This window comes from Humulus lupulus, chromosome 2 (assembly GCF_963169125.1).
Source record: "Humulus lupulus chromosome 2, drHumLupu1.1, whole genome shotgun sequence".
Lineage (NCBI taxonomy): Eukaryota > Viridiplantae > Streptophyta > Magnoliopsida > Rosales > Cannabaceae > Humulus > Humulus lupulus.
Window position 1 is genome coordinate 134,802,228 of NC_084794.1, and position 72,089 is coordinate 134,874,316.

At 38.6% G+C, this 72,089-nt stretch overlaps 1 protein-coding gene and 1 long non-coding RNA gene across 5 annotated transcripts; both read left to right on the forward strand.

The window, feature by feature from the left end:
- The first annotated feature begins 22,134 nt into the window (after positions 1 to 22,134).
- On the forward strand, positions 22,135 to 30,802 carry LOC133818535 (lipid phosphate phosphatase 2-like). 4 transcript variants are annotated; one of them, XM_062251448.1, is made up of 9 exons: positions 22,135 to 22,514; positions 23,279 to 23,371; positions 28,208 to 28,435; positions 28,535 to 28,622; positions 28,729 to 28,838; positions 28,965 to 29,055; positions 29,154 to 29,342; positions 29,430 to 29,489; positions 30,382 to 30,802. In XM_062251448.1, the coding sequence occupies exons 1-9, from the start codon at positions 22,455 to 22,457 to the stop codon at positions 30,591 to 30,593; spliced, it is 1,131 nt and encodes a 376-aa protein (XP_062107432.1). In that variant the 5' UTR covers positions 22,135 to 22,454; the 3' UTR covers positions 30,594 to 30,802. The 4 variants fall into 4 exon arrangements, with proteins under 4 accessions (XP_062107432.1, XP_062107434.1, XP_062107433.1 ...); XM_062251449.1 differs by having other exon boundaries at positions 22,136 to 22,514; positions 28,211 to 28,435; XM_062251450.1 differs by lacking the exon at positions 23,279 to 23,371.
- A 785-nt stretch (positions 30,803 to 31,587) lies between these two features.
- LOC133818536 (uncharacterized) lies at positions 31,588 to 37,730 on the forward strand. The gene is made up of 3 exons (XR_009885936.1): positions 31,588 to 32,298; positions 36,512 to 36,584; positions 36,892 to 37,730. It is a non-coding gene; the product is annotated as an uncharacterized LOC133818536 (long non-coding RNA).
- Positions 37,731 to 72,089: the final 34,359 nt, after the last annotated feature.

A 72,089-nucleotide genomic window follows, 5' to 3' on the forward strand; every position in this document is an offset into this window, starting at 1 on the left:
CTGCTTTTAAACATCAAAACCACATTTACCTCAACACCCAGCCAAAACTCAGAGTTTCTAACCACAGAAAAGGAAATTCAGTGCTTACCTTAGTCCTGACTAAGCTCTTGATTGATTATTGAGCTAAGCCTCTAAATCACTCCTGAATTCCTCTGAGTTCCCAGCTCAAATTCCAGCAAATTTCCCTTAAGATTTTAGTGTTTTCTTCCTTGTGTTCCTTGAGAGAGAATAGAGAGGAAAGGCTGAAAATAAAGGTCGGTTTAATTTTCTATCTACTGTTTTCCTAAAGCTTCAGTCTAATCTTATCCCGTTAAGTCAATCCCGAGGCTCGGGGTGCCGGAAACGTCCCCGAGGGCAAAACGGTAAAATTCCCCAATATTCCCGCCTAGAGATCCTAACCTCAAATATATCTCCATATATTTATTTTCATAACCCGATAGTCTAAATAACTACCTGATACCTAAAATACCCCTGACTTATCCAAGGTCAACTGTTAAGCCCTATTGTGACTTTTCCCGCTATCTAGCCCTAGGATCGCCTCGAGTCGTGCTCTGCAGACCTACCCACATAATAATGTGGTTCACGCAATGCCATATATATATCACATTAATACAAATATAATCATACAAGCATTCTAATCATACCATTATGCATTTAAATCAATAAAATCATTCAAATCACATTTAACCCAATAATGCCCTCCCGGCACACTAATCAAGGCCCTTAAGCCTCATTAGCGAATTTGGGGTCGTTACAGATTACCTAGCCATAACCAATTATAACCTCCAATAATGCAAATCAACAATAATAGGGTCTTGACCTAAACCTCACTCCCGGGATCCCGAATTGTAACCAAACGGTGAGTAGATTCGATCCCGAGCCTTAAGGATTGAAACCCCGAGGCAAAAACCCTTAAAAACGCCCAAAACGGGAATCTGATGGAGTGCTACCCCACTAGCGCCCCAACGCTCAAGACAGAAAAGACACCCCTGAGTAGCACTGTAGGGCTACACCCAGCCAGAAAATGCCCTAAACCCTCTCCCTTCGACTCCACCATTTATAACCTAAACCAAAAGTTTCCCAACTTCATTTTAAGTCCCAAATGAACCCAAAAACCATCCCCACATGCCCTAGGCATCACAACCCCAAGAACCCTAGCCAAAAACTCCCATCAATTCCCCTCAACCAATCAAGAGAACCAAGCTGAAAACTATAGCAAAACATAGCAAAGCTAGAGTTTTAATGGCTAGAAACTTACCTTAAGCTCAGATTAGGACCCTCTTCAATAGTGGTACACAATCACAAGCCCTCAAGATCCACTTCCCTAACTTGAATCCTCAAGAACAACTAAAAAATCACAAAGAAAATAGGTACGGGAGGAGTGTTTTGATACTCTGTTTTCCAACCTTTTATAGCCTTCAATGGCTTAAATATCACATAAGGGTGAAATGATCTTTTTGCCCCTAGGTCATTTAAAGGTTCTAAAGACTCCCAAGGGTAAAACCATCATTTTCCACCTATTTCGTTAATCATAATTAACACCCTCAAATTCCCGCTATTCTCGATATTCTCAAATACCAATAATTCATATCTCGTTACCCTTTTATTCCCGGCAATGCTCTAATCACCAAAATACCCCGAGACTCATCCCGAGCCCCGAACTTAATCCCATTATGACTAAACCGCTAACCTGCACTCAACGATCGCCTCATGCCGAATGGCTCGAACAAATCCACATCATAATGTGGCCTCAACAATAGATCACCGGCATGCATACAAACATACAATTACGCCCTCAACATACCAAATTACCAAAATATCCTTGCGATGAAATGTGGACCCACATGCATGCATTTAACATCATATTATAATATAGTTCACATAAACATGCATATAATAGTTTAATGGCATAATAAAACAATTATGACCCTCCAAACCTACTAATCCAACCATTAAACTACATTAGGGATTTTGGGACATTACACCAAGAGGGCCATAATTGCTTTATTATGCAATTAAATGATTATATGCATGTTTAGGTATATTAACCCATTTTTGATTAATTGGATGATTTTCATATTTTCGTCATTTTGAGCATATTTGGCATATGTGTGATATGTGTGTGGTGCTTCATTATTATTTGGTTATGCTAGGGTTACTCAGCACGAGATGATCCTAGGAGGTAAACTAATGGGAAGTCACAACGGGATTTATTCTTGACTCGGAGTAAGTCAAGGGATATTTAGCACATTACCGGGTTATTAGGTAATGGGAATAATATTTGATGATAAATTTGGAGTTAATAAGATCAGGGGAAAATTCTAGAAGTTTTGACTATTTTACCCCCGGGGGCGTTTTCGGGACCCCGAGCATTCGGATTTGTTTGAGGCTACTTAAGCTTGAAGTAACCTGTTAAGAAATAAAAAGAACGTTCATAACGTTCTCTCACCCTCAAAGTTCCATTTTCTTCATCCGATTGCATTTTCGAAGGAAACTTGAGTTCTAGGACTCGGATTCGAGCAAGGATCGAGGCATAGCGATTCTAGGGAAGATTAGAAGCTTATTAGCCGGAGGATTTAGTTGGGAAACATCATAATCAGAGGTTATCGCTAGGGGATTGGAATCAGGATCGTGCTTGTGGCTCGTTTATTGGTAACCTGTGCTTGGACCAAAGGTACGAAAACTGCACCCCATATGTCACATGCATGGTTATTATTGAGGCATGTTGAATGTTTAAATGTGGACATTGATTGCATATCAAATGCTTAGCAAATCTTGCTCACTTGTGAATGGCATTGACTTATTTGTCAAAACCGGCAATGGTGTCGGTATTAACTATGAAGCTGTGACTTACTAGTCAAGTTCGGCAGTAGTACCAAGCACTGGTCATATGGCATTGACTTATGAGTCAAGGACGGTTGTAGTATATTTAACGCAAGATGATAAAGATTAGATCTAATTGACATCTGCATTGAATGACTCATCATGAGCATTAATGCCGGACCGACCTCAAGTTCGATGAAAACAAAAAGCGCTTGTCTAGTCCAAAGGCTAGTTACTTAGAGCCAAAGTCAGAAAGGCTAAGGTGACCTACACGTCACATGGCTAGGAAGGTATGAGACCTCCGAGATAAACTTATTAGTCATTTAATCTAGATAGACTTATCAGTCATCTGACCGAGATAGACTTATCAATCATCTAATCGAGATAGACTTATTAGTCATCTGACCGAGATAGACTTATTAGTCATCTAACCGAGATGGACTTATTAGTCATCTAATCGAGATAGAATTATCAGTCATCTGACCGAGATGGACTTATCAATCAACTAATCGAGATAGACTTATGAGTCATCTATTCGAGATAGACTTATGAGTCATCTGACCGAGATGGACTTATTAGTCATCTGACTGAGATAGAGTTATTAGTCATCTGACTGAGATAGACTTATTAGTCATCTAATCAAGAAAGACTTATTAGTCATCTGACCGAGATGGACTTATTAGTCATCTAATCGAGATAGACTTATCAGTCATCTGACCGAGATGGACTTATCAGTCATCTGACCGAGATGAATTATTAGTCATTTGACTGAGATGGACTTATCAGCCATCTATTTAGAGAGTGACTTATTAGTTAACTGATCAAAGAATGACTTATTAGTCATCTACCTCAAAGCGAGAGACTTATTAGTCATCTACCTCAGAGCGAGAGACTTATTAGTCATCTACTCAGAGCGCAGGACTTCACAAACATGTATTTGTACCTGCTTGCATGCATGAGTAGGGTTATTACTACTAGGCATACCTATTATGACTTAGCAACATGTTATTACTTGTTCATGAGCATATTGAGTTTTCTTGCTGGGCTTCGGGTCACGGGTGCTATATGGTGTAGGTAAAGGCAAAAGAAAGCTAGACCATCCTTGAGTTGGAGAGCTTAGGTGATGATGTGTACATATGCGGCTGCTTGACCGCCACGGCCGAGGGTTGAAAGAGGAACTAGGGTTAAACCCTATTTTTCCACCTAAGTCGGCTGGTTGTAAATATTTTGCTGTAATTAACCTTTAAATTATATTTTTTGGATCCCAATGTATACGTTAAATGTTTTAGTGAAACATTATATCTTAACCAAAAATTTTAACCCTAAATCGCTAATCATACTTAGTTACACGATTATGGCCAAATGACTCACTTAGCGAGTTTAGCACTGTTTAAAAGGGCACACCATAACGGTCCCTGAAGATTAGGGCATTGAAAATTTTATCTTAAAATATCAGTTTTAAATTAAATAAATAAATATCATATTGCAAATAAGATATTTATTATTCTTTCTCTTCATATTAATCAAAATAAGATTAATATAAATTTTAACCTATAGTTTTTCAAAATAAAAACTATATAGTTAAATAATTAATTAATTAACAATCAAACAATTACCCATAATTATCGCATAATTATTTCCTTGCCTTGAAAAATTAATTCATTTGCAATTTAGTCATTTCTCTTTACAAATCTTTCTTTTGACATCCTTACCATTGACAGTGTAGGACAGAGGTGATCTAAGGACCATGGACCTATAATACGAAGCTCCAATAAACAAGATTATTAATTAAACTCTTTAATCTAATAATTTTTTTTATTAATTCCATGATTACTCCACTATAAATATGGAATTGCACTCTAAGTATTTATAGAATTATATTTACAGAGTTTTCTCTTGTAGTCCATTGATATAATCAATATATTTAGTTCTGTCCTCCATTATTGGTTCGTTAATTAGAGATGGTCAAAATTACCGTTTTACTCTTCTAATTACCTCTTGATCCTTAAGTATCATTAATTCACTAGCAAATAATTAATCTATAATCTAATTATATATTTGAGCTCAATAACTATTCAATTCAAGAATTAACCCTTAAGGGAACCAATATTCGATCCGTTAGGAAATCATGATTCCATTATTGTAATTCATGTCCCAAACCATTCAAGATATTGGATCTCCAAAATAAAAGTCACTAGCCTCATTATTCTAAGAGACCTTAACAAGTGAATCAAAAGATCCAATAAACATAAACAGGAGTTCATGAATACTCAAGATTTAGATTGATCTACAAATGATTATCTATTATGACAAGAATTAAATATTTACGTCAAACGACAAGCTTATAAAGATAATTAATTCTCATCGGTTATGTCATATATAATCTCTATTTATACAACACATTTACTAAGAGGTCTGTCCACATCAGTAATCCGAATCTAGATTACTCGCATCTCGTATGCTTAGCAAACCGTACTAGTAACCATTAATTAAAGTTTCCACACATTAATATGTTACTGACTATTTTATTCATTATATATGATCTTAATTCTCTCGTACTAATACAAGATCATATTCTCATAAATGAATAGGGACTTTTCTTGATATCATTATATAATTAATTCAAACAATAATTATAATATTCAAATATAATAAAATTGTACTTTTATTTAAAACCAATAAAATGTTTTTACATGCTTTTAAGGCATCATTCCTAACATTTTTTCCTCTCGTCAACACCATTATGTTGTGGAGTATGTACACACGAGCTTTGATGAACAATCACATTCTGTAGAAGATAGGGGCCATGAGTGGTGTTGAAATATTTTGTACCATTGTTTGTACGAAGTGTTCTAATAGATGTTTGTTATTGTGTTTGGATCATATGGTGGAAGTTTTGAAAAACCTAACAAGTGTCAGACTAATGCTGAAGCAGATATACCTAGGTGATATGTGTGTGATCATCAATAAATGTAATAAACCAATGCTTACCATGAGAAGAAGTGACCTTTGAGGGTCCCCATATATCAATATGAATGAGAGAGAAAGGTGTATCGCCCTGGGTAGCCAAGTCCGTTACACTGTGTATTTATAAAGGTGCAAGACTTGTTAATCAAGTCATTTAGTTAAAAAGGTGTCACCGACATCACCAATGGACTAGGGTTAAAAGGTTTTGGTCATAAAATAAAATTTTCATATGATTAAACGTTTTACACAAGGGATCCCAAAAGAAACAGCGTTTAAAAGTCAGTTTATAAAATTTCCAGTGTACAAACAACCACTAGCCACTCTAAGGGCAAAACATACATTTATGGTCCTCTTGTTCTTGTCTCCTCCTCAATCGTGGCGGCTGAGCAGCTCATCATGTTGATGGACCCAAAACGGGTATGTTTTAAATATTTATAACTCGCAAGCGCACGAATCGTTCATATAGAATAGTGATCGTGTAAGCAAGGATGTCGAACCTAAAGGAGTTGTCTAAAATAAAAAAGAAAACTATTTTAAACCAAAATTAACAAATTCTAACCTAGCTCCAAAGATTGAAGAGATTTTTTAATAATGAAAATGAAAATAAAAGATAATAATATAGAAATTAAAGACAATATATATTACTAAATTAATAATTGTAAACAAGATGGTAAAATAAGATTATTAAGGATTAGAATCCACAAAATATAAGTTCAATAATATTTATAAGTATATTGATTCCCAAGTTTTAGTGATAGTTAAAATAATTCAAACTATCATTTTCCAAATAGATTTATAATTTTAAGCACAAATTACTTCTAAAAAGATAAGATTTTTCTTCACTTTTCAAAATTATAATTTCAAAGCATTTAGTGTAAATCAATCTAATGAAATAACAAATAAATCAATGAACATTATTTATAAGGCAAAACATAATATTTTTGTTCTAAGCATGGATGTGTACAATTTAATGACACATCTTACACAAAGAATATTATGTTTTTGCACTAATGAAGAACAAAGTGTAAATATGTGCTAACAATCCAAATTACATGATATTTAAGATGAAAGAAGATATTTGAAGAAGACAATTCCATAAACTTTGTTGCACAAAATGGGAAATCAACATACAAAATAAATACTATCTAGTTACAAATTGTTTCATCATCACCTTAATAATCTTAAAAAGATTATAAACTCATAACTAGAATAGAAAATACACACTAAAAATTACAAACATAAATAGGAAAATTTGGAGGAGAAACCCCCAAATTGTTCCTCTAAAAATACATAGAAAAATAACCAAAAAGAAGAAGAAGATAAAGAGAATAGAGATGTTTTGAAATGTGTAGAATTTGTGGTATGGTAACCTGCCCTAAAATGCACACCCAAACTCCCTTATTTATAGCCAAAAAAATGAGTATTAAAATAATCAATTTAAATTAATTAAATTAATGATAATATGGAAAATAGGGGTAAATTATAGGGTGTAATGATGATGTTTTAGGGTAAAATGTGTAGAAAAGTTTGGGTAAAAAGTGGTATTTTTTGACACAAGGACAAAGAGACATTGTTGGGCTCAAGAAAATTGGGCATGCATGGGTTTGGTGGCTGTTGGCAGGTGGGGAAGAGGCAGGCTGCAAGGTGACTTCGGGCCCAAAGGAGATGAAGAGGCTGGCATTGGGCCTGGGGCGTTGGGCCTTGGGAGCTTGAGGAAGTGTGGCTGCACGTGATGGTGAGCTTCAGGAGGCATATGTGGACTGCTGGTGAGGTGGAGATGAAGGAAGTTGGTGCACGTGGAGCTGCTGGGTGGCATCTGATGGGATCTTCGGCAACATCAGCTGGGAGGAGCAATGGGCTGGCAACTTGGGCCTTGGCTGAATGGAGGATTGGTGGCATTGGCCATGGTATGCTGATGTTATTTCAAATTTGCCACTATTTTCCTTCTCTTTTTCAGCTTTCTATCATTGTCTTTCAAGCACAAAAATACACTAAATTCCCTAACAAAATAAACATAAAATAAATTATAATAAAATATTTTCAACTATAAAACAAATCAATTTAATTCTTTGAAAATATTAATTATAACTTAATTTATATTTAACATTTAAGTTCAATAATACAACATTTTTTACCTCAAATTAAAAACAATAATTCAAATAATTAATTACAACATTTTACAACAAAATAACTATAAAAAAACACAAAAATATATAAAATCAAAATAAATCCAATAAATTCAAAATTACTTTAAAACTTAATAAATCAATTAAAAACTCAAGAATTAAGTAACAATTAGCACATAAAAAGTGGTAAAATAACTCTATTTTGTAGAGTTATAACATGTACATTCTGCCTTCAGAGCTCTCCGATTCAGGGCTGATCAAGCTTGCCCTTGCCTTTACCTGCACCACGTAGCACCCGTGAGCCAAGGCCCAGCAAGAAAACATAACATTATAGTACAAACAATGATAACAATTGAATAATCCTTAGAGCATGTTCATATACTTAGCATACCACATTAATCACATAATCCACAGACATAACCAGAGAATCAACAAACCAACACTTAGCTATTTAGTACGACAAATCCTTCAAACATTAATAACAATCAAATCCCATGATAATCAGGGTCGACACCCTTAGGTCGCACCCTCTGTTTATTCCACTGACTTCGTTCTGCTTAAACCGAGCTTAGTGCATAATAAGCTATCCTCAGCTACTAGTGGTTGAGTCGTGCCCTGTGCGCCAATGTAAACTCTGGCACTCTTAGGCTATTTGTTTACTATTTACATGGCATAATACCATCCTTCATAAAACATACAAAACAGGGAACCCTTAGCCCCATTATAAATTCACAACTGGGTGTAGTTTTCTTACCTTTAATTTCCAAGTATATTGTTTACGAGAGATGCCTCTTGAGCACAATTCGTTTTCCGAGCCCTAGCTTAGTACCTAGTCATAACCAAGATAAGGGATACCATTAATAATCGTGAAAAGGTTTCCGAATAAGGTTCTAGCCTCCGGGACATCGATTTTACCAAACACGATAGTAGAATCGATCTCGAGCACCCTAGGTTATGTTCCCGCGTTTAAAAACTCCAAAAGGCCACAAATGACCTTAAGGGCTGCAGCTCAAGCCCCCCATGCCACGACATGGCCCCAACCAGAGGCTTAACCTTGCCCAGAAACTGATACGGGCCGCAGCCCAACATGCCCCATGCCACGGCCCGCCCTCCATCTCCAGCACTCATTAGCTTCAAAGGGCTGCGGCACACCAAGAACTATGTCGCGGCCCGACCCCTTCGAACCCAGAAAAACCACCATTTTTAACTCTCAAACCTCACTCAAAACCTCTCATAACCATCCCAAGATATACTCCAATTATCACAAACATTCTTGCATGATTTCGGAAGCATAAACCAGCAGAAACCTATTCTAAAATCTCATCAAATGTAACGCCCCACGTCACTATGGTTGCTTTCTAGAATGACAACTGGCCCTACAGACCAACACGAGTCTTTCCAGTGTGCTTTATCCTTACTCGCATGCTTCCTAGGAAAACTTCCCAGGAGGTCACTCATCTTGAGATTACTCCAGGTCAAGCACGCTTAACTTTGGAGTTCTCAAGGGATGGGCTACCGAAAAGAAGATGCATCTTGTTAGCATAGGTAGTACCCATCAATCCATTTAAGCCCTCTTCAACTGTGTAGTCCCATACCTACACAGTATTAGAATCATCACACTTGACCTTCCCCAGGCAATGTGGGACTGCACAGCTTTACCCGATCTTTCCCCTTACGGATCACACGATTCTAACTGTCACATCAAAACACCATTTTAATTTCTGAAACTCACACACTCAAGAACACCAAAACCAGTCAGAAAACCCAGAATTCAAACACTATATCATAAATTGGAGCTTACCTTCACTGAAGAATCAATCCTTCAAACACTCACTGAGCTAACTCCCAAGCTTTCTACCCAAATTCAACCTTTAATGCCGAAACCCATAAATACTTTAAAACTCAGCCAAAATAACATAATTTAACCACCATGCATAAAACTTATGGCTTACCTTAACTCTTGATTGAATCCTTAGCTAATCCTTGAGCTAATCTCTCAAATCATAGCTCCAATTCTCTGAATTCCAGCCAAGTTCCCTTAATTTTCTATAGTTTTCCTTGAGAGAGAAAGAGAGAGAGAGAGAGAGGGAAGGGTCGCTTTAGCTTTTGTTCTACTATTTTCTAAAGTTTACTTAGTCTATCCTTAAGAAATTAAGTCAATCCCGAGGCTCGAGATACCAAAGCGTCCCCGAGGACAAAATGGTAAAATTCCCAAGTATTCCCACCTAAGCTTCCTAACCTTAAATATATCTCCAATTATTTATTTCCATAACCCGATAACCCAAATAACCATATAATTCTCGAAATACCCCTTGACTTGCCCCAAGTCAAGTATTAGGTCCTATTGTGACTTTCCCGCTAACTAGCTCCCTAGGATCACCTCAAGTCGCATGCTGCTGATTTACCCACATAATAATGTGGTCCTCACAATTATAACATATAATCACGTAATCACACAAGCATGCTTATCACATAATCATGCATTAAACTACATAATTCACACATAAGCCAACTGTGCTCTCCCGACACACTTAGCAAGGCCCTCAAACCTTATTAGTGATTTTGGGTCGTTACAAAAGGGCTGGAAGGTATTTTTGGAGGAAACAAAGCACGTTTATGTTTGGCAATTTGACAAATATCACTTTGAAAATCAGCAACCTTTTTATTAATAAAAAAAAAGATGGAAACAAATGCTTTAAACTTGCCATACCGAGTACTTGGAATCAGTTGAAGATGGTGCAAGGAGATCACCACTGATGTACCCAAGTTTCCCACAACCACAGATAACAAGCTTGATTGAATGGGCCCACTACAAATAATTTTTCCCATCAAGTTTATGGGTAATGATATGAAGAGAGCTGCTATCATGGCTATAGATAGACCCAATAGAACCACTGGAGTGAATAAGAGAGGTTGTGTGGGCTGGCTGAAGAATGCTACTTGTCTAAGAGGATACCTTATCATCAGTGGTGGCCACTTGCAGAAATTGAGACCCTGAAACACTTAGGGTAGAGCGAGAAGAGGGAGAAAAAAAATTCTAAAAACTGTGCCAAAAGAAAAAAAAAATGTCGAGAATACCAAAAGTTTTCCCAAAAAAGGAAAAAAATTGACAATTTTGCCAAAGAGAAAAAATAGCCTTGGGAAAGGGGAAACGATAAAGTGAGCCTCTGGAGAAGTCCAGATGTGACGACCCTAAGGTAGGGTACGTCCACCACATACTCATAATTCCAAGGTTTATGAGTATGTTAGGCACTTGACCAAATGAATTAAATAAAAAGATACTAAGAAATACAAAAAAATTTAAAACTTTTATATAAACTTATTAATAGAAATTATTATACGTATGAATACTTTAAATTTAATGTAGCCATATGAAAACTCTAAACCACTATTGCATTGCTACTGAGTCCATGCTCCACAAGTTGCTCAACATCTAAAGCCACATCTGGAAAAATGTTGGAAAATAACATAATGAGCTAACGCTCAATAAGTAAATCTCATGCATACACATACACATGAATGTCGTGAGTTTGAAGTGCACATATACTAATATGCTGACTTATATACTTATGCACTTCATTTATTACTCATACCCTTTCAAACTTTACTTTTATGCTCTTTCTTTTACTTTCACATTTTTATGGGCCCAATATCACTTGTGCACACTGTTTGATTCAACCAATGCCTACAGGGCTTGTTACACATATCATATAGAATCCCATGGGTTCTCCTCTGGGTAGCCATCATCGCAGCTAGGCTCATCATAACACCATTTCATCGTTGCCATAGCTGCCATACTTATTACACACATGGAGGAGAAAGACGGGAACATGGCAAACATATCTGAATGGTCAACTCTGACCTAGCCCACACTAGTGGGCGGCCACTATGAGTCTTATAGACCTCCGTCTTCTTCATTGCACTTACTTAATTGCTTCATTGAAACAGTGGCACCCTTTTTAGACATCTTATTATCACTTTGCTTAAGTCTTGTGTCATTAAAATGTTTAACTTTACATAAGACTTGTCAAGGTATTTCATAACTTTTCTCATATTCATATGCATGGTCTTATATCACATAACTATACATGCCATGCATACATGTAGATGCTGAAATGCCAATGTTCATGTTCGTGATTCATGTTTGATGGTATTCAATCAAGGCATTGTATCACATCTCATATAACTCAAAACATCTTTAGTCATAATACATGAAACTTTGGGTTGGTGGTATTGTTATACCTTAACATAAAGCTATGGCTTAGGTCTAAGGTTTCCAGCCTAAAAACTTAAATGCTTCATATATCATAACATATAACAAGATCATGAACATAAAAGTAATCCACATATTCATCAACATAAGAACACATACTTGCACATAATTCATATCAATCTTAACCAAGTAAGACATCATTCACATATCATGAAATTCATCAATTACATATCACACAACACCATTATGATATTCATATAACCATTCTTCACATACTTATCATATGCATCATCATCATCATCCCATACTTAACTCATCAGATATACACAATCAATGTAGTCATGCATCTTACACTTAAGCACAAAAGGTGAGATTTACTTACCTTAGGTCCTTAGCTTATTTTAAAACTGCTCACCAAGAGTCAATCAATCAAATCCATACAAATCCTATTCAAGGCACATCATTTATTAAATTCTATCGAAAGCGTAAATATACACTATTGATAGTGTATATTAGCAATACCAGAAACTATATAAATGATAATAATAATTATTATTAACATAATGCAAATAACTCTTCATATAAAACCATGCTGTAAACCTTGCTCATAAAATAATGTACTCTTATAATTATACTGCTGCTACTACTACTACTACTACTACTACTACTACTACTACTACTACTACTACTACTACTACTACTACTACTACTAATAATAATAATAATAATAATAATAATAAGAACAACAACAACAATAATAATAATAATTATCGTCTATGAATAAACTTATTTCAATATTAATAACAAAATACTTCAATAATAATATGTATATATTCAAATAGTCATTTTATAAAAGAAATTGTACGCCCTAAACATCCACGGGCTATTAGCAAGTTGAAAAAGGGGATAATCCTATCAGCCACGTGGAAGCCACCTACCCGGAGTTGCTGTTACGAGTGTCTACCTCTTTAGCTCAAGGTAGTCAAAGGTTTAGTAAGAATACTCGAAGGCATCTGATCAGCAGTGTGGACACCACGAGCTGGGACCACATTAAGCTCGAGGAACGACCTAGAGCTGACACCTCCGACCCTTAGTAAAGTCAACCTCGCAATGTAAATGTGCGTGTATCAGACATCGCATGTCTACTCCATTCCTGAAATCTTGGACACGCAGCATAAACGTGCGTGTTCAGGCACCCCACGACTAGTTTGGGCCATGCGGCCCATTATCCCCCTTACCTATTGATTAGACCACACTTCATTGTCAGGTTTTAGGAATTAATCATCAGTGTCACAGAAGTGACATGATGGGTAAGAAGGTCAAGGGATGATCCCCTTTGCCAACACCCAGGTGTCTTCTCCCTAAAATATGGAGACCCTGGACATTGCAAAGGGTTGGCTTCTAATTTGTAAAGAAACACCCTGTAAGGAATACCAGAGATATATCAATAATATTGACTGGTGGACTAGAGGGATTTTAACCTTCGAACCACCTTAAAGGAAAGGAGTTATAACCTTCCCCCTAAACTATTCTCTCCAGTTTAACACATAAATATTTACATATTATGGTTCATCATCTAGCACTAATCAATCCCATTTATTCATATAATTATCTGTTGCCGAAGAACCGCGTCAACAGTTTGGTGCTTTCATTGAGAGGATTTAGATTGGTGCTATTGCAGAAACCAAACCATGGTGGTTACTCGCTCAAGGCATGGTAACGAAGCAGATCAACGTGATGGGCAGGAGTCCCACCATGCCGCCATATCCGATGAGCAAAACCCTGAGGTTCAGCAGCGATTGGGAAAGCAGCCAATGGGCCAAGAAGACACTGGAAGTTCGGCTCCCCGGCTGCCCAATCCGAACACGGATTTCTACATGGCGGTAGAAATGGAAAATGCATAGTTGAGGAGTCAGCTGGAGAAAGCAAACAAGCAGATCGAAGAAGTTTTGGCCCGATTGCCCCCTCTTACAACCGACGCTAACGTCGGAAAGAGGCATGGTGGGAGTCATAAGTCCCGCCCGGGTAACCGGTCCAGGCCCAGTCGGTCAGTCAAACCCTCGACATCGAATTCTACTCCCACGTCGCACCACTAGGAAACTGTATTTGAGGAACTTCCTAGGGCCGATCAGTAATTCAGCCGATCGGTCCGGACCTCAACTCCTAGCTCAGTTCCACCCTCGAGTGCACCTAGGAGGGCCCGAGGCATCTTACAAAGGAGATCTGGGGAGGACTCGCGACGACAGCTTGCCCCGGCCAGCCGTCCTGCACCACGATCAGACCGCCAAGCATAGGACGCGGGGGATGGTAGAGCGGAGCGGCCGCGACCTAGCTTAATCTGCCCCGACGGGACTAGGATCGCATCACTAGTTAGGCATCCCCCATCACCAATAAGATACCCATCTCCTCCCCATCCAGTCCGAGACATTCCAGCTCATGGGAGCAGCAGGAGAAATCCTCCTTCCGTCGGACCTTCCCATCGCAGCTGAGCGCCCAGGGAAATCCCGGATACTCACCCTCAGCGACGGGCTCCGAGCTTTTCAAATGGAAGTTACTGGACCAGGAGTCATCGAAGTGGCATGTCCAGCGAAGACTTGCGCCATCGTTTGAGTTTGGCTCAAAGGCCTCGGGCCACCCAGAGGGCCGACCCCCGAGATCGCCTCAACTCTCAGAGAGGAGACCCAGCTAGAAACGGTAGTCATGCTCGCCAAGGGGAGGGTCTGTCAGAAGTACATGACAGCGGGAATGTCCCACATAACCTATCTCAAGATAGGAGGGACAATAACCTGCCTAACGCATACAATGGAACTAGAGTTGTTGCACAGCCCCATAACAACCAAGGAAGTAAGGACCAAACCCTGGAGCAGCGGGCTCAGATGGAGGAGCTAATGAGAAAGCTCCTATCGGAAAAAGAAAAAGATGAGTACGACTCAGGGGACGAACTCGAGCTCTTCGCTCCCAGCATAGCAGCCACGACATATCCACCTGGTTTCCATATGCCACACTTGTCCAAGTTCAATGGAGACGGGGACCCGTCAGATCATTTGGGTATGTTCAACAGCCTGATGATGGCCCACAACATTGGTCCCGAGCTGAGGTGTTTAATATTTCCTTCCACCTTGACTGGGGCCGGGCAGGCAATGGTTCAAGCAGAATAAAAAGCAGTCCATCAACTCATGGAAAACCTTTTCTGCCGACTTCAAAAGGGCATTTGAGCTTCTCAGGCTGCCCACGTCAAAGCCGACAACCTGGCAAACGTAAGACAACAGCCCGACGAACCTTTGAAAGCTTACCTGAGCAGATTCGCAAACGTCGTGGCTCAAGCCAGGGACGCAGATGATAGTTCCAAACTTATGGCCTTGAGGACTGAGATCCTCGTTGGAGGCAGACTCTGGGAAGAGATACAGAGAAAAGGTGTCAGCACCGTGAACAAATTCCTAAATAGGGCCCAGGGATGAATAAACCTGGAGGAGGCGCGAGCATCGGCCGCGGGAACCAGCCAAGCCTCTGATCATCCCGCTGGAGTAGGAACGGATGTCGTGACAGCGACCCAAATCGTTACACAGAATAACCAATTTGGTGGAGGCAAGAGAAAAAGGAGCAGCGAGGGCGGCCAGCACGGCCCGAAGAAGAACAAGCCCGCAAAAATTTTTAAGCCAGTCTACGCGACTTATACCGAGCTCACAAACACTAGGGAGAACATTTTCCTAGCAAACTCTGCTCGCCTCCCCTGGAAGAAGCCGGAGCCTTTGAAGCACCAGAAGGCTAAACGAGACCCCTCCAAGTTCTGTCGATTCCATAGCGACATTGGCCACAACACTGACGATTGTAGGCACCTGAAGGATGAGATCGAGACTCTCATCAGAGCCAGACCCTTGGCTCAGTATGCGCGAAATAGAGTTCCCGTCAGTCAACCAGCTCCAGAAGTTCCGATAAGTCAGCCCGGGTCTCGGATATATTAGGACACCCCTCCTCCTGTGATAGGAGGAGAGATCTCCACGATCTCCGGAGGCCCCCATCTAGCCGACACGAGCAGGGGGCCCAGAAGAGATATGTCAACGAATTGACAGCTCATAACAGAGTGGATTCGTCCCAGAGCAGCATCTACCCAAATAGCAACGGTTAGAGAGGCAACCAATCATATTCACCGAGGAAGATGCCAGTCACGTCCAATTCCCTCATAATGACCCTCTGGTCATAGCCGCTCAGCTCGCTAACCGGAGAGTTAGGAGGATATTGGTCGATAATGGGAGCTCCGTAAACCTGCTGTTCCGGTCTATGCTGGAAAATATGGGTTTATCTGTCACCGAGTTGAAAGCCACTTCCATGATGCTATATAGATTTTCTGGAGAAGGGTCGGCAGCAATAGGAACAATCGAGTTGGTGATCACCTTGGGAGAGGGACCCCGGACTGTCTCGAAACTCCTCGAGTTTGTGGTCATCGATTGTCCCGCCGCGTACAATGTTATTTTGGGCCGACCTACTTTGATAGCGTTCGAAGCAATAACCTCTATCCGTCACCTCGCACTAAAATTCCCCTCCTCCACGGGGATATGCCCCGTCCGAGGTGATCAGCTTGCTGCCAAGGGATGCTATAGCATTTCTATGAAGGGAAAATCAAAACCCGGGCAGTAGACGATGACCATCCAGGGTGGGAATGAGGAATCTCAGGAACTTGTGCCTAGTCCTGAGATTGAAAAACCTCAGAATGCCAAAGGGGAGGATATCATCTTAAATAATGATATTGACCCCAGAATAGGCGAGGATAGATCCGAGCTCCAAGCCATCGAGAAACTCGAGGAGGTAGCATCGACCCACAAGACCCCTCGAAGGTGGTAAAGCTCGAGAAAAATCTATGTAGCGAAAGGAAGGCGGAGCTGATTAGGTTTCTGCGAGAAAATCTAGATGTGTTCGCTTGGTCTCATGGAGACATGATAGGGATCCGTCTGAGCATCATCATGCACACCCTCCACTTGGATAAAAGCGTACCTGCAAAATCCTAGAAACAAAGGGGCCTAGGAACAACCCGAGCTAAGGCCCTAGAGGAGGAAGTAGCCCGGCTCTTGAAGTGCAGCTTTATCCGCAAAGCAAAGTTCTCGGTCTGGGTCGCCAATCCTGTGTTGGTCCCGAAGCCCAACGGGAAATGGCAGACATGCATCGACTTTTCCGATCTGAACAAAGCCTGCCCCAAAGATTGCTTCCCTTTGCCAAGGATTGACCAACTGATAGATGCCACGGCGGTGCACGAGCTCATGCCTTTTATGGATGCATACTCGGGCTATAACTAGATCACCATGAATTCAGCGGACCAGGAACACACTAGCTTCATGACCCCAACCAACGTGTATTGTTACAAGGTCATGCCTTTCGGGCTGAAAAACGCAGGAGCTACGTACTAGAGGTTGGTAAATAGGATGTTTACCAATCAAATCAGGAAGAATATGGAAGTGTATGTTGACGACATGTTGGTCAAGTCCAAAACTTCCGATAACCATGTCTCCGATCTAGAGGAATGCTTCAAGATTTTGAGAGAGTACGACATGAGGCTAAACCCCCAAAAGTGTACTTTCGGGGTTGCGTCAGGAAAATTCCTGGGTTTCATCCTCAATACCAGGGGAATAGAAGCAAACCCCAATAAGATCAGGTCGCTACTCGAGATGCCCTCACCCCGATTGCGAAAAGACGTTCAGAGTCTGACAGGAAGGGTGGCGGCCCTTAATCGGTTTATTTCTAAATCTACCGACAAGTGTTTGCCATTCTACAACCTGCTCCGGGGAAATAAAAAATTTGAGTGGACCGAGGAATGCGAACGTGCCTTCCTCGACCTGAAAGCACATTTAGCCGAGCCGCCCGTATTATCCAAACCAACAGTAGGAGAGCCTCTTTTCCTTTACCTAGCTATCACGGAAGATGCAGCTAGCGCCGTATTAGTCCGAGAAGAAGACTGATCTCAAAATCCAGTCTATTACATCAGCAAGAGGCTTCTCGGAGCTGAATCCCGGTATCCATTGATGGAAAAGATGGCTTTCTGCCTTATTACAACCTCCCAAAAGCTCAGGCCGTATTTCCAGTCCCACTCAATACACGTCATAACCGATCAGCCTTTAAGGCAGGTTTTGCAAAAACCTGAAGCATCAAGGCATCTATTGAAGTGGGCTATCGAACTCAGCCAATTTGAGATACATACCGCGAACTGCAATAAAAGTCAGGCCCTGGTTGATTTTGTGGCAGAGTGCACAGGGTTCCGAGAAGATCCTGTAGAAGAGTCAGCTCAGGCCTCATGGAAGGTCTTCGTAGATGGCTCGTCTAACAAGAACGGCTCTGGGGCTGGAATCATATTGATATTCCCAGAGGGACATCGATTCCACTCGGTGTTACGATTCGAGTCCAAAGCATCCAACAACGAGGCCGAATACGAAGCTTTACTAGCTGGGCTAAGGGTGGCCTAGGAGCTGAGGGCCAGCTTTGTCCAATGTTACAGCGATTCCCAGCTCGTGGTAAACCAAGTGTTAAGAGAATACCAAGCACGGGGAACCAATATGGCTGCTTACCTGGCCAAGGTAAAGGAAGAATTATCCGCATTTGAGCGCGGCTCAATCGAGCAGATACCTCAGGAGCATAATGCCAATGCGGACGCCCTGGCAAAGCTCGCTACCTCTGGGGAAGTGGAGACCTTGGGGCTGGTTCCGGTAGAGTTCTTGGAAAGACCAAGCATAGAGGAAGTCAGGGCGGAGGTCGAGATGATTGACGCCAGACCGACTTGGATGACTCCCATCCTCGAGTATCTCACAACAGGAAAGTTACCCGAGGAGCGAAATGACGCAAGGCGGGTACTTTACCAGGCTCCAAGATATACAGTGATAGATGGGATATTATACCAACGTGGACACTCTTTACCTCTCCTACGGTGCGTTCTGCCAAGTGAGGCGAATTGTAACCATTAAGAGTGCACCCATATATATATATATGAAACTATATTCTTGATTTACTTAACAAAATAATAACAATAATAATTAAAATTAATTAATCATAATAATTTCCATATTAATAGAAAATCAATTATATATATTTTTATAATTTATTTAATATCTAATATTTTCTAGAAAATTGGACAGCACAACGGCTATAAAATGGACAATCCCAAAATCAAAACTTGTATCACAAATACATATAATCCCAAACAGCCAGTATGATTACAGAAAAATATTCAATATATCAAGAATATATAATTATATACTATAAATACACATAATAATAATTACTGTAATCAATAACAATATAGATCAAAGAATTTATACCACAATGATCGGGTTCCACAACAAGTCAAACGATGATTTTCTGAAACTCAAAACGTACTTCGGAACCTCGAACGCTAAGTTTCGACCATCGGTCTACGGTGGATCGCGGTGGCTCGTGGTGGGCCCACCACTCAACTATGGTAGATGTAGGAACAATTTATTGGGTTTTGAAGCCCACGACACGAGGACACATGATGGTGGTGACGGATCAGCAAACGGATGCCCGAGGTGGCCGAATCGCAACTTTGAAGTTGCAGGGTGGTCGAACTTAAATCGACTGGTTGAGGTATTTAATCGGCGAGTGAGCTCTAGATTCCCGCGTGGTCGATAGTTCGGAGGCCTCTGAATCTAACGGTCCGGCGCGTGGCTATATGTGGTGGCTAGAAAGTAGTCCTGTGTCATCGACAACAGTAGCATGCAAAGAGGAGAAGAAAGTGAGAGAAAGAAAGAGGAAGAGAAGGAGAGAGAAAGAGAAGAAAATTTTTCTGAGGAGAGAGAGAGTTGAGGCTCGGATAAAAGGCTGAAGCCTCTCTTTTTTTTTTGAAATTACACTTGGACCCGAAAATATTAAAATTCTTTTCAAATAAGCCCTTTAGCAAAACTTTCTTAATTTTATAAAAATCCCCAATTAAAATTATATGACATTTGGATCCAATACTTGACTACTCAAGTTTCTCTCTCTTTAATCTCATTAATAACATAAAATCATATTTTAAACACTAATTTTCCATTACTATTTCTTAAATTTGTAAAATTGTACATTTTATGTATTGAAACTCTGATTTGTAATAAAAAAATGTATTATGAAAATGTTGGATATTACACCAGAAGCCGAGGTACAGCGATCGCCGAAGAAAACTGGACCCAGATTGAGCAGCGACCGCTGAAGAATATGGAGGTAACGACGGAGGAGTCGTCAGGACGTGCACTTGCCTGGATAGAGGGGTCGCCTGATAGAGGAGTCGCTTGGATACAGGAGCATCGACCACCAGGCTTGCACAGAGAAATCGTCGGAGAAGATGAAGTGTAGATCACCGGAAAAAACGAGCCTTATGGCTCTGATACCATAACCAGATTAAAGAAAAATAGTGTATATATCTAATGTGGTATATTTACTACCTAGAGCTGATATTATATAGGCTATGTACAAATTGAAAATCTTAATTACATAATAAAACACAATAAATAAAATTTGTATAAATTAGGGAACTAAATGATCAAATCCTTAGGATTTGATTTTCCTATGTGTCAACAATTTATTTATATTCTCAAATACTTCAAAAAGAATTTTTCACTATTTTTTCATATATCTAATCATAAAAAATAAATCAAAATGTTTTCTTATTAAAAGAAGCTATGTGATTGTGGAAATCAAATAATATTGACAAGTTGCATTTACTGAACAAAAATTTCTTATTTTTTTGGAGCCAAATACAATAAATAAGTAATAATATGTTAGAAACTCATGATTATGTAAATTTCTTTATTTTTTTTTAAATAACATGATTACAAGAAACATAACATGTTATAAAATCATATTGGTTGTAATTTGAGATGATGAAAAATCAAGTTAAAAAATAAAACCAATTTATAATTTCTTGGTGTTGTTTTGTGTAATAATTAGGGGTGCTCAGGATCCAAACCAATCCAATTACAAAAAATTGGATATCCAACTACAGTTAGATTAGATTGGATTTGAAAAGTTGGATGTTAATTGGATTAGATTGGTTATTAGATGACGTTCTGAAAATCCAATTAGGAACCGAACTGAACCAATCCAATCCAATCTTTATTATAATATTTATATATATATATTATATTAAGGTAATTTACTCGTTTGGTGCCTTGTATTTTTACAAAGTATTGTTTTGGTACATTTTTTTAATAATGTTCATATGGTACCCTGTATTTTAAAAGTATACATATTTGGCACCCTAGAATCAGTTTCGATAGATAAAATTTTGTCAATATGACAAAATTACTACTAGTTATATGTAATTAAGTAATTAAATTTGAATTTAGAACTCGTATAATTGAGAGTAGTTTGATTAAATTGGTAAATTTTTATTAATTAAATTTGAGTTTAAGATACCAAATATGTATGATTTTAAAATACATGATACAAAATATATATGATTTTAAAATACAAGGTACCAAATGAGCATTATTGTAAACATAGTTACCAAAATGATACTTTATAAAAACATAAGTTATCAAATTGTTACCTACCCTTATATTAAATATAAATATATTTAATTATAAAAGTTTATATTGGTTGTCATATAGTATATCTTATTATGTAGTAAATATATTATGTTAAGGACTTAATATGGTAATTTTAAAGTTTTAATGTAGTACTATTACTAAATATTGTTAGTTTTTTTGTATATTTTTTTAATTTTTAATATTAAAATTTAAGTTAAGAGATAAAAAAATTAATTAAAAAAACTGATCCAATCTAATTATAATTGGATTGGATTTTGAAACTAAATTGAATTAGATTGAAGGCTCATTTCTAACATCCAACTTTTAATTTAATTGAATTAATTAGGGGCAAAAAAGTTGGATCGAATGGAATGAATAACCTACTAATAATAACCAAAATAAAATTACTTATGGGTGCAGTAGAATAAGAATTAGAATATTTCTAATTTATTGAACCAGTAGTGCCACCACTAAAATCATCCATACAAGTGGAAGTGGGAAAGGAAAGAAAAAGGGCTAGGCTGGTTGTGGGTTCCACCTGCCATGCGGCGGAGGTGACTACTAGACCACCTCAAACCGTGGGAACGTGATCTCAACGCGGGCATTGGCCAAAGCAGTTGTTCTCACTGCTACACACTTTGTCTTTTTTGTTGAATCTTAATTCGTTCACGCTTTTTAAATCAATCACACGCTCACTTCTGATCTTTTAGCTGCTCATGTGAAATTTTAATCTTTCAATTTTTCTCAAACCAAATATATAGTTTCCTGGTTCGTATTTCACACCAATTTATTCGGATTCAGCTCCAGTTTGTAGCTGGTACAATGCCTTGGTGGGATCTGGGATTGTTTTCTCGTTTTAGAATTTTCGGCCGCGGCTTGCAGGTTAGTGGCATCTACGCAAGTTTCATTTATGTGTTCCTAAGTTTGTATTACAAGATTATATGAGTTAAAACTATCTGGGTCTGCCTTATTTTCCATTTGTCTTGTTTCCCTTGTTCCTATGTTGTTGGCATTGCTTAGGACAAGTTGGTTCTGTTTTGCATAACTGGTTTTCTGCCTTGAACATTGAAATTTGTGTTTCATAGATTTTTGAGTATGGGTTGATTTTTGTTGTTCTTGTATGAGATATAGTATCATTTGGTGTTGAGCTAGGAAATGGAGTGTTTTGGCGAATAAAATCTGATATTGTGTAATCCCTCTCCTTGAGCTCTAGTTGAAAGTTGAAAAGGATGTTTCTTTGTCAAAGATTTAACAGCTTAAAATACTATTTCTTTTTGGTACTCTCTAGTACTGGAATATATTATATGATAGGTAATGTGTTGTTAGTTTTCTATTGGCCCCTTGTCCTTTTAAACTTGATGCGGCGGTTTCTTCAGTTGGAATCTCTGTTTTGTTAACTATTACTCTTAAGGGTTTTACTCATAAATCTTGCAGATTCTAGGAGTATCGATTAGCTATAAAATAAAGAAAAAGTAAAATCCGAAGGAAGTGAAAGAACGAGAAGATTTTTCAGTAACAAGCAATGTTCTTGAAGCATAATCGTGAACAATATTGGTCCATGTTTCAATTTGAGAGTAAACATAATGAATCTGGGAGAGCTCCTCTTATGATATTAGTTCCTGAAGGTTTCTTTTGGGGTTATATAGGCTGTGTCAGGCAAGAGGGATGGTTCATCTGCAGTTACTAATGATTGGAATTCATCCATTGACTTCCCATTGATAGAAACCCAGAATGAAGAGGTATTTATTATTTTTTCTTCAATGTTAGTTTCAAGGAGAGGGGTTTCTAATGGTTTCTTAAGACTTAAGTAATTTTGTTGGCATTGTTTGATTTTATTCTTTTTCTTGTAAGAATTGTCTGGGTAGTCCCAAATAGGGGGCATTTGCATGGTTCTCATCTGAACCAGCATCATGGGATCATCAACTTTTGTTTTGCATTTTCTTATTTGGGCTATCAGGTATTCTTTGAATTTCTCCCCTATTTCATTAGGATAAGATGGTTTAGTTTTCCTCATGACAGACAGATAGTTGGATACAAGAAATGAGGACACGATGCTCGTTAAGAAAAATAAAAATTCAGCACATCAACTTTCACTAGTAGCCTCTAGTCTCAATACCTCAAAAACTTTGAAAAAGAATATCCTTAGTTCCCTTCATAGACCTTACCCATAAAGGTTGCACATTTTCAAACATCTCCTAAAAAATCTCCTTTTGTTTCCAACCAAATAATTTAAAATAAATCCAACTCAGTGACATTACATCCGATATTTTGTCTTCCTTTACCTATTTATTATGCAAAAAAGAGCCATAAATCAGTTTTTCATGTATATAATTAGTACTATCTTCTATGTTGCCTTGCTTGTGAGAAAACTGATATTTGTTGCTTTGTGCAAAGTATAGATTGTTGTGGAACATTTGATAATACTGAAACAAGTCAAAGAACACAGTAAAGATTTTGTAGTGTCCATAATGGTGAGTTTTATATTTTGTGGTATTTTTTTCTTGTTTTTGTATGTATGCATTCGAGAGGAAGGCTTACCTTGGGATACTCTGCTTATTCCTACCCGGTTATGACAAACTTATTCTCAGATTGCATTTTAATTATCACTGTTCATACAGCGGAGTGTCCTAGCTAAAGGACAATAGGTAAGTTCGTATTTTTGTTTTCTGTTGGGTTAACTTGGGACACCTTAGGATTTCAGATAACCCATAGCGAAGGCCGTGAAATAATTTATGTGTGCCTAATTGGAATTATTATTCACTTGTTTGCGAGGAGTCAAGAACTATGGAATCCATTCGCCATCTATATGTATATTTCTGGGTCACAAAGCATATAATGATTTGTGGCAAGAAAATATTTCATATCTTCACTTGTTAGAATATTTTATAAGGTTATGGTTGGTTGGGAGGAAAGGAATGGAATAGAATAAAAAGAAATCATTTTCATTTCATTTCTTACTTTGTTTATTTTTTTATTAACATATTGGAATAGTCTGATAGGATTTTACACACAACAGAATAATAGGGAAAACAAAAAGAAAGCTTAGGGAACAATCACTTTTGTTATCCAAGGAAAACTGCTACAAAACAAGAACACCCCAAACCAGTCAAAGAAAACCCCCTGGGTATTCGAGAGACGCAGAACTCTTCCAAGAGCAACCGCCCTCAAAACATAATCACACCAAAGCATATCCCTTATTCTATTCATCTTCCATATATGTACCCGTAACTAACACCCCTAACCAACTAATCACAACAAACTATATGAGCCCATACACTAAACATGACTACAAATACCCATATATCCTTCTAGTACCATTATTCTACCAATTCCCCCTTTGGTAGTCATTCCAATAGAATGAAGTTTCTACGTTTTTGGCAGATTAACCATTTATCCCAAAATTCGGAGGAAAAATACAATTGCACAATTAAAAGAATTTTATTAATTTTTTTCAAGTTTTTTTTTAATAACTCCATTATCATTCCCATTCATCTATTTTCATTACTCCCAACCATATGAGGGGTGAAGTTGAGAAAGAGGCAGAGGGAACTAGTGAGATAATGTGAGCTCTAAATTCTTGGGAGGTTTCCAAGTTCCTCAAAGAACTTGGATTATTTTCTTTGTACTTTCTTTCATTTTCAACAATAATGTTTCATATTTTGGCCTACTGTTTCTCCAGTTTGGGTTCCTATCAAATTGGAATTAGAGTTTTTTGGTCTTATCATAGCACTTGGGGCCGACAATGAAGTTCTATTGGTAACCATGGATGATATGTCAGCCAAGGCTGTTTTTTGGTGAGTTCATCTGCATATAGAGGCCTTAATTGAGAAGGTGGACAAACTCCTTCAGCATGAGGTGATTTGGATGTTGATGATGGACCTCGCCCAACTCCGTAGAGCGGTGCAACAAGAAGAGCTACGTGCTTCTAGATCAATCGGCAACAAATGACGTTGAAGATGGGTCAAGATCTTGATTGAGCTAGTGGTCTAGAAATGTTGATTGGCATTGTGTATGTTCTTCCACGAGATGTGGTGTTGGAGGAAGCCTCGACAAAGTTCGACGACCATTTGATGGAAACTAGACCAAATATGAAATCTAGAGACTAATCTTCATTGATATCAAGAACTGAGTTTCAATATTCCAAGTATTCAAGACCTTGGATATCTCCCAAAAAGAGTTTTACTCTTCCAAAATACACAATGATCCCATCCCTAACTTAGAGAGATTAACTACTATATATAGGAAGTCTCTTCTGCTAGGACTTAACCAAATAACTACCCCAACTAATTAAAAATACAACTCAGCCAATTAGGAAAATACAACTCAGCAACAACTTCTGATTAACATGCATACGAGGCCTAACAATACCCAAGCCCCAAACTTTCACCTTGTCCTCAAGGTGATAATTTAAAAATTGCTCTTGCAATAGTCGGTAGTCTTCCAATTCTCCTTGGGTTGCTGTGGTACACTATGCAGCAGTTGAATCAGTGGGAAAATATATGAATCCAAAACCAACAATCATCAGTGCGTCCTTTGTTGCTGGCAGCAGTATACCAATTTCAGGGTTCATAGTTGTTGGCAGCTGGTAGAGTGCCCTTGGGCCTTGCGATTAACAATCACATATTGATTTTTGATTTCTACGTATTAGGTTTGGTCCTTGCAAGCTATCAAGGAAGTTGTGTCAGCCACCACCAGCACTGGAGTAAAGATTCTCAAGTCCATTGGGTGTTGCCAACAACTACATCCTTCAAGGTTGCCCTGTTTTGAGGTTCTCAGTTCTAAACTTGATGGATGAGGTCGTCCATCTCACACAAGTTGTTGGAATGAGTACTATCGATCATGGCTTTTATTACTGTTTGAGCACTTGCAGCAGGACTCTAAGGACATTGCCTTTGTTGGTGAATAGATGTGCAATTTCTTCAGTGGTTACTGAGGTTGACTAAGCTTGCAAAGGGATTAAATCTCGTTTTCTTGTTTTGAGTTGGACGAATGAGTCTAACCACCCCATGGTGATTTTTGGCTTGCAGCAGTTCCTCGACCATTGATGTTCACTAATGGTGTTTTTGCCATGGTCAGTAATCTTGCCAAATCTTTCAACTCCAGCAAGATTGTTGGTCCCAATTGCCTATTCAATTTTCTTGGTGATTCTGACTACACTTTCATTGGAACTAGGAATCGAGGAAGATGCTCATAAAGCTTGACATTGGTTATGACCTTTAGGTGTTGAAGTTTGTGGATATTTGGGGTTTGGCTCGGGCTAGGAATGGAAATAAAATTACTCTGACAATTGGGTTTAAAGATTTGGGTTGTCCGATAATATTAAGAGGGATTTCTTGAAGCCCACAACAATTACAATGAGTCATTGGGCTAAGTTGTACCTTAGTCCTGCTCATGTCAAGTATGCATGTGTTGATGCCTTTGTTTCTTTGAGATTGGAAGAGTTTTGAGGGCACGGGATAGGTTTTGAATTGAACCTTATTTTTTAATATATATATATATATATATATATATATAATTGGAATAAAAAGCTTTGAGCAGGGCTAATTGTGGCTGCATGTGCCTATGGGAGGCTTTCATGCCATTTTGTATATCCCAGGATAACAATTGTCATGGGTGGGAATGGTTGGTTAGAATAATATATAAATGTGGTGTGGGGTTGTGAAAAAGGTGAAGGAAAATTAGTGAGGTGGTGTGGTGAGCTCTGAGCTCTGGGTGGTTTCCAAGTCCCTCGAAGAACCTGGGTTATTTTATTTGCACTTTTTTGTAACAATTTTTTTTAATTATCAATAATATTCCATATTTATTTTGTCAAAAAAGAAAAAAAAAGAATTCCATATTTTGGCGTACTGTTTCTCTGGTTTGGGTTCCTATTAGAAAAAACTGCTCAAGTTTCTTATTAGATGTGGGAGTAGTAAGCTTAGTCTGCAATATGTGAAGATCACTAATCAGGTTTGAGTCTTCTTAGCATTATTTGGATTCTCTCCAGATTCTATATTGGGTACTTGCCATTTAGCTTTTCCTTCTTAATTATAACAAATTTTGGCGGCTTAAGTTTGCTTATCTCATTTATGTGCGTGCATCCTTTTTGCAACTGCTTCATGAGTATTGTCATCAATATTCATGGTTTCTTGTTTGTCACCTAGATTTGGATGGCCACTTCATCACGCAGGAATGGTGGCAGGAGGGCAGAATGCCCCTATAAAGTTTTTCTCACTTTTAATTTTTGTTGATAATATGTGAAATATTTTAAATAAAACCATAAAAAAAAAGATTTTTTATCAAACCCCCTGAAAATATAAAATTATAATTAGCTCCTCATATAAAAACTTTGTTCTGTCCCTGTACTTACATAATGCATTATCTTTAGCAGATACAGCACTGATCCTCTCAACTGCTGATTCAATTACATTACAGAGCATTTTATCTGTTGTTTTGATATCTAACTATCTTGTTAATTTATTCATTATCATGACCATTATTTTAGACTTCCCTTTTGTTTTTCACAAAATAAACTTTTCATATGATAATGAAATGCAGCACTATTGAAAAATGCTAATAGTTTTATGTCTGCTTAGCAGCAGAGTGGAATGCAGGAAGTTCAACTTGGTTCACATACTTTAAGGTCCCATGGAGTCATCGTTGCAAAAACACACATGCATGATTGGTTAATACTCATGCTTCTCGTCCTGCTAGAGATCTGCCTATACATTATCCATCCATTTTATCGCTTTGTTGGGAAAGATATGATGACTGATCTCAAATATCCCTTGAAAAGTAACACGGTGCCTGTTTGGGCTGTTCCTGTAAGTTTTGATCTGTTAACATTTTCTTAATGTATTCCTCCTACATTCAACAATTAGGTTAACAGATGAGAACTAATGTATATCCCTTCTTTCTCTTAGATGTACGCAATTCTGTTGCCAATAGCGATTTTTCTTGTTGTGTATTACCGTAGGAGGGATGTCTACGATCTTCATCATGCCATATTAGGTGATGAAATTTATGGCTCCATAGATTCATTGCTATTTTATGCAAGCTGATAAGGAAAGTTTTATTGAACATCATATTGATAATTTGGTATATCTTGTCGATGCAGGCCTTTTTTTCTCTGTTCTAGTAACAGGGGTTCTCACAGATTCCATAAAAAATGCTGTTGGTCGACCTCGGCCTGACTTTTTCTGGCGGTGTTTCCCTGATGGAAAGGATGTATGGTCTTCCAGATTTACAGTTCTTTGAAGCAGAGTTATCTTTTTTTTTCAAAAAAATATTTTATTCCAAAATAATCTCATGCAATTTCATCGACTAAACTATTAAAACTTTGATGCCACATAGATTTATGATCAATGGGGAGATGTTGTATGCCATGGTGATAGCAGTGTTATAAAGGAAGGACATAAGAGTTTTCCAAGTGGGCATACTTCATGTAAGTAGCACGTGATATTCTCTTCTGTACGGCTACTGAAACATGCTTGTGCAGACCAGATGAAGACAGATATTTTCTTACACTTGTTATGTGTGCAGGGTCCTTTGCTGGATTGGGTTTTCTATCTCTATACTTGTCTGGAAAAGTAAAAGTATTTGATCGCAAAGGGCATATTGCCAAATTATGCATTGTTTTTCTTCCTTTACTACTTGCCTCACTTGTGGGCATTTCTAGAGTGGACGACTATTGGCACCATTGGCAAGATGTGTTTGCTGGAGGTCTCCTAGGTTTGTCACAAGGACATTTCATTTTGTTTAGCAATTTTTCAAATGCATTTGTTGTTAGTGTTCACCATGGGTAAACACTTTGTGCAGGGCTTACAGTGGCTACATTTTGCTACTTGCAGTTCTTCCCACCCCCGTATCATGAGGAAGGTAAAGTGCCAGGCAGTTTTGTTTAACCAGTGTCATTTTCATAAGCAGTTCCTAAGATGCTTTTACGAGATCCATTATTTGTTTTATTAGTGTCATAACATTCGGTGAATGCCCATGTTTGAGAATGACAAAGGTGATGTTTCTTGTTTGTACCTATGACATGTTGTTGTATGTCTTCTTCATGGTGTTTTCTTCTAATACAAACCAAGGATTCAACTAATTAATATTTTGAAGGCTGGTGAATTTTCATCCTCTTCCAAAATGATGGAAAGATCTATCACTTCTATTCTCATTTAGTCATTTCTAGAAATTCCTACTTGCGCAATTCCAACACTTGCAGATGCTCAAAGAATTCTGAATTTTAGTTTTGTCAAATCTTTTTTAAAAGTTTCATCATGTCAAAGTGGCTTGCCATGGATGTGACGTTGCCTTGTAGGTGGTTAGACAGTAACAGATTGCATTATATATTATAGTCTAATATTTTAGTTGTACCAGATTGGTGTTGAAGATATGACATCTTCATATAGTTTTCCCTTACCCGTTCTTGCACTCCTTTATCTAGTATATAACCTCATTTTGAATTACTAAAATCTAAGCTTCTAAATGAACTAGCAAATTTTTGGCCCTATGATTCAGGCATACCTGTCTGGTGGGTATTTGTGGTGGTAATCCCAAAATTTTCTAAAATTACTGTTTTCTTTTCAAATTTTATTTTATAAACAAAGTTGTTAGCTGGGTAATATTATTTTTAAAAGTGATTCAATTTCATAACTTCAGTTACTCAACCCTTGAGACTAGGTTTTGAAAATTGAATAACTACCTACCTCAACCATGTTTACTACTTGAGTTGGAGCTTAAAGCCATCTGTGCTGTTCTGTATGATTTTGTGTAGGTTGGGGGCCATATGCTTATTTTCGGGTGCTGGAGGAGTCACGTTCAAGTGCTCAAGCAGCCAATATGGTAGATATGCGCAATGGGCGAGCAGCACAGGCAGAAGTTGCTAACCAAGAAGAGGAAGGAAGCAGCCATGGTTTCATGGGTCTACATTTGGCAGATGATCAATCTGCTTTGACTTTGGAGGAATTGGAAACTGGGAGGAGATAACTATGTACATATGTTGCTTTTAGCTCCAAGAATTTATTGCTTAAATTCATTTGGGCCTATATATAGGTAGGTGTGTGCTATTTATCTGTTTAAACCACAGTTTTGTTGGATTGGTTAGTATGGAATTTCTTTTTTGGCACTTATTGACCATTAATAGTTGTATCTAGACTTTTTATGTTATCCAATACACGTAGAAATGATTTATTAAATTTTTGCTAAGAACATAAAATTACCTTGACACTTATCTCATGTCTCCATTTCAACTCAATAGTACGAAGAAATTAGACTGGGTGTCCACTTTTCGATAACCCTTTTAATTTTTACTCAATTATTAATCCTCTTACTTTTATACTCAAATTTTTGTATCAATTGCAGTTGCCAAGAGTCGAACTCATGCCTTTTAGGTATCAGAAGAAGCAACACAACCATCATATTCAACTCTTTTTGTTCTGAATAATATTTAATAACAAATAAACACAACAAATACATAGTTAAATTAATAGCTAAAAATTTATACATTTTATTTTGTTAAACCTAGTAATATAACTTTTAAGCCTTCTTGTTTTAAATTTTAAAAAATCGTGGTTTAAATTTTTAGAAGTTGTTTAAATTTTAAGCCTTATAGTTTAAATTTTAAATACTAGTGGTTTAAATTTTAAGAAGTCGTGGTTTAGATTTTAAAGGATCATGATTTATATTTTATATGGTCGCGATTTAGATTTTAATCGCGTGATTTAACTTTTAAGCCTTGTGGAAATTTTAAAGAGTCGTTTAAATTTTAAGACTTGTTTTTAAAATTTTAAAGAGTCGTGGTTTAAAATTTAAATCTTGTGGTTTAAAGATTAGTGATTTAAATTTTAAAGAGTCATGATTTAGATTTTAAATAATCATGATTTATATATATATTTTTTTTTTAGTGAATAAGATTCAATGTATTACTCAACAGCCAAAAGGATACAATTCAGCCAGTTACAAGCCGACCAACCAGCTACAAAACCAAATACAAATCAAACAAATCCAACCTAAAGGAAACTTGCTCTTACTGAACTTAGTGACCCACTCCCTATCTATAGCTTTAGCCTTTTTAGGCATTACAAGAGAAAGTCTAAACTGAATCTCTCTAACAACTCTTTGTACAGTATTATCTACATGCCAAACTTTATTGCTCCAAAAAACATCATTTCTCACTCTCCATAGATGATACACGAGAGCTGCAAGAACAGAGTAAAGGATGCTCTTCCGAACAACACTCAATCTCTTAGCTTTGTGAGTCCAACGGAAAAGGTGCTCCAGGTTTAAGGAAGCTGAATTCCAACCCAAACTTTGCTTGATCTTCTGCAAACAGGAACTGCTATATTGACAGTGAAAAAAGAGATGACCAATACTCTCAATATCACCTCCACAAAGCAGACAAGATTGGTCTATTAATGGCTGAAACTTGTGCAATTGCTCTCTAGTACGAAGCCTCTGCAACATGACCAGCCAAAGCATAAATCTATGCTTCGGAATGCTCAGCCTATCCCAAACAACTTTGCTCCAGTTAACTGCAACAGGATGCTCAAACAGCAGATCATGACCAGCTTTAATACTATACCTCATCCCTGCAAATTTAGACAGCTCAATCTTAACTTTGAAAGCATTTTTGACAGCAACCAACCGCTTCCAGTACCAACTGCAATCTAAAGGCACCTGGTACTCCCACCAGGTGATTTATATTTTATACGATCGTGATTTATATTTTAAGCTTAATGGTTTAACTTTTAAGCATTGTGGTTTAAATTTTAAAAAGTTGTGGTTTAAATTTTAAGCCTTGTGGTTTAAAATTTTACGCCTCGTGGTTTAAATTTTAAAGAGTCGTGGTTTAAATTTTAAATACTAGTGGTTTAAATTTTAAAGAGTCATGATTTAGATTTTAAATAATCATGATTTATATTTTATATGGTCGTGGTTTATATTTTAAGCCTAGTAGTTTAACTTTTAAATCTTGTGGTTTAAATTTTAAAGAGTCGTAGTTTAAATTCAAGCCTCGTGGTTTAAAATTTTAAAGAGTCGTAGATTAAATTTTAAGCATGGTGGTTTAAAAATGTAAGACTTGTGGTTTAAATTTTAAAGAGTCGTGGTTTAAATTTTAAAGACTGGTAGTTTAAATTTTAAAGAGTCGTGATTTAGATTTTAAATGATCATAGTTTATATTTTATATGTTTAGTAGTTTAACTTTTAAGCCATGTGGTTTAAATTTTAAAGAGTCATAGTTTAAATTCAAGCCTCGTGGTTTAAATTTTAAAGAGTTGTGCTTTAAATTTTAAGCCTTGTGGTTTAAATTTTAAAGTGACGTTGTTTAAATTTTAAGCCTTGTAGTTTAAATTTTAAAGAGTCGTGATTTAAATTTTAAAGGATTCTGATTTATATTTTATATGACCGTGGTTTAGATTTCAAGCCTAGTGGTTTAACTTTAAGTCTTATAGTTTAAATTTTTAAAATTTGTTGTTTAAATTTTAAGACTTGTGGTTTAAATTTTAAAGAGTGATGGTTTATATTTTAAGTAATGTGGTTTACATTTTGAAAAGTTGTGCTTTAGATTTTAAGCCTTGAGGTTAATCTTTTAAAGGGTCGTAATTTAGATTTTATGTCTTGAGGTTTATATTTTAAATGATTGTTGTTTACATTTTAAGACTTATGGTTTACATTTTAAGCTTTGTTTTTTACATTTTAAGAATATAGTTGTCACACACACACACATATATATATATTTATATATATAACACACTACAATTAGAATACATTTACAATTTAACTTTAATATGACACATATAATACACACTACAGCAACACTTAGAACCATGTGCTCAAATAAGGGTGATATGGGAAGTCTCATGATAATAATGGGTAAAGTTCAACTAAATATATTTAGTGTCTAGTTTTAGTTAATTACTCCTAAATGTGAGTAGTTCTCAACTTTACCCATTTTTTTTAAGGGAATATAGTTTATTACTATTCAGATTGAAATCGACATAAGGTTACAATGTAATTTTATTGTCTAGTCAAAGAGCATGCAAAGATGCATTGGAAAATTAAACAATAAAAATTACAAAATAAAACAATGAAAGCTCGAAAACTTTGTCGCATCTGAAACTCCATAAAAGCGTGCGATTCCATTATGAAAATCGAATAAGATTTATAAGTAACTAAGATTCACTTTATATAAATATATACATATTGAGCAGGTTACTAACTATTGAGGAATTTACATGAAATATGGAAAAATTTCCAAAAGTTTGTTAAATATGACATTTTTAATTTTGTGCATTTTATATGGTATTTTTTGTTTTACTTTTTTTTTATTGGATTTGTTTTCTCATATTTGTGTAATAATTTAGTAGTATTACCATATATGATTTTATAAGATTATTGTGGCCAATTTTGAAATTTTTTGAGGGTATTTTAGTAATTATTACTATTATTTTAATTTATTTGTTTTTTTTACAGATAATGAAAAAAGTATTTTTAATTAAATTTTTTAAAAAAATCACAAAAAAGTCGATTTCGTGCCTCTTCGTTTCTGCCATGTAGGTACTTGAGCACCTATATTGTAACACCCTACTACCCTAGAGCCGTTACTATGTGGTTTTAAAATGTGTATTTGACTCGCTAATCGAGGTGTTAGACTCAAAAGTGTGATTAAATTAAAGTAAAAACTCATTTAATAAAACTTCCATATAAAAGGTTTAAACATTCATTAAAATCATAGAAAAGTTACATTGGGATCCCAAAATGTTGTTTAAGACATATTTACAACTCAAAAGTCATTGTATGATCGACCTAGGTGACAAAATTAGACACTTACACTGCCTTCCTCAAAAGTACCCCAGCCTGGCGGCTGGGTAGACCAAACATGTACGCACCGCTCCATGCCCTCCAACTCATGCTCGGTCGGCCTTTCCCTTGCCCTTACCTGCACCATAGAGCACCCATGACCCAAGGCCTAGCAAGAAAACTTCACCATCATAGCATATAACAATTCATTTCAATAAGTGCATAACTAAACAAACACAACAGACAATCTGCATGCACCCATTATAATTCACAACAACGACCTAAGTCGGCCAAGGTGCATTACCAGGCACCAAGTTCACGGTCCTAACTGAGCGGGTGAGTACAACACCCTTAGGTGGCCATGTCATGGCGGCCTGCATTCAGTATGCTTATTGCCGATTCCAGCCCTTGACGATCCCGACCCTTGCCGATCATTCACAAACACATATATGACATAATAGTTACAACATTTAAACATAACACTAAGCACAGATAATCGGGCCATGCCATGCTTTACATGCACAGACAATTTTCTTACCTTGAATCCCGAGCTGACCGTATAAGGCGATCCCGAACACGATCCCTAATCTTGAGCCTTAGCGGTATAACCTAGTCACAACGTAATAATGACTAACCATCAAAACCTAAACCAATTAAAAGCTTCAGAATATTATACTAACCTCTGGGACCTCGAATTCTACTAAAAAGGGTAGTAGAATCCTTCCTGGGCCCTTAAGTTTGAGTTCTTGAGCTTAAAAACCTGTTTTGGCTATTTTTCTTAATTAGAGTCGCAGCTCAACCCATAGGGCCGCAACATGCTACAAGTCAGAGAGCTCGGGGATCTTTCCTGGGAGACATGGGCCGCGGTGTGCCCCAACCAGCGCCGCAGTGCTTAGGCGATTTCAGAGAACTGCCAAGGCCCTTTCATGCACATGGGTGCCGAGGCTCGAGCTCGAAACCCAGAAATTCCCCAGCGTTTTCCTGAGCCAAATTCACCAAAATTCATTCTAAACATGCACTAATGCCATAATTGATCTAGAACTCACATTAACACAACATGGGGATCTCAATTACCCCAAAGACCAATCATAAATCCTACCCTAACTCTATAACTCAAGCTGAAATTGAACTCAGCTCAAAACCTTACTTAACCACATAATTTCACAAAGAAAACAAGTTTTAAACCATACCTCAGCAATAATTTCGACCCCAAATTGTCTCTTGATCCCAATCCCAGCTTCAATCCTTCAGCAAACTCATCCCTTTCATCCCTTCCCCCTTCAATTTTCCAAAGCCCTCAACCAAGCAGAGAGAGAGAGAGAGAGAGAGAGAGAGAGAGAGAGAGAGAGAGAGAGAGAGAGAGAGAGAGAGAGAGAGCAGCTGAGTTGAAAGTGTTCCTTCTGTTTTTTTATTTTTGCTTCCTCAAGGTTCTACAACCTAAGTCTATCCTTAATATCAAAAGACTAAAATTATCCTTAGTCCTTTAATGCCTCAAAGGGCAAACCTGTCCTTTACCACGTTTCCCCCTAATTCCTCAAATTATCCTATAAATTCCCAATTAATCTCGACATACCCAATTAATCACCAAATATCTACCCTATCCGATAAGCCCCAAATACACACTACATAGGCTCACCCCGAGCCAAGTATTTGACCCCGTTGTAACTTTTCCACTAATCCGCTCACTAGGATCGCCTCAAGCCAATTATCGCAAATATATCCACATAATAATGTTGCCTCAATCATATACACACATAATCACATTTATACCCTCAACGAGTCAAAATTACAAAAATGTCATTCTAATACTAAACGGGCCCACATGCATATTTACTACACTTAAACATGCATATATACTCATATTATAATATAACTCACGTAATCAAATAGTGATACACATATATCATAATTAAATCAATTATTGCTCTCACGACACACTAATCAAGGCACCAAGCCTTATTAGAAAATTTGGGATGTTATATATAACCTCCATTTTCTCTAGCTAGCTTCCTTCGCACACTTTATATTTTGCCGATTCCATTTTCTCCTGTTCTTCAAGCTTTTCGTGTTCTTCAATCGATTCATGTTCTTCATTTTCTTTTTAGGTTTTACTTTATATCAACAGATTCTAGCATTGTCGCTCGTGGATTTTATCGTTGTCTTGGCTTGTTCTATGTGGTGAGTTCCTTTTTACATCAGTTATATTAGTTTGTTTCAATGTATTTTTTTGGCAGTTGTGGATGGTTGAATTTGTATCACTATTAATGGGGGGGTTTTTGGTTTTCAGACACGTTTTGATGGTTAGTTTTTAAGTGGGAGGTTATGGGGGTTTTTGTTCAGTTTTTCCTTTTGTTTTTAATCACGTTTTTGTTGATTTGTTTCCAATGAGAAGTTTATGGTAGTTATTTTGATTCTTTGCATTATATATTTATATATATATCTATTTTTCACTTTGGATTTTGTTGTTTGTATTTTACTTTTGCAGTGCATTATGCATTTTAAGTTCAATCAACACTGATGGAATAGTCGGAGTTAGTTCCTAGTGATGTTGATATTAGAGTTGGTGAAGTTGGTGGTGCATCTGCTTATGAGAATATTGCTCAGAATGTGTTTAATTATGAGAAGAAATCTTCTGAAGATGTAGAGAATACTTCCAAGGTGGTTGACGTTGGTGATGAGATTGGTGAAGTTCTTCATATGAGGAGTAATATTACTCATGTGATGTCTGTAGCAAGGAAGAAGAGTAAATCTCTTGCAAAAGTGAAACAAAAGGGTAAATCGTCTGCATCTGGAAGTAAGGACGTTAAATTTGATGCAACGGGAAGTAAGGATGCTAAATTTGATACCACTGAGACAAAGCATGTTGTGGTATGGTTTTTTGTTTGTTTTATTTTTTAAAAAATAACAAAAAAAAGTTCATATGGTGTTGTTAATGTAACCGAGTTCACATTTTGTGTTTGTGTTTGTTTTTTATCGTTTGTCATTTTTCGTAAAATGTTTATGTTTCACAGCTACTGGTTACATGTGTAACTAGTTATACCATTAGGGGTTCCTACTATAATTTACTTAGACAAGATATCGAATTAATAAACCCATCAATTTTTCACATGGATTTGGATGACTTACAATCCACACTGTGTGACTTATGATCATAAATGATAGATTGTCAGATCAATTAACTCGAAGGTTAATCTAGTAACTTATAACAGTAAATGCCTTAAGATACAATCCATGATGCATACTATCTCTACTTCAAAAATCTCTGAAGGAAGGTTTTAGAAGAAATTTTTTGATAATAAACACTGATATTTTATTGCTTCGTAATTCTCCGCCTTATACAAAGAGAGGGGGTGGCCTTATATAGCCATGCACCCAAGCATAAAGGATTCAAACCTATCCAACTAAGGTCCTGACCTGAAATCTTATCTCTAAGTAAGGGATAAGATTCTGTTGTGATAAATTAAATATTTAATTTTAAATATGCAAGTGCACGTAATCACACAAGTAATATAATGATAAGTAAATTGTCTCCACATGGATTGCAAAATAGAAAAATAAGCAAAACAATTACTAAACAACTCATAAGTACTAAAAATCAAATGGGTTGTTTTTAGGCTAAACAAAATATTAAAAAGATGGAAATACTGAATTTAAAAACTGAACTGAACAAGAAAATTGAGAGAAATATATGAATTGAAAAATGGACTTGAATTATTGAATTCCCCTATATTAATCATCCTGAACAAATTGCAGACAGATTACGGTAGCAATATTCTAGCAAAACTCCCAGGTTAACAAGAATTCATGTAAACACTCATAAAAATTTCCCAAATTTTATGACATTAATTCTTCTACCTAATTAAACATATTCCTATGCAAAATCAGATTTAAGAATGCAAGTCAAAGTTCAATTCTCAAAAGTTACACAAGGCAAATAACATATCCCTATGTTACTTACTAACATAATCTAACCTAGATTATGACTTGTGTCATCCAAGCTCTTCCCATTACATTTAATCTTTCCAGCATTAAACATAATTAAATAACTTGCCATTGCTGGCCAAACAACAACAAGAAATTAATATAAGCACACTTGAATGAACAAAGGAGATTTTACTAAATAAAGTGCAAGAAATTGATAGACTATAACATAGGGTTCATCAACAATTTAAGCCACCTAAAAATTATTTTATGGCTGAGTTCATAAATATTAATCCACAATCAAAACAGCCCATAATATTCAGATTTATAAATCAACTCAGAAAATAATAAAATAAAGTTTAGGAAGAGAAGAAAGAACAAATCCAAAATGATGCTTGAGCTTTCTATGTTTGTCCTCCTTCTTTCTTGTTGATATTATGAGTTTTTCTCTTTTCTTTTGCTTGCTGGTTTTTTCCAAAAATGGTTGCTGCTTTCATAATACGGCTGATGCCTCCTTTTGTGTATTCTAGGTTTTCTCCTCTTTTTACCAAAAGTACCATATTGCCCCTTTTCTCCAAAAACATGAATTCCTCCTTTTTATTTTTGTCATTTTCTCCAATATGTTGACTAATTCTCTTTGCCCTTGCCACCTCAGCCAAAATTTCCAGCTTACCCATTGACTGCCACGTGTTCCATGTGCCCAAAAGCTGCCTGATCAAAATGCTTCAGCAAAATCTGTTTTTCTGCAGCAAACTTGATAATTTAGCCATCAACAACAAAATTCAATCAAAATAGTTTCACATGTTAGTTCATTCCTTGTGCGAATATTTATCTATGAAACTATTACCTTTAACCTAATAGCTATTAAAAACTACAAAAATAATTAAACTTAATTAAGATAATAAAAACACCAAAGTTAGCTACAAAAGCTAAAAATAAACTAACATCACCCATGATTTTTTCACAATTATAAGTTCAAAAGCACATGAAATAACTCTTTATTCAAGAGTTATCAAATTCCCTGAACAAAGCATAAATGAGATAAGGTAAAGACACCTAACCTTATCTTTAAATAAGGGATAAGATTCCCTGAGCAAAACATAAATAAAGTAAAGTACATATTTACTTTTACACACTGGACGACAAAGTAAAACACTTATTTAAATATTGTTTCATGGCTGGCACTGTAGTTAGAGTTATAAGCTGGGTCCTCGTGGAGTAGGTCCCATCTTGTTGGCTCTTTGTCCTGATCACTGCCAGCTAGGGGGTTGGGGGGCAGACCACGTAGTCTGTGTATGTGGTATCCCATTCCTTTCTTGTATACTGTAAGAGACAAGGATCTTGCATATCTGGAGTGTTGGCATGTGGGTCCTGAGAATCTTCAAAGTAATTACTTTTTCGCAAAATTACCCATTCAGTGTCAATCATTTTGTGTAGCGACGAATATTTTTGCTATAAAGTTTCTTTGATTTGGGTGGCCTGGATTGTCTCATGCTTTGCAATATGGAAGGCTTCAAGGGCCCTTGATATTTTACAAGTGTAGTCAGAAGGGAACGTATCGCAAGGAGCATCTTCTTCTGGCTTAGGCCATAACTCAGAAAGTATAGTCTGGTTTTTCTCAGACAGACTCTTTTGGATGTCCATGTATTCTTTGCCCCCAAGACCACATAATGGTTCTTCTTTTGATCTGTAGACTTCAAATGTTGGATTACTGACTATATTTTTTTCCTCATCAATCTTGGCATTAAGGCTAAGAAAGAGAACAATACAACAATTCATTAGTCTGGCAATGTTGACGGTGATAACTCGTCAACTAAGTTGAGTTGGAAGAAATTATCAAGTCAGGATCGTCAATAAAAAAGCTATAGAAATCATAGCAATAACTCAAGAACTATGACAGAATAACAATGGAGAAATCGATCAATCTTTCATTAACTCTCAAGCCTTTGCTACAGTAAAACTCCCCACCCCCTTTCAGGTGGTGTTCCAGTCCATTTTATAGTAGGCTCTAATGGCCTTAGATACATGGTGGTCCAGGGGACCAAATGGTACATAAGTACTATGTCAGGGGAGTGGCTTCAAAGGTTGTGGTCGTACATCAGTACAGGAGCAGGTGTCAGGAGGATGTCTCCACTACTTGTCTGTAACCATGTCTGATGAGTGGCGGCAGGCGTAGTGGCGCAGGTGGTAGTGGTGTCGACTCTGACCCTTGGCCGTAGACGTACGGGCCATAACTCTTGCCCCAGCAGTCCCACTAGTACTGGTGTCCGTACTCAGTACTAGGTCGTACAAGTACGTCCCATTCGACTCGTACTAGAGCCTCTAAGCATAGGGGTCTCAAGGTATGAGGAAGGGGGCACTTGGTGCACATAATGGTCATGGTGCGAAGTGGGGGGCTCTCGGGTCCTCGGCACGAGATTCCTGAAGCACCCCGAAGCCACCCACCAGCATGGGTGATAGGCACGTGGCCTCGCCAGATGTCTAAGTGTGTGAGGCTAGATGCCTCCCCCGCAAGCCTCCCACGCGGGGCCTCCCTCGCGTGGTCTCCCTTACGTGGCCCCCTGACGGTGTGGCTTGGACCCAGATGCGTGGTGCGACGGGGCAACGACCTCCTGAGGGGATGATGGCCCGTCGGGCCTCTCGGGAGTGCGTGCGCAAAGGCCTCACGCATGGGCGCCGCTGATGGCCTCGCGAGATGTAGGAGGTCCGAGGGCCTCGTGTGATGCCAGCCTCCGTCGGCCTAGCATGGCTTCGCGCAGGGGCACGGCTAACGAGCCTCACGGGAGCACGCGCAAGGGCCTCGCGTGGCCTCGCGCATGGGCGCCGTTGACGGCCTCGCGAGAGGTAGAAGGTCCGAGAGCCTTGCGTGGGCGCAAGCACCTGATGGCCTCGCGTATGGGCGCGCCTCGCGGGCCTCTATGAGAGAGTGACGGGCATAGGATCTAACAAAGGCATTGGCACATTGGGGCCCAAGCGCGTGCTTTAGATCTTTTACATGCCTGAGATTTTGAGCATCAACAGGCAACATTTGGGCCTGGTGGGTAGATAAAAGTGGGCATGTCATTCTGGTCCCTTTTCCATTCAGCTGATAGGAACCTTTTCCATTCTTTTAATGGAGCGAACCATGAAAAAATGTCCATTTGGACTTGGTATGCCAGTTTGAACCTTTCTTGTTCTAAGAATGTGTTGACGCCGTTTTTCGTCAGCAGTGAAAGAAGAGCACGTAAACAATAACTGATAATGGCCAATTTAAATACGACAACACAAACACACGATTTTTACGTGGTTCAGCAGTTAAATCTGCCTAGTCCACGAGTCTCTGTTATTAAACTCAAGATTATCTCTGAAAATTCTTCAGCATGAATTCTTCAGAGTTTTCTCTTAAGGTTCAGCCTTTCGGTCCATTACAATGGTGCTTAACCTCTCTATTTATAGAGAAGGCTGCAGAATACTATCCCACATATTTTGGGTAGTTACTCTTTTTATGAATAAAATTAATGGCTTTAAATGCCTATAATCAGATATAAAAGGAAACGTCCCCTGAAGACCAGGGGACGTATAACTGACCAAATAATATCCCACGATTCTAGGGGATTTACAGTAATAAATGAGGATTACATATCGTATGGACAACACTTATAGATATTCAAGGTGGTTATCATATATCTCCAAGGCTTTAGCTTCCCAAGTTTCCCGTCATCTTTCGAGCTAGAGACATCTCCCGAGGTCACATGGCTTTCGAGATCGTATGTGCGTCGAGCTTGGGACCCCTGATCCGAGGTCATCTCTGAAGATGGATGCGTCCCCGGAGCTACCTTTCGAGATCATGAACACTCCGAGGTCACAATACTCGAGGTCGTCTATGTCTTGCAGGCTCGATATTCAATCCTGGAGCACACTTCAAACCTTATGAGTCCACTTGCTGCGAATCCACCTTTCGAAGTCATATTTAACATAGCTCGAAATATGGGTATAACATCTTGCCCCCTCAAAAGTATTTGTTCGAATCCTAAGAGAAGGAAACTTTTGAACTACTTTCTTTGAGAACTATACCATCATACACTTTTGAAAATGGACACGCGTCAGCTGGGTATTGCTCATTTTTGGTACTTGAGTACCTTGGAAACATGCCCACGATCATCCGTCTGCCACCTTTTCGGCGCCATCTTGTCATTGATCCCCATCCGTTGGATCTAGCAAGGATTTCATTCAACGGCCCGGATTAATCCCCCCCTTTTCCATCTATATATACGAGACCCCACTCTTCATCTTCTTTTTTACCTTCGTTCACCAGGAGCAAGAAAAAAGGAGAAACAGAACCAAAGACCTTCCTATAAAGCTTCTCTCCCGTGCATGTTTTCTCAGCCAAAGAAACAAAGAAACCCTGGTTTGTTCGAGTCCGTGAGTTCTTATTTGCAACCTCTCCTTCAATCAACGATCTCTCTGCAATCTCCATTATTGTGTAAGTGTGCAATCTTTGTTTTCCATTTTGTTATTTTTTGTTCATACTGTTCTTGCTGTGTATGTGTATATACTAGTTTACATCCTTAACATAATATGATAGGAGGTTTCTATCCGATAGGTTCTTGTGTTTTTTTTTTTACTCCCAACACAGAATTTGCATCACTGGTTCATACCCAGTTTTGATGTTTGAACAAGGTTCCTGTTTTCTAGGTTTTAAAATTTTAAGAGACGTTTCTTGTGCACCAAGATTTCGGGTAAAAAACACGGGCCTTGACAAATGCACGAAACCCAAGGCTGCCTTTTCTGGTTAACCGCCACTCTTTTTTCCCTTGATTTTCGGGATTTTCAAAAAATTATCCACTCTCTTTCCTTTCTCGTGGAACGCACGCCCTGACTCTTTAATAAGGGCCTTAATATATAGCTTGTTTTGTTCCTAAACCCCGAGCTCGTAACTTCGAGCTCGCAATTCTTGCATGCATGGCCTTCACCATTTTTTCTTTCTTGCTAGATGTCACAGAATCTGGAAAGATGGTGGGGGTCGTTGCTGGCAATCCCTTACGAGCCAAAAACCCCGAGCCCAGAATCGCTGTTCGCTCGGAATCAACGCCGGATTCGGGAGTACGAGCTTGCACACGCGCAAGAGGACATTCGAGCTCACTACCGCCGCCAGATAGACGAGGTCATAGAGGGGAAGAGGAGAGTTCTTCGGGAGGCCCTCTATCCGGAATCCAATTCAGGACCTAGGCCGATTCCCCTCGACCCTGCACTAAAGGTCACCGTCTCATACCATCCAGGAGAGCTCCAATTTTCACTGATGGGGGAACCTTCTTCCTCGCAGCCGAGGAGAGAAATGTTTGAGGCCGAGCACTATTGGAGCTCGGTTACCACAACCAGTCAGATAACTGACATCCTGGCTTTCCACGGCCTTAGCCTGTCAGGCTCCTTGAAGTGTCGAGCTCCGGTCGACCATGAGCGAAGCTGCTTCGCCCCTGGGGGCCGCGACGCCAATGTGAAATACGCGGCCTGGAGCCAGGAACACATGAGGGCGGGAGCACTGTTGCCCTTGAAGTCTTTTTTCAAAGACTTCACGGATTTCATTGGGTTGGCTCCGTTCCAACTCAACACCAATTCTTACAGGGTGCTGTCTGCCCTATGGTCCTTATACCACGAGATGGGGTGGAAAGGACCTTCACCTCAAGAGATTTTGTATCTCTTTTGTCTGAAAAGTAACCCCTCCCGAGCTCGGGGAGGGGATGGCTTTTATTATCTCTCGAGCTATCCCAAGGAGAAGGTCTTTGAAGATCTTCCCAATCATTCGCCTGATTTCAAGAAGGCCTTCTTCTGGACAGACGGTCTGTCCCCGTCTCGACACTACTCGTTCAGGCGGATTCGTAAGTATTCTTGTTATCTTTATTTTTGTGCTCGAGATTTTAGCTCTTAGATTCGTACTTAGTAGAAATATGTTGTCTTTCAGCCAATTTTCAGCGTCCCACTCCCGACGAGACAATGAAGGAGCATAGAGAGACCCTGCTCCAACCCCCACATGGCAGGAGGTCTCTCTTATACCTTTTACACGAGGATAAGCTCCGAAAGTGCGGACTTTTGAGGGAGGGCCAGTCCACCTTTGACTGGTCCAATAAAAAATATGAACACTGGGAGCAGGTGCCACTGCTCACAGGTGCCCTTCCTCCGAGGAGAGAAACGAGGCCGCCACTTCCAGTTCGCCTGAGGAGTCCGCTGTCTGGGAATGAGGCTAATGATGAAGCCTCGAGCTCAGATTCGGATGAAGGTAAAGTCCTCCCTACCTCGAGAATGTGGTCCCCCACCTTACTAAAACATAGGCCCAATAGGTTGGTCTCGTGCCCACAGGATAGATACCACTTCTACATATGGAGTTGGGTAGATGACTGTGTCCATAGGTTTGATAGTGGGCTAGGGAAATATGACACCATGTATACCACAGACGAAGTGTGGAACGGGATAGCTGTTCAGTATGGGACCAACGATTATAGGGACCTTTCGAGGTTATCACCCACATATAGGGAAGGTACTCCCCCCGCCTCCTCTGAAGACGGGGGAATTTCATGGTCCCCAAGTTCGAGCTCGGGGGAGAGTTCCAGTTAGGTTTCTTCTATCATCACTTTATACGTCTGTGATACTGAAACAACTTGTATGCTTCTCTTTTATTAACTCACTCTGTTGTGACTTGTGCAAGCAAGATGGACTCCGACCTTGACAACATCATTGATGGTGCTGGCGCCAAGAGGAGCAAGCATCCCAGAGCGGGGTCGCTGAAGACCGACCGGCCGGGCAAGGGCCCCAAGAGGTCCAAGAAAACCCCTCCTCCTGCTCCGCCAGTTTCGAGCTCCATCGCTGCGGCGACTTCCCAGGTCGGCGCTTCCACGATGGCGCCGGCCTCGCAGGTCGTCGCCTCTGCAGTGGCACCGACTTCGCTGGTTGGTCCCTCCATTATGGTTGAGTCCCAACCTCCTGTGGTGGTTCAGTCATCCTTACTTCCGCCTTCTAGAAGGCCTTCTGCTTCTCGAGCTCAGAAGCTATCAGTTTCCACCCACATGGATGCATATGTGGTCGACAATGCCGCTGGGTCCCATGGATCTACGCTGGTCTCGGATGTCATGTCCCGGATCGGGCAGAGCTTTGGCAGTCTCGAAGCTCCCCAATGGCAATGCTTGAACGATACCCAAGACTGCACTGTCCTCTATGAGAAGAGTATCGAGCTCGCTGCCGCGGTAAGTATCCTTCTATAGTCCTTCTTGGTTACAATCACACAAATTTGGTGTTAATGATGACTTTTCCTTTTTCAGTCTCTTGCCTTTACCGCCCAGCTCAATTATAAGTTGAACAACGAGATTCATTCAAGCAAGTCTCATGCCCAAGAGGCGAAGATTCTCCATCTCAAAGCGAGCGATGATCTGAAGGCAGCGAATGCGAAGCTTGAAGCAGGAGCCAAGGAACGTGAGGACATGGCCACCGAGCTTGGGAAGCTGAAAACTGAGCTCGAGGAGCATACGAAGGAGATCACCCAGCTTCAGGAGATCAACAAGAAGCTTGAAGAGGAAAAGGCTGCTACCTTTGACATCATGGAGGATGCAAAAGCTCGTCTCCTTGCTGAGTACAAAGAGAAGAAGGAACAAGCGGTTGACTCGGCCATGTACCGAATGTGGGCCTACAATGAAGATCTGGACACCAGCTTCTTAGGTCCTCACGAGGCGACTCTTCTTGACAGGTGGAATGCTCGGCTCGAGAAGGAAGAGGCTGATGAGCTCGAGAAGGAAAAGGCTGCTCGGGATGCTGTGTCGGAGGGAGCCCAGGAGGACAGCCATGCTATTCGTCCTGAGGAATCCGGTGCTGCTGATGCCGAGAAGGCCAAGGAGACTCCTCTTCCTTAAATCTGATCTCGGGGAAACCATCTATTGGGGCTGCGTCCCCTTATTTTTTAAATTATTTTAATTTATGCCCTCGGGGCTGATACAATTTCTTTAAATATTACTTATATATGCTTTACATTTCTTGGCTCGAAATATTTGGCACATTTTTTATGGATGGATCATTTATGTTTATTTATTCATACAAACATATTGTGGATTTAGATTCGAAGCTCAATGCATTCATGCATAGGTTGTTCAAATTATCCGCTCCGACCTCGTTGTTTTTCAAAGTCGGATATTACTTTAACCATGAACCCAAAAGTACTTATATGGTATGTAATGTGAATGATTTGGTTATATCTTTTTTGCTCAGTCACTTTTCCTCATCCTCGGTTTTCATTCCAAGGTTAAGAGTTCGAAACTATTTTTCTTTAAGACATTCCAGCCTCGATCTCGACTTATCCCGAAGTAGGTTTAGGTTCCTACTTATCGTCGATTAGTTTTTTGGCTGGTTTGTTCCAAACCTGTTAAGTTCGCACATCTGGTTAACTCCAAACGTTTTCGATTTTTGATAATTCGGTTATGTCCGAACTATCTAAGCTCGCGTATCTAGTTACATCCAAATACTTTATATGTTTTTGATAATTCAGTTATGTCCGAACTATCTAAGCTCGCGTATCTAGTTACATCCAAATACTTTATATGTCTTTGATAATTCGGTTATGTCCGAACTATCTAAGCTCGCGTATCTGGTTATATCCAAATACTTTATATGTTTTTGATAATTTGGTTATGTCCGAACTATCTAAGCTCGCGTATCTGGTTACATCCAAATACTTTATATGTCTTTGATAATTCGGTTATGTCCGAACTATCTAAGCTCGCGTATCTGGTTACATCCAAATACTTTATATGTCTTTGATAATTCGGTTATGTCCGAACTATCTAAGCTCGCGTATCTGGTTATATCCAAATACTTTATATGTTTTTGATAATTCGGTTATGTCTGAACTATCTATGCTCGCGTATCTGGTTACATCCAAATACTTTATATGTCTTTGATAATTCGATTATGTCCGAACTATCTAAGCTCGCGTATCTGGTTATATCCAAATACTTTATATGTTTTTGATAATTCGGTTATGTCCGAACTATCTAAGCTCGCGCATCTGGTTATATCCAAATGCTTCATATATTTTTTATTTTTTTAAGCTGATGGTATATCTACCGTTGATGCCCCCTTAATATCCTATGAGTGTGACCATAGGTTATTAAATTAAGAGAGATTGCAAAAATAAAAAATAAACAGAGATAATATACTGAATGAAATAAATCTTTATTTGATGGTAATCAAAAGGCAAACAAACTAATACAAATAGAAACTCATGGTTATAGGCAACATTTTTCCTATACTACTGATAGTAAGGTCTAAGGTGTTCGCCATTCCATGCTCGGGGTACTAGGCTCCCGTCCAATCTCGCAAGTTTGTACACACCAGGTCGGATGACTGACTCTATCTGGTATGGTCCTTCCCAATTCGGCCCGAGCACTCCAGCTGCCGGATCTCGAGTTGCCAAGAATACGCGTCTCAACACCAGATCTCCCATTCCGAACTTTCGATCTCGAACCCTCTTGTTGAAATATCTGGTAGTTCGTTGCTGGTAGGCAGCATTTCTCAGCTGAGCCTCTTCTCTTTTTTCTTCAATCAAGTCTAAGGTTTCCTCAAGCTGAGTATGGTTTGAACTTGGGTCGTAAATCTGAGTTCGGATCGTTGGGATATCGACTTCTATGGGCAACATTGCCTCGCAGCCGTATGCTAGAGAGAACGGGGTATGTCCTGTTGAGGTTCGAGCTGTGGTCCTGTATCCCCAAAGGACTTGGGGCAATTCTTCGGGCCACCATCCCTTTGCTTCCTCCAACTTTTTCTTTAAAGAACTTTTGAGAGTTTTTTTCACAGCTTCGACCTGGCCATTCGCTTGAGGGTGAGCCACTGATGAAAAACTCTTTATTATACCGTTCTTTTCACAAAAGTTGGTGAACAAGTCACAATCGAACTGGGTTCCGTTGTCGGATACGATCTTCCTCGGCACTCCGTATCGGCACACGATGCTCTTTACTACGAAATCAAGGATCTTCTTTGAAGTTATAGTTGCCAACGGTTCAGCCTCCGTCCATTTTGTGAAGTAATCCACGGCGACTACAGCATATTTCACTCCGCCTTTGCCAGTTGGGAGTGAGCCTATGAGGTCGATGCCCCATACCGTGAAAGGCCATGGGGATGTCAACATGGTCAGCTCGAATGGTGGGGCTCGAGGTATCGTGGCGAATCTCTGGCATTTGTCACATATCTTCACATACTCGAAAGAATCTGTTTTAATAGTTGGCCAGAAATATCCCTGGCGTATGATTTTCTTGGACAAGCTATGCCCTCCGGTGTGATCTCCGCAGAACCCTTCATGAATTTCTTCAATGATTTTCTTAGCTTCGGGAGGGGTTACGCACCTGAGTAACGGCATGGAATATCCCCTTCGGTACAGCCTTCCATCCAAAATTGTGTAACGGGGAAGTTGATACATCAACTTTCGAGCTTGGTTCCGATCTTTTGAAAGAACTCCGTTTTCGAGATAATAAACTATCGGGGTCATCCAGGTCGACTCTGTTTCGATCATACACACATCTTCCTCTTCTGGCTCGTTAATGCTAGGTGCCGATAGGTGTTCTATGGGTACAACATTCAGTTCTTCGTTTTCGGCGGACGTGGCGAGTTGAGCTAAGGCATCTGCATTCGAGTTCTGCTCGCGGGGAACTTGTTCGATTGTATAGAATTCGAAACACTCTAACGCGGATTTTGCCTTCTCCAAATAAGCTGCCATTCTAGTGCCACGAGCTTGGTATTCTCCTAGGATTTGATTAACCACGAGCTGGGAGTCACTGTAGCAATGTATAGCTTTAGCTTTGAGCTCCGTAGCTATAGGAAGTCCCGCGAGTAAAGCCTCGTATTCGGCCTCATTATTCGATGCTTTGAAGCCAAATCTTAGGGCAGAATGAAATCTGCTTCCTGCGGGGGTAACTAAAATGACCCCTGCCCCCGCTCCATTTTCATTTGACGAGCCGTCGACGTAAAGTTTCCACAGCTCGTGGGCCGTGGTTATTACCTCGTCGTCGGCTATACCAGTGCATTCCACTATAAAGTCCGCCAATGCCTGTGCCTTAATGGTCGTTCTCGGGTGGTAGGTGATCTCGAACTGACCGAGCTCAACAGCCCATTTAAGAAGTCGACCTGAAGCTTCTGGTTTAGACAGGACTTGCCTAAGTGGTTGATCAGTCAGCACATGGATGGGATGTGCCTGAAAGTAGGGGCGGAGCTTACGGGATGAATGAATTAGACTGAGCGCGAGTTTCTCCATCAATGGATATCTTGACTCTGCCCCCAGTAATCTTTTACTGATGTAATAAACGGGTCTTTGCACCCTCTCTTCTTCTCGGACGAGCACTGCACTTATCGCGTGTTCGGTAGTTGAAAGGTATAGGTACAGTATTTCCCTCGTTTCAGGTTTCGACAGGATGGGTGGTTCCGCAAGGTGCCTTTTGAGCTCCTGAAAAGCCAGCTCGCATTCCTCTGTCCATTCAAACTTCTTACCTCCTCTCAGTAAGTTGAAAAATGGAAGACCACGATCAGTAGACTTCGAGATGAATCTGCTTAGGGCCGCCATCCTGCCAGTCAGACTTTGGACATCCTTGTGCCTTCGAGGTGAGGGCATGTCAATCAGGGCCTTGATCTCGTCGGGGTTAGCCTCGATTCCACGTGAGTTCACAATAAAGCCCAGAAATTGTCCTGAAGATACCCCGAAAGTGCACTTCTAAGGATTTAGCTTCATGTTATACTTCCTGAGTACGCCGAAGCACTCTTCGAGGTCATCAACATGGTTCTTGTCGAGTCGAGACTTTACAAGCATGTCATCAACATAAACCTCCATGTTGTTCCCTATTTGTTCTGAAAACATCATGTTTACGAGCCGCTGGTATGTGGCTCCAGCATTCTTGAGCCCGAATGGCATGACATTATAGCAATATAGCCCTTTATCCGTGATGAAGCTCGTATGTTCTTGGTCGGGGGCATGCATGGGAATCTGGTTATATCCAGAATAAGCATCCATGAACGACATCAGGCCATGCCCCGCCGTGGCATCTACGAGCTGGTCGATCCTTGGTAACGGAAAACAGTCTTTTGGGCAAGCTTTGTTGAGATCTGAATAGTCAATACAGGTTCTCCACGTCCCATTAGGCTTTGGGACCAACACCGGATTGGCTACCCAGTCAGGGTAAAAGTCATCCCTAATGAATCGGTTTGCCTTTAACCTGTCAACCTCCTCCTTTAACGCCTTCTTTCTGTCTTCGTCCAGCTATCTTCGCTTTTGTTGCTTCGGAGGAAAGCTTTTGTCTATGTTTAGTGTGTGGCTTGCTACATTTGGGCTTATCCCCACCATGTCTGAGTGCGACCACGCGAAGACATCCTGGTTTTTCTTCAAAAAGCAAATTAATTGCTATTTTGCCTCGTCTTGGAGGTGTTTTCTGACCTTCACTTTCTTTGAGGGATCAGTTTTCTCGAGCTGAATTTCTTCGAGCTCCTCTAAGGGTTTGAGGTCAACTTTTTCCTCAATCCTCGGATAGATTTCTTCGTCAATCTCTAAGACTGTTCCGTCTTTGTTTTGTACGATGACGAGTGCTTGAGCGTTCGTTTGTTTCTTTCCCCTCAAGGAGATGCTATAGCATTCCCTCCCTGCCAATTGGTCTCCTTTTAATGTCCCGACTCCGCTAGGGGTTGGGAACTTAAGGGCTAGATGCCTCACTGATGAAACTGCCCCCAGCCCGACCAGGGCGGGTCTCCTGAGTAGCACATTGTAGGCAGATGGTAAGTCCACTACCACGAACTCCATTATCTTGGTCACCGAGACTGGATAGTCTCCCAAGGTCACGGGGAGCTCGATGGATCCCATACAGGCAGTTCCTTCTCCTGAAAAGCCGTACAAAGTAGTTGCACATGCTTTCAGGTCGCGAAGGGAGAGTCCCATCTTCTCGAGGGTTGCTTTATAAAGGATGTTGACTGAGCTCCCATTATCTATGAGAACTCGGTGGACCCTTTTATTGGCTAGTTGAAGAGTAATGACCAGCGGATCATTATGAGGGAACTGGACATGGGAGGCGTCTTCCTCGGTGAAGGTTATCGGTTGTGTTTCAATCCTCTGGCTTTTTGGTGCCCTAGGTTCGGGTTCGTAAGGAGACCCGTCCCCTATCTTCAACTCGTTAACATACCTCTTTTGGGTATTCCTGCCCCCTCCTGCGAGATGAGGCCCTCCCGAGATGGTTATTACATCCTCTCCATCTATCGGCGGGGGCCTGTCTTCTTCCCGAGCTCGGGAGTTATTGTTTTGTGTGGTCGGAGGCGCGGCTACTCTCTGGCTCGCGATCGTCTGACCAGTACTCTGGTTTTTGACATAATGCCGGAAGTAACCTCTCGAGATCAACCCTTCGATCTCGTCCTTCAGTTATCGACATTCATCGGTTGTATGTCCGGTGTCTTTGTGGAACCGACAATATTTACTGGAATCCCTCTTGGATTTTTGATTTCTCATCGGGTCTGGGCACCTAAAGGGGACCTGGTTCTCATTAGCCAGGTATATGTTCTCTCGAGACTCATTGAGCTCGGTGTATACTCTATACACGGAGAAGTACCTCTCCCCTTTCTTTTTCTTTCCTCCCTCAGCTTCGGGGTTACTTCCTTCGTTCTTTTTCCTCTTGGAGGGGTTCTCTGTGGCAGGCTTTGGAGTTGCTGGGTTCGCCGAGGTTGAGGCAGAGTTGATGTTTATCGTTGTAGTTTCAGACTGGGAGGTCGCTTTGAGCGTCGACCTCGCTTCCTCTACATTGACAAACCTCTGCGCTCGTCTGTTAAACTCGGTTATTGACCTTACCGGTTTCCCTTGCATGTCGTCCCAAAGGGCACTTCCCGGTAATACGCCAGCTCGGATAGCCATGAGGTGTCCACTGTCATCCACATCCCGAGCTCGGGCTACTTCCAGATTAAATCTTGTTAAGTAACTTTTTAGTGTTTCGCCCGGTTGTTGTCGGACGTTAGTTAAGGTGGATGCTTCTGGTCTGACCCCCACCATTGCTCTGAACTGCTTCTTAAAGTCTTTAGACAACTGCTCCCATGAGGTTATTGAGTGTCTCTTATACTTTTCGAACCAACTTTTGGCAGGTCCTGCCAATGATGTTGGAAACAACATGCACCTGAGCTTGTAACCCACGTTACTGGCTCTCATGATAGTGTTGAACGTGCTCAGGTGACTACACGGATCGGTCTTTCCTTCAAACGTAGGGATGTGAGGAATTCGAAACCCTTGAGGAAATTGATTGTCGGAAATATGGGGAGAAAACGGCTCGAGCTCCTCATCAGAGTCCTCATATCGACTATTTCCTCGTTCATTCTTTAAAAGCCTAAAGGCTATTTCGAGCTGATCGATTCTTTCCTGGACTGGGTCAGTAGGAAGTGCTGTCTGGAATTGATTGTCATCGATCGTGATTCCAGGCTCGCGTCTCCGCAAGGGATCTCTACGCCTATTCAAGCGATCCCTTAGGTCCGGATTTGTTTGTTCTCCATTTCCCCGACTCTGGTTCAGGTGATTTCGCAGGTCGGGATGATTCTTGCGGTTTCCAGTGTTATTACGACCTCGGTCATGTTTACTAACGGACCTGGTCTCTCCGGACTCATCACTGGTGAAGCTCATTGCTTGGTTATTCCGTGATGGATTCTTTCTATGTCACCTCGTCTCCGCCGTGCGAGACCGAGACGTTTGAATTTTCTCAGATGGAGCACCTCTCCGCTCCTGGAAAGTCTCCCTGTTTTCTTGTCTTTCCCCCGCACGCCCTTCATTCTGATCTCGAACAGGTTGAGCGTTCCTGCGGGGGGGGCGAAGGATATCTTATGGGTGACGGAGGAAACCGTATAGGCGACGGTGGCTGCCACCCTTGTCGCGGCCTAGAGGGTCCGGAATTCGCCCGAGATGGGTCGGTCGCATTTGGTGCGCTCCCAGGTACCTAAGTCCGAGCCTCTGCAGGGGTTCGGTTATTCTCAGCTCCTGCAGGCACTTCCACTGGCAGGTTAGCTGGGGCCCGAGCTCGAGTACTCCTCTGAGGCCTAGGTGGAGCGGATGGCTCCGATGGTGCCGGAGGTTGAGTCGGCCTCCTTGTGGCAGCATCCTTTCGCGGGCGCCCGCGGGGCCTCCGGGGGCTGAGCCACCTGCGCCTCTGCGGCTATCCTTGTCAACTCCTTATTCCGTTTGTTGGCCTCTGCCAATAGCTGCTTCAGTTGCCGGTTCTCAAGTTCCACAATAGGAACGTACCGCTCAAGATTGTAGTACATATCCTCTTCTCTTGGCGGAGGAGGTGGTCCCCGGGAATCAGAAGACCCACTTCTCTCCTCAACATCCGGGTTTTCCATTGGTTGTTTTCCAGGACGCCTTGGGTAATTTTCTTCAGGTGTGTTCTGATTGTTTGTGGCCATGACTTTCTCAGGGATGAATGCTTAAGGCTCTCAATGAAAGCACCAAATTGTTGACGCCGTTTTTCGTCAGCAGTGAAAGAAGAGCACGTAAACAATAACTGATAATGGCCAATTTAAATACGACAACACAAACACACGATTTTTACGTGGTTCAGCAGTTAAATCTACCTAGTCCACGAGTCTTTGTTATTAAACTCAAGATTATCTCTGAAAATTCTTCAGCATGAATTCTTCAGAGTTTTCTATTAAGGTTCAGCCTTTCGGTCCATTACAATGGTGCTTAACCTCTCTATTTATAGAGAAGGCTGCAGAATACTATCCCACATATTTTGGGTAGTTACTCTTTTTATGAATAAAATTAATGGCTTTAAATGCCTATAATTAGATATAAAAGGAAACGTCCCCTAAAGACCAGGGGACGTATAACTGACCAAATAATATCCCACGATTCTAGGGGATTTACAGTAATAAATGAGGATTACATCTCGTATGGACAACACTTATAGATATTCAAGGTGGTTATCATATATCTCCAAGGCTTTAGCTTCCCAGGTTTCCCGTCATCTTTCGAGCTAGAGACATCTCCCGAGGTCACATGGCTTTCGAGATCGTATGTGCGTCGATCTCGAGACCCCTGATCCAAGGTCATCTCTGAAGATGGATGCGTCCCCGGAGCTACCTTTCGAGATCATGAACACTCCGAGGTCACAATACTTGAGGTCGTCTATGTCTTGCAGGCTCGATATTCAATCCTGAGCATACTTCAAACCTTATGAGTCCACTTGCTGCGAATCCACCTTTCGAGGTCATATTTAACATAGCTCGAAATCTAGGTATAATAGACTATTTTATCGATGCGTGTAATGCCATAGTTTGTACCTCGAGAACTATTGTAAAAAGACTGGTCAAAATTCCAGAAAAGATGCGCTACTGGTTTTGGTGTAAAAATAGTGTCTATAAGAGGTAATATTTGAGAAAAATGATACTTTGGATGGATTCCGAAGTTATTTTGTAGGGAAGGTCCAAGTTTGGAAATAAGAAAAAATTGAAGAAATATTGCTCTATGAATTGCTCTTTCTTTTGTTAATTTCTGGGACTTCATTGAAAGGATGTTTTTTGCATCTCGGGGAAAAGATCGATTGCTTCTAGGAGAAGATGAGGAAGCCATCATGAGAATGAGTGGGATAGTATGTAATGATTTTTGGGGGATGATAGGAATGCTTTTGGTGAGCACCCTGAGACTAAATTTATAGTAAAGGGTAATCTAGATAAAAAATCAGCCACAATGTTATTCTTGCCTTGGATGTGTTTGATGTCAAAGGAGTAGTTATCGAACCAGACTGCCAGTCTAAAAAATTGGGAATTTTTCATCTTGCTTTTCTTTAGATTGACCATTCCTTTTGACGCGACAAAGTCCATTTCTATCAAGAAATGATGGCCAATTAGATGGAATTCAAATTTTGTAATCCCCATCTTTATTTCCATAAACACTTTTAGGGTAGAGTGATAGTGGAGGGAGTCTTTGAAGTGACCACTCTTGTATCCACATATTCTTCTTTTCCCTGTCTGATCCTGTTTGAGTAGGACAACAATCTAATACCGATCACTAGCGTCTGTTTGCAAGATTCTTTTCCATCAGAAGGAATCTGTAGGGGTGGTAGTGTCTGCATCACTTCTTTTAATTTTTTGAACGCTACAATCTACTCTTGTGACCATGGTGGAGTTTGTTTTTTAAGCATGTCACTGAGTGGTCTTGTCATTTCTGAAAGCTAAGGGACGAAATCCCATAAATAATTAACAATTCCTAAGAACTGTTGGATTTGGACCTTTGTGAAGTTTTCCTTGGGAAATTTGAGTGATTCATGGGTTATGTGTGGTTGGGATTCATATTGGCCTTTGAATAGCTTCATTCCCAAAAATTCAATTTGGGTTTGTCCAATATAAGCATCTTTTTTTTTCTTTTTTCGGATAACATGATTCCATGGGCTTCTGTGAGAGATAAATTGGGCTAGTAGTGTTTGATAGTCTCTTCTTGTGAAAAGAGAAATATGTCATCGATGTAGATCAGAGCCTTTTCTAGAATTGGGCTGTAGATTCTGGTCATGGTCTTTTGGAACAGTGATGGGGCTTGTAACGTCCCAAAATTTCTAATAAGGCTTGATGCCTTGATTAGTGTGCCATGAGGGCATAATTAGATTTTTATGTGTTAATATGATTTAATTGTAATTATATATGTGATTATGTGAATTATATGAGTTATATTATGATATGACTACTTATGCATGTTTAAGTGTATTAAATATACTTCTGGGCCCATTTCAGGTAAAAAATGCATAACTTTGACCGACTGAGGGTATAATTGGGATTATATGTGAATTATGTTATTTAGACCACATTATTATGTTGATATATTTGAGATATTCGGCAGGAGTCGGTCCTTTCGAGCAAAATAGCAGTAAAGTTACAATGGGGATAAATGCCTGGCTTAGAGTGAGCCCATGTGTATTTTTGTAATTTGGTGAGTTATCGGGACTCATTGGGATATGAGTTATACTTGGGGAAATACTGGTATTTTGGGATTAGTGGAGTTAATTGGGAATTTAAGTGAGATTTGTGGTTTAGTTGAGCAATGTGTGGCAAATGACCTTTTTTCCCTCGAGAGGCATGAGTGAGACTTGTGAGAGGTAGGGGCATTTTGGTCTTTTGGGACATTAAGCTGGGAATAGACAAGTGTTGAGCTGATTAGCTCAAATTGACTTCTCTCTCTCTCTCTCTCCCTCTCATTCTTTCCCTCACTTTCTCTCTCTCTCTCTCTCTCTCTCTTCCTTGAAGGCCTTATTCTTTTTGCTTTGAAGAGAAAGCCTTGAATTCCAACCTAGCAGTGATTTGAATTGGGGATTAAGTTGTTGTGGAGGACTGGAACTGTAAAGAAATTAGGAATCCCACTGGGAATTCAAATTGGCTGAGGTAATCTAAGTTTTTCTTTAGTTTGTTAGTTTTGTTGCTTTTAGCGTTCTTGGGGAAAATCAATGAATTTTGTGTTTGGGGGTGTTTTAGAGGTTTTGGATTGCTGTTTATTGTGTATCTGTGTTGTTGGACTATTTTGGTGGTTGAAATTGGGGTGGAAATCAAGTTTGTATTGAGTTTGGGAGAATTGCGATTTCTAAAATCGCTGAAATTTTTGGGTTTCAGGGTGGCGCTGTAGCACTTGGCAAGAGCGCTGTGGCCCATTTGAGTGTTCTTGTGGATGGGTGGTGCCTCAGACCACCTTGGCATCGCGGCTCTTAGTGGGCAGCGCTGCGACGCAAATTGTGAGGGGGATTCAAGGTGGGCTCTTTGCCTAGCCTGGTGTCACAATCCTTAGTGGTGGTCGCCGCGACGCTAATTGGGAAAAGTTTGGAAATGAAGTTTTGGGTTATGAGAACCCAAACCTAAGGGCATGGGAATGTTTTTACTACCCGGTTCAGTAGGATTTAAGGTCCCCGGGGCTAGGGTTTGGTTGTGAAACCCTTTATTGGTTCGATTCTTGATGTATATTCTTTTTTATGGGTATGACTAGGGTGTACCGCTAGGCTCGGGAGGAAAGGATCGCACTCAGGGTCATCATACCTAGTTTGCTCAGGTCTCGAGGTAAGAAAACTACACCTGGATTATGATTAGGGCTTGAGCTCTAGTTAGGGAACATGGTTATAACCATGCTTGAAATGTTTGATTAAACATTATTGAATTGCATAGTGCATATCTATATTAAGTGATAAATGCTTATCTGTTTGTATCTGATTGAAAAGCTCGGCTTATAAGCCGTGGTCGACATTGGTGTGTGGAACGCAGGCCATTATGGTTGGGCCAACCCGGAAGCGCGATATACGCTTGCATGACTCTACAGCCACTTGGAATATGGAGCGTGGTTCACGCTTGGCTGACTCTATAGCTATTTTAAAAGGGATAGTATGATGGGCACCTTGTGGCTCTATGGCCATTTAAATGGATTGAATGCATGTTATTTATGATCTGTAGTCTGTTGAATAACTGTTTATGAGTATGTTTATGTTTTCTTGCCGAGCCTTGGCTCACAGGTGCTACGTGGTGTAGGTAAGGGCAAAGAGAAGCTGGACTAGCCATGAGTTGGAGAGCTTCGGGGGCAAAGTGTACATATGTGGCCTGCTCGATCGCCACATCCCAAATTACTTGCTGGAACTAGGGTTGAACCCTGTTTTGCCACCTAGGCCGGTCTTTTGTATTTATTTCGTATTTGTATCAGTTTATAAGCTCTTTTGGGATCCCGTGTACACACTTATACCTTTTTAATGAAATGATTACTATTTGAACAAAATTTTAATACCTAATCCTTGAGTTAGTCTTAATTGCACTTTTTCAGTCCAAATGACTCGATTAGCGAAGCACTATTTAAAACACACGTTGTAACGGTCCTGGATTAGTAGGGCATTAGAAAGCTATTTTGAGACTAAAAGGAAGAAACGTCGATTGGAAGTGGTGATTGGAAATGCAAAAGGCTGTTTTGGGCCCGTCTTCTTGTTTGATCCCTAACTACCGAAATCTCGCCTTTAAATCAAAATTGAAAATATTTGAGCCTTTCACAGGCTTGTAAATGATGAGTTCCTCTTTGGCAAGGGGAATTTATCATTTGCCAAGAATTTTTTTAAGGGCTTGTAATTGATGACCAATCTTTTTTTTCCTCGAACCTGTTCTGATCTCTTATTGACGTAGAAATCATGGCATGCCCATGATGAGGTGGTTGTGCAATTAGACCTTGTTGTTGTAACTCTTTGCATTCTTCGGATGCCATTTGCTGGTTCAATCAGACCTTGTTGTTGGTTCATGCCTGGGTGACTTGCCTTGGTAAGGTTAATGTCTTCATTGAGCTTGAAGGGTAGATTAATGAAGAACTGTTGGTTTTTCCATAGAGGATGGTTGCACTTTTGGAGGAACTCAGCATGACTTATGGAACAATAATTTTTTATGAGCCTTTGCTTGACCTGGGAGAATGGATCAGGGGGCATTAGGAAATTGTTTGGTATGAATTCTCATGGTGCAAAATGTTGTTTATATCTGAGGCTGCCAGGAAGGATTTTTATACCCTTTTTCTTGGTGTAGACATCAAAACCAATGATTAGATCCTTCCCTAGTAATTTTGAGCCAATTACTCTATGAATAATAGAACATCATGGGAAGAACTGTAATTTAATTGGTTTGCTGATGAGTTATGTATAGAAAATGCTTCCATTTGCAGCGTGGAATAATTGTTTTTCCTTTTTCCAATATTCTGGAGGGAGAACATCAGGGTTCATCATGGTGTATGATGCTCCAGTATCGAAGAAGACTGCCCCCTTGACAAGTTGATCATATTTTGTAGACATGAACATGTTTTAAACCTTAGATAATTTGAATGAGCGATGTCCATTTTCCTTAGATAATTTAAAGGTTTTAAACCTTTTTTGTGTTTCTTTTCTCTTGGAGGACATGAGCATGTTAATTTTGATGGACATTTGATTAGTAGGTCCTTTAGGTTGCAAAACTTTCCGAACCTCTTGGATTGTTTCATGAATTATTGAATGAATTTGTGTTGGGAGTACATATTTTCCAAGACCTTTAGAACTAGCTGATAGATTTCTCCAATTATAGTATCAGCTAGGGTTCTTCCTATTCTTGAGAGAAGTCTAAAATTTTCTTCTCCTAGTGGTTCTGGTATGGAAGAGATTATTGCTTGCTTTAGATTTGGATCATCGATTCCACCTATTTCGTAGAACTGTTGAGTCATCTTCTTGTAACGCTTCTCCAAATCTCTCTTATCAATTAAACAACATTATAGTTTAAAGAATTCCGCGCGTAGTCTTTCTGTGACCTGAGCCTCATCTATTTGTATTCTCCTAGACTTGTCCACCAATCTTGTAGAGTGCCTGTAAACTGGGAGACAAAGTTGAGAAGAATCTTCCCTGTCTGTGCTTCTGGTTTTTGTGATTCCAGGCTGAGCCAAACTTGGAACTCTTGAATCCTTTGGTGCCATTTTGATGGAGGGAGGTCATCTAAAGTAAAAGTTTGAAAGTTTGAACTTTTACTCTTTTGTCGTTGGGGGACATGTGTTGTTGTAGATTCATTTCCACTTTCATCTTTGCTTGTGATAATTAGTTCGGTATGCAAAGTTGACCCATCAAGTGTGGAAAAGTTTCATCGTCATCGTTGGATAGGCTTTCGGTATCACTAGGTACAGTCTCACTAGAAGTGGAATTAATTTCTTGTGACCAGTCTTCTGAAGCTTTTTCTGAGCTAGACAGAGAGCCTTGATCTTTTGAGTCTGTTTCTTTTTCTGTGATGTGGAGGATGTTTGTATGTCGAATCATACGTGATAAAGGATTTGTGGCTGGGTGAACCATAAGTTTCTTTAGTTCGTTTTCCGGTTGACTTGGTGATTCTTTCTTCTTCCCTTTTTTTTTGTCTTATGTTGTTGATTTTCATCAAGCATTCGTCTTAGTTGTAAAATAGAATCTTCTTGTATAGAGCCAGTAATAGAAAATGGGTGAGAGGTTTTTGGCAGTGTAACAATTTTCCAAGGGACTGGTGTAATAGTCATCCCAAAAGGAGATGAATTTCCCAGATAACTAGTGGAAGGGGCCTTTGTTGGCTCTTGTTGACAAAACTGGTTTTTGAGAGATTCATACTGAGTTTTTAGGCTCTTCATCTTGACTTCTTTCTCTAATAAGACTGGCATTGGGACTGAGTTCACTTTTATGATGGCCAGAAGGTCTTCACGAGTCTATGGATCTTTGCAGTGAGTTTGTAACTCTCTACTAAACCAGGACCATTACACTGTATGTTTAAAATTGTGCTTAACTTGTTAATCGAATCATTAGGACTAAAACATGTAGTTCAGGTTAGTTAAAATTTGGTATAAAAGTTTTTGGTTAAACGATTGCAACTTTTCATTAAAAGATTTAGTATACATACACAGAATCCCAAAGAAAATAAGAGTTTAAAAGTTAATACAAGGAAAAATAAACGAAGTACATAACAATCGTCCTAAGCAGCAAAAATACTAAACCCTAGCTTTCCAAAAGAAGTCTCGACCGTGATGGTCGATTAGGCTGCCTATGTACACGCTGCCCCCGAAGCTCTCCAACTCTTTGCTGATCCAGCTTCCCCTTGCCCTTACCTGCACCACGTAGCACCTGTGAGCCAAGGCCTAACAAGAAAACTCAATCACACATACAAATAATCAACATATTACAATTATAAACATCTTGCTTAATAATTAATAACAATACTCAACAATATTAAATTTATTCACTCGACCATAGGGCCACCCAAGTGCGCACCTTACTTGTTTCGTTCAGACAGATATTGAGCTAGACAGGCGTAACTCACGCTCCAATCTATTTTTGAGCGACCATAGTGCCATACTAGTACGTACCGCACTTAGAGATATGAGAAAACGTACAATGCATACATAACTCAACTATGTAAAGCACCGTTATACACACTCAAACAAACATTTCAAGACAGAGTCATAGCTAATTCAAACACAGGGGCTTAAGCTATAGTTTCAACCAGGGTGCAATTTTCTTACCTTAAGTTCCATGCGGATGACGATACGACCTCAACTACGATTCTGATCTCGAGCCTTGCGGTAATCTAGTCACAACATATTAACGGATAATCTTCAAGAACTAAACCAATTAACAGCTTCAAGGTTGATTCCTAGCCTCTGGAACCACAAATTCTACTAAATTGTGTAGTAGAATCCTTCCCGAGCCCTTAGGTTTGAGTTCTCGTACTCAAAACCCCTCTTTGGCTAACTTTCCCAATTTGAGCCGCGACGCCCCTCATTAACGGTCGCGACGCTCCACAAGTCAGAAAGCCCCAACCTATTTTCCCTAGGCATGCGCCATGGCACAACCTACTAGGCGCCAAGGAGATTCAGATAATCGTCCTAGTTTCTGAGTTCATGCGGGCCACGGCGCACCAAGAACAGCCGCACAGTGCAACCCTGCAAACCCAGAATTTCCAACATTTTCTCCGAGCCAAAACTCACAAAATTCACCCCAAATCACAACTAAACTCATAATTAAGCCCTGAAAAAGCACTAATACACTATAAAAATCAAAATAAACCCATAAACTTCATCAAAACTCCAACAAACAGTTCAACCGCACTCTTGAGTTTACAACTCAACCAAAAGCTTAAACCAATTAAAGAATTCACCAAAACAGAGGAGGATTCTTACCTTAATTGAATAGCTACGACCTCAAGCTGCTTCATAGCCCAATTCACAGCTTCAACTCTTTCAATACCCACCAAGATCACCTCCAAGCTTAATAACCCAAGAGTTTTTCTCAAGAAAAACCAAAGTCTAAGAGAGAGAGAGAGAGAGAGAGACCTTTACTTAGTTCTTTAATGTCCTCAAGGAAAAAATGGTCATTTGACACCACTTTCCCGCCAAACCTCAAATTTCATTTAAAAGTCCCAATTAATCCCACTAATCTTCCAAACACTAATATTTTCCCCCAATTATAACTCATACTCTAATATCCCCGGTAATTCACCAAATTACTAAAATACCCCTAGCCCCGAGCCAAGCATTAATCCCTGATGTGACTTTTCCGCCAAATTTCTCACAAGGATCGCCTTGTGCTACACATCTCAAATATATCCACATAATAATGTGGTCCCACTCACAAAGCACATATAATTACAATTGTACCCTCAACGAGTCGAAATTACGAAAATGCTATTTTCCACCAAAACGAGCCCACAATTACATTTAACTCTAAATTACATTTTATATGAGATTTTTAATAGAGTGTGCAAAAATATGGTTTTTTTAAAAAAAAAAGGTTAATCTATGGCTTTTTTTTTTTTTTTTTTTAAATTTTCACTTTTATGAGTTTATTTTCCCATATTTTTGTATAAAAGTTGGTTTATGCCATAGTTTTACTCTTAATCAAATTTGGAAGGGTATGTTTGTAATTTAATTATTATTTTTTTAGGTTATTTTTTTTTATATTGTTTTTATATTACTAATTTTATATTAAATTTTTCTTTGGTTGTTTTGCAAATTTTTTTTTGTAATATGAATTGTTTTTAAAATTATTATTTATTTATTATAAACATGTTTTTTTTTTTTTAAGATTGTACGTTTTTTTTTTCAAATCCTGGGTAGGGTAACCAGTTACTTGACTGATCTTTAAAAAAAATCATAGAGCTAGGTTAAATAACATGCACCAGGAGGGGTAACCAGTTATCCTGAGATGAGTAACTTTTTGTCATAAGAGGGGTAACCAGTTACCTTAGAGGGGTGACGAGTTACTCATATTAAATATGAAAAGAAACATCAAATTTGAAGGAAAAAATGAAAGAACACTTCATTAAAAAAGGAAGAAGAAGTAACTATGATTTTAGTAACATAAGTAACTAGTTACCATAAAGAAACCATAAATATACACACACCAGAACGTGAAAGTAACCAGTTACCCTCAGAAATATACACACAAAGAATGTGAAGGTAACCAGTTACCCATTCACATTTTCATATTTTTCATATTTTTATTAGTTTTCTTTCCAAATTTTGCTATTCCTATAAGTGTTACAGTAAAAAGAAAATGCTGAAAAAATTGATTTGATTTTTTTTTACATATAATGGAAAAAACTATAAGAAAATTACAATAATAAAAGATAATAAATAAAAAATAGTAGAATAATTATGTAATGTTAAAATATGTGTGAAAAAAAAGAAAAAAAAAGAAATAGAATGAGAAAAAAATAAGTACAAAAATGAAAAAAAAATATGAAAAAAAAAGAAAAGAAATGATGAATGAAAAAAAATAGATGAATAAATAAGAATGAAAAGAAGAAGAAGAAAAATAATGGAAAAATGAAAAGAAAAAAAAATATGAATGAAAAAATTGGTAGAAAAAAATGAAAGAAGAAAAAAAAAAGCTCATATGTGTGAAAAAAGAAAAAAAATGGAAGGAGAAAATAATAAATACAAAAATGAAGAAAGAATAGAATGAAAAAAAAACTGAAAAAATATGAAAAAAAAACAATACAAATGAAAGAAAAAAATAGATAAATAAATAAAAAATGAAAAAAAGAAGAAGAATGAAAAAATGGAAAGAAAAAAAGATGAAGGAAAAAATTGGTAGAAAAAAAAAAGAAAAAGGAAAAAATGGAAGAAAAAACAAGTAAGGAAAAAAAGAAAAAATAATAAAAAAAATAAAATAAAATAAAATTATCTTCAAAATCAAAGAAAACATAACTATGATAAAAAAAAAGTGATATTTCCATATTTTAGTTAGCTACTAATTGTGTTTTCCATACTTTAACTTTTTCTTTAATAAATCTCCCATACAAATTAAGAAAAGTATAACTCCCATATTTTTGCACATTGATGGTATAAAAGCCATATTTTTTAAAAATTCCCTACATTTAATACACATAAGCATGCATAAATAGTCATATTATAATACAACTCATATATTCACATAATCACACATATATTCAATTAAATTCACATATAAATCCATTTATGCCCTCCCGGCACGCTAATCAAGGTTTAGATTATTAGAAAATTTGGGACGTTATAGAGTTTATCGATGACAGTAGTCAGAGATTGTTCAACTACTGTCTCTATTTTGGTATTTTGTAACTCGACCTATTTTAAGACCTTGTTTTGGGCAATCATATTTTCTGATTGTTAGTTGAGAACCTCTTCTGCTAGAGAGACTTTTTTAGTGACCCATTAGCGTTCCTGGTTGTGGAATTTTGAACCTTTGGTTGGTGAGAAACCGTACCTTGGTCCTCTTGCATATCGAATTTTTTGAGAGGAGGAAAATCTGACTCATACTTAGTAGTAGTCATCATACAAAATTGTGGAATTTGTTGGAACTGATTTTGAGCAGGAAAATTTTCTCCATGTTGCTGTATCCATTTTGCATTTTTTTGTAGCATGGTAGGATGTTCTGTTGAGGAGCTGCAACTAGAGACCTTTGGGAGTTTGTTAGGGTAAACTCTGTGTCCCATCCAGTTGGTTCTGGGAAAGGTCAAGTAAGTCTTTGGGAGCAGAATATTTGAAAATATAGTCAAACTTTCCAGAAGGTTGTCCCAACAACCGTATTCCCTTTTCTCCTTTTTCTAACCGCTGCTTAAGCTGTTTTCCTGAGCTAGGACATCGCTTTGGGGGGTCGACTTCTGTTTTTAGGCAGCTATTGTAGTCGCAAACATCCCAATACTTATGTTCGTCCGAGGATTCAAAAGCATAAATAGGACTGCCCCGAGAATCAAAGGATTGGATTTCCACAACAGTTGGTGTGACAAAAGTCATCATGCACTGGGTGGTGAAGCAACTGGGATATTTTGTTTGAGTTCTGTCAAAGATTATTTCGACAGAGCCATCTTCTTTCTTGTGATAAGATGGGTCAGTTAGAGTCTAGACTGCATTTTGAGGTTGGTGGAGCATCTCATAATTTGTTATCCACGAACTAGGAAAAATCTTCATAAAATCATTTGTAGAGATTTGCCTTGGGATATGAATGCATGTTGGAACTTGGGTAGAGTCTACCGAGACCAGCAATGCTTCTTCATCTATTGGCAAAAAAAGATCCAAAGCGTGATCTTGGAGTCTGTATGCCATCTAGTAGTGAAGAGTAGCTCTAATAGAAGTGAGATCTTGGTCAATTCCAGCCAATTGGACTTCAACTTTGAAAGCATCAGTCAATTGATTGTCTTTAAGAGACATATTAAAGTTAGGGAACAATGTAGTAATTATTGTTCCTACTTTTAATGTAGTCGCTATGGTTGCAATGCTTGCATGTTGGTATTTCCTCATTCGGGTGTCTAGCAGACCCATTTGGCAACCAATCGAAAGGTCCTTTTTGCCATGAAGGGAAATAGCTAAACGTATGACACCAAAATGAATATGGGAGAATCCCTGCGCAATCCACCAGGGAATAAATTTAGGAGGGATTTGTAAAGTAACGAATTGAACATCAAGAGTAGCTCTCAATTTACATTCACAAAATATAGAGGCTTAGATATATTCTTTTGGGGCTTTGTAGGAGGGTTTGATAAGGGCTTTAATGGATCAGTAAAAGAAGTAGCAGATTTTGGGAAAATTTGGTATTGGCTAATCAAAGGAAGGTTGCTATTAGCGATGTTGTTTTCTTCTAGAATATATGATAGTTCATAATTAAAGAAAGACAAGTTTGTTGGCTGTGGAATTGTGGAAAGATGGAGAAGAAGTAAGTGAAAAGGGAGATATAGCAGGAGCACTAGATCTTGTAGAACTAGAGGATGAGGTTTCGCTTGCAATGATCAAAAGTAGAGACTCGTCAGTAGGATAGGATGAAGTATGACTCTGATACCATTAGGTTATGAAGCCAGTTACATTTTTTTGTAATTGGTTTCTTTGTTCCTTTTGTAGGCTCATTTAAAGATCAATCCCCCTAAGAGGTCTGGAAGTAAAGTTCAAAGTTTCAATGAAAAGCTTGTCATTACGAACTTGAAACCGGTTACATGTTTTTGTAATTGGTCTCTTGAGTTTTGTTATAGGGTTTCTAAAAGTATTCCTATTTGTTGAATAGGAAGAGTTCTGATAATGCTTTCTATTCTAGGTTGGTGCCAAATATTTTTAAGACAAAAATGTATAATAACTTTTTGTAACTGTTTACTATATATATTTTTTGTATCATTTAGCTAATTTGTTTGTGTAATTGGTTATAGACCTTGGTAACCAGTTTCTATGTTTGAGTGTTATTTATTTTGTTATTTTTGTTTCATTTGACTGTTTTGGATTTTTATCCTACTTCTAGGGAGAGACACAAACCTGAATTGAAGAATTTTAAGTTTGGGCCGATATATTTGCCTAAGGAGGCTCCTGATAGTACAGTAGAAGTTGATTCGGGAACCCAGGTACTTGTTAGTGTTAGTGTCAGTGATTTTTTAAAAAATTATTATTTGTTGTAAGTTTATAGGTTTTTTTTTGTGGTTTGTAATGTATTTGATTATATATTTTTTTGGGTTGATAATAAAAAGTTAAAAATGATTTGCAAAACAATTACTTCAATAAAAAACAGTCAACAAACAATTATTGGTGATATTGGAAGTCGGAGGTCTTAGTTCATGGGGAAACTTTATGAGTTGTCTGCTATGATTGGAAGAATGAATGAAAAATTTAGAAAAAGTTGGACGTTCTCTTGAGGAAAGTGCATGATTTGATGAAGGGAAAAAGCCAGTTGATTTTGATAAAGTTTCTAGCCCTGTTTCTCCTGATAGTAAGGTAACTGGTTTCTCTAATTTAATAGTATGTTGTTATGTGTAACTTTGTTTTGGTGTAAACAATTTCATTTTGTTTTGGTTCAGGGTTCTGGGAAGGATTTAAGTGAAGATTTTGATGGTAGTAAGGTAACTAGTTTTTCTAATTTAATAGTATGTTGTTATGTATAACGTTTTTTTTAGTGTAACTAGTTTCATTTTGTTTTTGGTTCAGGATTCTGGAAAGGATTCAAGTGAAGATTTTGATGGTGTTTATAGTGGGTTGGAGTTGTCAAATATTGAAACTCCAACTAAGGCATTGAAATCAACCATTTTTTACTTTGTATTATTTTATTTAAAAGATAATTTGTTGTAACTGGTTTTCTTCTTCTTGATTATAGGATTTTGCAAAGAAGGCTGAGTTCAGTTATGAGGGTGTAAGTTTTGATCGTATATATACATTGATTCAGAGGTTTTGAAAGTTATTGATAAAACTACTGAGTATGCAAATAGAAGAAAAGAAATTAAGCAAGAGCAATAAGAATGATTGAAAATTTGTGGAGGTTGGTGATGCTAATGAAATTCCAATTGCAATTGAAAAGAGGGAGCTTAAACCCAGTGCTCATGTTAAATCTCATTTTGTACTGAATTTTGTTCGTCTGAAGCAAAAGAAGATATGAAGAGGAAGGTAGAAGAAGTGCTTATTGTGCGAGGGTTGCTTCCATTTAATGATGAAATTGGACACAATGTTTCAAAGGATGAGTGCATGGATTATGATGCTTTGATTGAGGATAAGATGATTTTTAAAACAAGTATGTATATTTTTTTTTTATATATTTATATTTTTGTTATGTATATTTTATTAATATAGTTATTTGTTTTTTTTTGTTCTAGAAGGGAGAAGAGGTTTTCTGATCCTGATAACATTATCAATCCACTGATGGATTTTAGTTTTGTTAAAATTTATGAAAAGATGTGGTTTTACAAGCTTCAAACTTGTGGGGAGGAGCGGATGGACACGGTAAGTAACCAGGTTCTTGTTATAATGTTTGTAACTGGTTTCTTGTTTGATTTAAAATTTAGTTTTTTTTTGCCTAATGGTCACGATAAGTAACCATGTTCTTGTAATAATGTATGTAACTGGTTTCAATTGGGTTTTGCTTTTTATAGTTTTGTTCATTTTTTTTTTGTTAATATTTCTAATTGCTTTCTTTCTATTTCTTTAATGTTATATTGTGTGTAACTAGTTTCTTAGTTTTGACTTTTGTTTGTTTATTTTTTTTGTAGCATATCAATGTTTGCTTTTACTATATGAGGAAGAAAATTAAGTTCGTTGATAGTTTGAACAAGAGGGTTACAACTACAAACTCCTAGTTTGTGCAACTGTTAAGGGTATGTATGATAATATTTTGGCAGCCATATGTGATCAAAGTAGCATTCGTTTTGATAACTTGGTTTTTGATTATATAATTGGTGAATAATTTTATTGTAACACTACTTGGATGGATGTGGATCATGTTTTTTTTTCTGTACATGTTAAGGTTTAGTTACATTGGATTTTGATACACTTTTGCATAAAGAATATGATGCTAACTTTCTACAACTCTTTGGTGGGGAAGAAGAATGAAAACTTTGTTTTGCCATATGTAAATGCTTATTCAGTTATTATACCATATTTCTTGGAGTTTCTTCATTTTTATGTTGGTAGGAAAGACCTGGATTTAAAGGTGGGTTCATATTCTGTGGGGATGAAGGAACCATTGGATTTTAAGTTTGCCAAATACCTTCATTTTCAAGAGGACAGGTAAGTAACTGGGTTTTGTGTTTTTTCGTTTATTTTTTGATTTTATTTATTTTTATTAATTACATTCTATTTTTTATTTTCGCAGTGACTGTGGAATATTTGTTATAAAGTTTGTTGATTTGTTTATCCATGAGAAGATTGATGACATACCAAAATGCATGACTGCCAAAGTTGCTACCTATCACGATAATCTTGCTATTAACTTGTATACTCATGGCAAAAAAAAGTAGATTTGTGGGTACAAGACAGAAGATGAGGGTCCATCAAAGAAATCAAAGAGGAGGAAGATGAATAACTAGATATATGTAGAATTTTTAAGTTGTAGTTATGACTTGGCTTTTGTTATAGAATTTTTAAGTTGTAGAATTTTTAAGTTGTAGTTATGACTTACCCAAACTTTTCTACACATTTTACCCCAAAATCATCATTACACCCTATAGTTTACCCATATTTTCCATATTATTATTAATTTAATTAATTTAATCAATTTAATTAATTTAAATTGATTATTTTAATACTCCCATTTTGGCTATAAATAGAGAATTTTCAAGACCATTAATGTGTGCTTATTTTGGGAGAGGTTACACTACACATTCTACACTTTCAAGACCCTCCATTCTCTTCATCTTTCTCTTCTTTTTGGTTATTTTTTTTATGAGTTTTTAGAGGAAAATTTTTGGGGTTTCTCCTCCAAATTTTCCTATTTATGTTTGTAATTTCTATTCTAGTTATGAGTTTATAATCTTTTTAGGATTATTAAGGTGATGATGAAACAATATGTAACTAGATAGTATTTATGTTGTATGTTGATTTCCCATTTTGTGCAATAAAGTTTATGAATTTTCTTCTTCAAATATTTTCTTTCATCTTAAATATCATTTATTTTTTATTGTCAGCACATATTTACAATTTGTTCTTCGTTAGTGCAAAATCATAATATTATTTGATTAAGGTGTGCCATTAAATTGTGCACATCAAATGCTTAGAACAAAAATATTATGTTTTGCCTTATAAATAATGTTATTTGATTTTTTGTTGTTTCATTAGGTTGATTCACATTAAATACTTTGAAATTATACTTTTTTAAAAGTGAAGAAAAATCTTATCTTTTTAGAAGTAATTTGTGCTTAAAATTATAAATCTATTTGGAAAATGATAGTTTGATTTATTTTAACTATCACTAAAACTTGGGAATCAATGTACTTATAAATATTATTGAACTTATATTTTGTGGATTCTAATACCTTAATAATATTCTTTTACCATCTTGATTTCTACTAGTAATTTATTTTTATTTTCTTAAATTTCTTTATTATTGTCTCTTATTTGATTTTCTTGTCACAAATTCTCATCAATCTTTGGAGCTAGGTTAGAATTTATTAATTTTGATTTAAAATAGTTTTATTTTTTATTTTAGACAACTCCATTGGGTTCGATCTCCTGCTTACACGAACACTATATTTCATATACGATTCGTGCGCTTGCGAGTTATAAATTTTTAAAACATACCCGTTTTGGGTCCAACATATTTTTTTGCCCATATATATTGAAAGTTGAGTTAGTTTTCCCATATTTATGTAAAGTTCTCCTAACTATTCTAGCTCAAGGATCCTTCAGCTAGATATTAGTAACATCGATTAAAAGAGCCTCTCCTTGAAATATCAATTAGATACCTGTATCATCAAATCAATGAGGATAAAAAAGCTTCTTCTAAAAATAGTTAAAAAGGAACAAAAGTAGCCTAAAATGGCACAAGGAAAACAAACAAATTTGTAAGATTGAATGTATAGTGTTGATAGATAAAGTTTTTCAGTTCTTCAGAATATATTGTATCATAAGGGTAGCTTCGTCATGAACAAACTGATACAAACCAAGCTTACAAACAGGCACAAACCAAGCCTACAAACATGCACAAGCCTACAACACAGACACAAAAAGTCTACAAACAAATAAAACCAACATACAAACAGACACAAAAATAAGCCTAAACTCCCAAGTACACTTCACTGAGAAATACTCGCACTCGTTTAAACTGAGATCAAACAGGTCCAACACCTAGAAGATCACAGGTCCAACACCCAGAGGATTAGCAGGTCCAACACCCAGAGGGTCACCAGGTCGAGCACCCAAGCTCTGAAGGGTCATCTGACCTAGCACCTAGTTCTTATAGACCAACCAAGACTTAACATTTTCCCAAAGGTATCAATCGTGCATCGTCAACTACGATCCAAAGAAACAAAGAGCAGACCCCATGATCCCATAATCATGGGGAGGTGGACACGTATCTCCACTCACAATGATCGTGTACCAAACCATGATCTCCAGTACTACTAATCATGTAACAGCCCCTGAGTACTATAAATAAAGGACCCAGGGCTTCATAAATGAGACTTTTTGTTTCCCTGAGATCTCTTTTTCTGGAATTTTGGGAGAAAAACTCTGGGCAAATTAATAACGAGTGAATACTTTTGTTCATCAGTGTAATTGTGGAGTGATTCAATATTAAAAGCTAAGTGGATTAGGTAATTACTGTTCATCAGAACAGGGCTGGACCACTATAAATTTTTCTATGTGTTTGTTTAAGATAATCGTACTCTGTCGTTTATTCTATTTATTTCATTCAAAAGGTGTCATATACTGTACATACTACCGTTGGTCAATATCACAGGTCAACATTTTGGTGCTTTCATTGAGAGTACGGAATCAAGAAACACACTTTCATCATTTTTACGATGCCTCCAAAACCCAACCAGACAAAGAAGACGACTCCCAGGGATTCCAACACTCAAGAGCCCATCGATCTCGTTAACGAACCTTAGGTGGAGGTTGGAGACCAACCCGATGCAGAAGATCCACAAGATGAGATGGCGCAGTTTCTGGCAAGGCAAGAGGCCTTTGCTGCAGAAATTTCCCTCCGGAGAGCGACTATGGAACGAAAACAATGGGAGATAGATGAGCAGGTCCAGAGGATGATCCAGAGGGAGCAGGAAGCTGACCAGAGGCACTAGGAGGCTGCTATGGCCCTTGAGCCGGGTACTCAGTTCGCCCGAGCTAATGCTGAAGCCACTGCTCAGGCGGTGAGGGAGGCCCAGGTCAAATCAACAGGAAGGCGAGACAGCAGTAACAGAGAGTCCCAAGGGAGGAGTTGAATCCCATGGATGCTCTCAGAGCCACTTTCCTAGAGACGGGATGAAGGGGCACATTCCAAGACTGCCTCCTCCATGACTAAGAAGAATAACACTTCATCTCGGAGTAGGAGTGTTACCAACCCGAAGACCCCC

What these genes read in the sequence shown, in the direction of transcription:
- LOC133818535 (XM_062251448.1), top strand. Translation starts at nt 22,455, where the DNA reads ATGCCTTGGTGGGATCTGGGATTGTTTTCTCGTTTTAGAATTTTCGGC. An exon ending in TAGAAACCCAGAATGAAGAG is followed by an intron (nt 23,372 to 28,207) that starts GTATTTATTATT and finishes ATGTCTGCTTAG; the next exon opens with CAGCAGAGTGGAATGCAGGA. An exon ending in TCTTCATCATGCCATATTAG is followed by an intron (nt 28,623 to 28,728) that starts GTGATGAAATTT and finishes TTGTCGATGCAG; the next exon opens with GCCTTTTTTTCTCTGTTCTA.